Below are 71764 nucleotides of genomic sequence, written 5' to 3'. Positions count from 1 at the left end.
TAAACACACACACACACACACACACACACACACACACACACACACACTGGAATATTATTTTGCCAGATAAATGTAAATGACATCCCGTCATTCATGGCAACGTGAATGAGCCTGGAGGACATTATGTTTAGCAAAATAAGTCAGACACAGAAAGATGTTCTCATTTATATGTGGGAGCTAGTACCATTTTGAACTCATGAAAGTAGAGAGTAGAATTGTGGGCATTAGAGGCTAGAAAGGGTAGGGAAGAGAGAAGGCTGGGGAGAGGCTGGGTAACATACAAAATTACAGCTAGATGGGGGAATGACCTCTGTTCTGAAACACCGTAGAGTGAATGTGGTTAACAAGAATTTATTGCATATTTTCCAAAAGCTAGGAGAGAGGATTTTGAATGTTCACAAAACAAAGAAATGAAAATGTCTGAGGTGATGGATATGCTAATTACCTTGACTTGATCATTTACACATTATATACACATATGGAAATATCACCCTGTATCCCATAAACATATACAATTATTACATGCCCACTAAAAATGAAAGAATTAACAATCACAGTGATGAGCCCAGGAGCTCATAAACAACTTTTCGAATTCCCCGTCCTGAACTCCTCACATGCCATGATTTCCCTGGTCCTTGCCCACTCCTAGAAGCTCATCTTTTCAGAGCGCCACCCAAGCAAGGGGATTATTTACTTCACTCTAAACCTAGCTTGCCATGACCATGGCGTCAAGCAATAAAAGGACGGAAAGAGTGAAAAAGCAATGGAGTATGCCCACCTGCTTAGGCCACCGCTCTACTTATCAGAAATGAGGTGCCAGTGGGCCACAAAAGACTGAGGCACAAGAAAATGGAGTAAAGAGAAAAGAGTTTCTTGCACTCTCTCTACATGGTAGGAGACTGTTTCCTGCTCCTCAGCTGGATCAGGAAGGCTGTCCTGAGCCCTGTCTTTTTGCACCCAAGTCCACTTCCAAGTTCAGGCCTCCTTGAAGACAGACTGCAAGACACCAGAGAAGGGAAATGGTAAAACTCAATGCTGGCTCAGTGTTACTCGAAATGTTTTTGAGACAGAATCTCACACTGTCACCCAAGCTGCAGTGCACTGGTGCAATCTGGGCTCACTGCAACCTCCATCTCCCAGGTTCAAGCCACTCTCATGTCTCAGCCACCTGAGTATCTGGGATTACAGGCATGTGCCACCATCCTTGGCTAATTTTTGTACTTTTAGTGGAGATGGCATTTCACCATGTTGTCCAGGCTGGTCTCAAACTCCTGACCTCAGGTGATCCACCTGCCTTCGCCTCCCGAAATTCTGGGATTATACGCATAAGCCACCATACCCGAACCCTAGAGCTGTTTATTTTCTTCTTTTTTTTCTAAGATGGAGTCTCGCTCAGTCACCAGGCTGGAGTGCAGTGGCATGACCTAAGCTCACTGCATCTCTGCCTCCCAGGTTCAAGTGATTCTTTTGCCTCAGCATCCCGAGTAGCTGGGACAACAGGTGCGCACCACCACGCACAGCTAACTTTTGTATTTTTAGTAGAGATGTGGTTTCACTATGTTGGCCAGGATGGTCTCGATCTCTTGGCCTCCTGATCCACCAGCCTCAGCCTCTCAATGTGCTGGAATTACAGGCATGAGCCACCATGCCTGGTCAAGATTTTACTCTTGCAGTATAGATATGGGAATGCAACACTGTCTGTGGAGATGTATTCCAGTAAGAAGTACAAGACACAAGATAAAATGTATTTGTAGAAATTCTAATAGATTTGATTTTAATGATACTCACCCATAGTTTTAATCAAGATAAAATAGATGGCAGGAGATAATTATTTAGCTTTGTCAATATAACAGAAAAACTAATTGTCATGCTTTTCCCATTTGATCCATTATATTGGAATATTGGACAATGTTTGAAACTCTGTGTAATACTCATTTTCTTAAATTTTATTTAAAACTTTAAAAATTATTGTTATTAAATTGGTTTGTGAAATATTGCAACACCACGGCAATTTATCAAATGTATCTCATGTTTCAAAATTCTTGTTTTAGAATCACATCAAAATTATTTAAAATTTAACTTAATAATATATGTGTCATTAAATATGCCAACACAAAGTATTGAATGTTCGACTCGGTAATAAACCTAAAATGAATCATTAAATTACATAACTTTTATCTCTAGTGACTTCAAAAGGAGCAATTTCAGTAAAAATGTTTCAAAAAAATCATTTTTAAAAATACAATGAAGACATGAAACTTGAAACTTCTATGTTTAAAAAAATTGTCAAGACAACTTTCTTCAGACCAGAATATATACTAGTTTATTTTTATTTTTATTTTTATTCTCTCACAATCATGGAGAATCAGGCCAAAAATAAAGTTAGAAATTATTCAAGAATGTCAGATCTGCTTAGAGTTATTTTTATAAGATAGATAGAAACAAATAAAATCTTTGTTTTTGTGAAGGGGTTTACATAGGTTTTCTTTAGACTGTAAATGACAAGAAAAAGGGAACCATTTTCTACACATGTTCCAAGTAATAAGTCATATTAAATGCTCAATCAATATTTCTTCAATAACAAGCCAGCACTAGTATCAAGTGCTAGAAATACAAAACATTAAAATTATTTCAATTATTCATCTTGAAATAAAATTTCAAGAACTATCCTTTTTGCCGTGGTGACTCTTCATCGGGTATGGATGAATGATGAGGCATAAATGACCAATGTAAAACATTCCAGAATAAAGACGGGGTCCTTGTCACATGGCCATGAAATATTAGGCTCACAGACACTTTGAAGGGTGAGAAAAATAAAATTTATAAGCAAAAAGGATAAAGAGGAACCAGGGAGCCTCAGCAGAGTGAGAGTCCTGCTAGCGTAGACTTTCCACTTCACAGATTGAATTCCAGGTTCCACACAGGAAGGGAAGGGGCCAGGCTCTCCACACTGCAAACTGTGCGAACTTCCCGAGGCTCCACTCCAGTGCTCACTCCTCCCAGCGTGCAGGCTGTTGGAGGTTCTCTGATGACCCCTTTATACTCAGCCGCCTCATTCCTCTCTCTAAATAAGTACATCCAACTGCTGATAGAATGAAAATGCTGCTTCCTACTGTCAGGGACAGTTTCGGGAAAACAGCACTCAGAGTCCCCTCAGAGGCCTATCTAAGGGTCCCTGGCAGAAGGGGTCATTGTCCAAGGCTCCAGCTGCTTGACCATTCAACCTTTGATGGCTGAAGGTGAGACAACACGCACCAGATTATTAGAAAACAGGTACCAAAACAAAACGAGCCAGGGGTGGTGGCTCATATTTGTATTCCCAGCACTTTTTGGAGGCTGAGGCAGGTGGGTTGCCTGAAGTCAGGAGTTTGAGACCAGCCTGGCCAACAGTGTGAAACCCTGCCTCTACTGAAAATACAAAACACTACATGGGCATGGTGGCAGGCACCTGAAATCCCAGCTACTGGGGAGCCTGAGGCAAGAGAATCTCTTGAACCCAGGAAGTGGAGGTTGGTGGGCCAAGATCTCACCATTGTAGTCCAGCTTGGGCCACAAGAGAGAAACTCTTTCTCAAACAAAACAAAACAAATCAAAGTGAATCAAAATAAGGGGAGGGGTAAGGACAGCTCAAAAGTCCCAAGGCCTTTTACCAGCTTGCTCAGGGAGAGGGAGGCCAAAAACCCCACTGGTAAAAAGAAACTTGGCCCTTTGGCCAGCATGTTGTGCTTCTGGGTTCCCTTCCCCTGAGCCCAATCCTAAGCCAACCAGTTTAAGGTTTGAAAACTTAACTTTTCTCAGTTCGGAGGATGCATCTGAGGAAAGTGTCCCATAGTATAGAGACAGAATTACCTCTCTGTGAAGACAGGACAGAAGAGGAGAAAGAAAAAGATGTTTTTTCAAAGGAGTCCCAGGGGTTCAGGACGGATTTCAAAGAGGTACAGATGGAAGATGGATGGCTACCCATCTAAAAACAGGGGAGCAGGCACACCTGGTTTCCTTCTCTTCCTAGCAGATATATCCTGGGTATGTGAGGAAGAGAAGGGTGTCTTCTTTCCCTCTTCTGTCCTTGCATCCCTGAGTCCCAGCAGCCTTGGCAGGTGCCACCCAGAGCTGCCAAAGCAGCTTGCACTCATGAAGCAGGGAGGGCCTAGAGAATAGCAATTATCCACTCTCACCCATGTCTCTAGTCCACCTACTCTCAGTAGCCTTGGAGTTCCCTAGACCTCATTTATGCCACGGATACTACTCACCCATGAAGAGGAACAATATAATGGATAAAACTGGAGACCATTATTCTAAGTGAAGTAACTGAGGAATAGAAAACCAAACATCTTAGGTTCTCACTCATAAGTGGGAACTAAGCCATGAGGGTGCAAAGGCGTAAGAATGATACAATGGATTCTGGGGCCTTGGGGGAAAGGGCAGGAGGTGGGTGAGGGATAAAAGACTACACATTGGGTAGTGTACACTGTTCAGGTGATGAGTGCACCAAAATCTCAAAAATCACCACTGAAGAACAAGAAAGTAGGAACCGTGTTCTACATATGTTCCAAATAATAGTAAATGCTCAATCAATCTTTATCAAAAACAAGCCAGCACTAGTACCAAGTGTTAGAAATAAAAGCATTAAAATTATTTCAAATATTCATTTTGAAATAAAATTTAAAGAACTATCTAGTTTTTTTTTTTTGTGGTGGTGGTTTTGTGGCGTAACCAAACAGCTGTTACCCCAAAAAATATTTAAATAAAAAAAATTTGAAAAAATTTAAAATTCTACAATAGAAAAAGAAAAGAACTCTCATGAATCTTTAAGTCGTATTTCTGACAGCATGCCAAACAGGTTTCGTATTTATGTGCTGTGTACACAATATTTCTCTACTATAGAGAGCGGCAATTCATTGGTGTAAACAGAAATACAAGTACATAAGTCAACCATTTTATCAATAAAAAGACTAGTCAAATGCTTTTTCACATTTATGTGACTTAAGTAAAATCTTTTATAAATAAGCAGGCTTTCAGATTATTGGGAAAATATTAGAAATGCTGTGAAAATTTCTAGCATTTTTGTTTGCATTTGTTGATCACATCATTTCATGCTTATTTCTGCAGAATACTATGAAGAGTTGTTATAAGGGTTATAAAACTATAAAATCCCGACCCAAAACAGAATGATATTGCTTGTGTAATTTTTGATAAAAAAGACATGGAATAATTTGATTTAATGAAAACATCTACATTCTGAGTTATTGGTAAAATACCCTTATATTTAATCTTAAGATAATTTCTTAAATAGGTTGGGCATGGTGGCTCATGCCTCTAATTTGGTAGTACTTCAGGAGACTGAGTAGGGGCCGATCACCTGATGGCAGAAGTTCCAGACCAGCCTGGCCAACATGGTGAAACCCTGTCTCTACTAAAAATACAAAAAGAATTATCCTGTTGGTGGCGGGCACCTGTAGTCCCAGCTACTTGGGAGGCTGAGGAAAGAGAATCACTTGAACCCAGGAGGCAGAGGTGGCAGTGAGCCCAGATTGCACCACTGCACTCCAGCCTGGGCAATAAAAGCAAAACTGTCTCAAACAAACAAAAAAGAAAAGAAAATTACTTAAACACCTGAAATTCACAGCTATAAAAATGGTTAACAGGGAATTTACTTTAAATAATGACTATCACAGTTTTCATCATCTAGATAAAATATTAAATAATCTTGTAAATGTAATGGAATAAATGGTTGTAAACAGACTTGTCATATGATTTGGTATCTAAGGTTATTAACAGATATTAAGTAGCTGGGTAATTTCCAACTCAAAAAAAGTAGGAAAACATTTTTAAAATGTTCTTATTAGGAGGTCAATATCTTTAACTAATTCAAAGCTTTTATAAAAGTTATGTATAAAATGAGGTAATAGGAACCAGGAAATAAGAGAAGAAGGTTAAAGGTATAAAGAGGTATTTTTGATAAAGGTGAAAAAAAGCAATTTTATATAAGAAGGAATCTTGTGTGATAAATTTTTTGTCCTAAAATAAAATGACCAGGTTGTTCAAGAAAAAGAATATTTAGGCAAAACAGAAAGTCTAAGCATGTTGTGAATCATCGATGTAAATTGATAATAAGATTAGTTGATGGGAACTTCGTTGTTTTTTTGTTTTTTTAGAAAACGGGGTGGTATAATCTAGCTGGATATGAGTAAGAAGAAAATCCTAATAGTCTTTCCAGAGGTGGGTCTTTTATATTAACAAAATTACACAAATACAAAGTATAATTGGTTAAAACAAGGCTTTATTTAAAATATTTATTTATTTACTTATGAGACAGAGTCTCACTCTGTCACCCTGCAGTGCACTGGTGCAATCTCTGCTCACTGCAACCTTTGCCTCCTGGGTTCCAGGAATTCCATCACAACTTTGCTTAAGTTTCTCTCCTTTCCCCAGCTCTCGGACTCTGCTCTGCCTTCAGTCTGAGCCAACATACAAACCCCATTTATGCCCCTCCTAAGAACAGGCTGACTTTTGGCTGAAACCTTCCCTAAGCTTGAATCTGATTTTGCCATTCTCCACTCTTCCTCCCACCTTCCTTCTAATCTTGTTTGCACCTCCATAAAAAAACACAGCCCTTTTCTGCCTCTTGTGAGATGATGCTCTGTGCTTTTCCCATTGTAATATTCCTTTAGAATAAAGTCACTGACTGCACTGTGGTATACACAGTAGAAAATGACAGAAATTTGCAAACTGAGTAATAAAAAGTAGTCAAGAGTGATAAGTGCATTATGTATGTAGACATTGTTAGAAATACAGTGGCAAGAAATCATTTCTGTATCATTATTTGCAAGGGCAAAGGTTCAAAACGTTCAAATTCATTAAGAATGAATTTAATTTGATTAAAACATTCTGAATTATGGCCACAAAAGAGATAATATCTATAATTTTTCAAAAAATGTCAATCCTTATAAAAACCATAAGAGATACCGGAAATAGAATGCCAAAAGGTTAATAAGCTCTTCAGTAGGTTAATTTTGAAGCTTTCCACTTTTCTAATCACTATTTCATATGACCTAGTCATAAATGTTGGCACTGGTGTTTGACTGAAAACCCACTTAGTAACTGTAAGGGTTATTGCCGAGTTTAAAATGAGGAAACTGAGGCAAGTATAAGAAAATTAAATGCCAGTTTATTCAGCTCCTGTTTGAGGTTCTATGGTCCCTGGGAAAGGGGGCCAGGAAAGTCACACTGACTTCCTGGGGCATGGGGCTTTTGTGGCTATGGGTAACGAGCAACAGCTGGGTGCTCTCACTGGCTCCAGGGGAGCGGGATTGGGATGGGGTGGGCCGCTATTGGTTGGCGGGTTGCTGGGGGCGGTTTTCAGGTGGGAGAGCCGGCCAGGGTTGCATCAGCTGGAGCCTTCCAGGGGAGCCATGCGGCAGAGCTAGGTGCTGAGTGCAGAGCCTGGTGCCGGGTACAGAGTCAGGTGCTGAGTGCAGAGGTGGGTGTGTCTGACCTCCCAGCAAGGCAACCAGCCTTACAGTAACTTCATAGCATTATCTGCAGATCCCATGCTCTTTCTCTGTCAAGAAGGTAAGATGGCAAAGCCAGGTGATGCCTGAATGCCAAGGCACAAAGACAGACGTAGTATCTGCTATACATGCTTCCAGGAACGTTGGTATTATAATTAATTAGCTCCAAGAAGTACCTTTGCAACTCATTCCTGGGGAAGGAGAAACACAACAAAACCAACACAGGACCATGTTAGTTCACTGGGCTATCTTCAAAAACATTATTCTTAAGTAAGAAATGTGGTAAAGCTCTCATGTGCTCTAGTTTATTAGAACTCATGAAATAACTCACACTGGACAGAACCCAATCTAGCAAAGAAATACAAGAAAGCATGCAACTTTCCCAGTTCTCTTTGAAACTCAGAAAAAAACTTGTACCAGAAGCAAAACATGAATGTAAAAAAATGTGTTAAAAAACTTGATTTTCCTCTATGCTTTCAAAGACATATTCACATTTAATATGGAGAAAAATGACATAATCTTAGGAAACATGGTAAAGCCTTCAGCTTTTTTATTTCTTTGAAAACATGAAAGGATTCAATGGGAAATTCCTTATAAATAGAAACATGTGGTAAGGTCTTCAGTTGTTCCAGTTCCACATGAAGATAAGAACTCATTTCTGAAATAAAACCTATGAATGTGTAGAATGTAGAAATGCCTTCATTTACATGATATTTGCTCCAAGACCCATGATAATACACAATGGAGATAGACCTTATAAATACAAGAAAGCACATTGGATTGGAACCCTAGCAGATTACCAAATACAGAAAAGTTTACAGTTTTAAGAATTTCTTCAACATTGTTGTGAAAACTTTCCTTAGAGGGAAATCCTACTAATGTTCATAAATTGAAAAGCCTGATGCAAATTCATTCTTGTATAATCTTCAAAAAGGTACATAAGTAAATGTTATACTACTTCTATTTTGTTTCTCAGTGATTCTTCATTTGAGTGTCTCTCTGTACTTACTTCCGCTTCTTTTGCAAGAAAACATTGAGGTTACAATTTTATAGATACGTTTTAAACAATATTATATGCATTTAATAGGCAGTATTTTTTTGTTAAGTCAGGTATCAACACTTTTCACTAGTTATTTAAAAATATCACACTGAGCTACTAGAATGACTCCAAATTCTGTTTTGAAACACATGCAGGTGGGTTCCTATCCTAATGTCCAAACGGGGTATGGCTGCTTGCAGTCCATTCTGAATCCAGCACCCCAAGTTTGGGATGAGGAGAAAGGTGACAGCCTCCTCTGTACTTGTGCAGCTGACTCGGGGCTCATTCTTGAACATTCCATTGCACAACTCAGACTTCATGCTCACTCCCCCAAGGCACTGCAATAGTGATCAGATGACAGAAATGATGGATGCCATTTATTAGCTGTCACTATTACAGGGCAGGAATACTCTGTACAACTCCAATGGTAGAAAGATCAGAGAGAGACATCTTGGCTAAACTAAACTCATTTTATGAGATGCCTTCTGGCAGGATGCCGGCCTTACAGTGTTTCTCCTGAGTTGAGTTAGAAATGAAACCCCAAGGTGCTCAGCATCTGTCACCCCTGGCCACAACAGAATGTGGGGATGAGTTGAATGCACTGAAAGGGGAAACAGGCTGGAAGCAGCCCTCTGCTGCATGATTATTCACCTGTCCTGGCCAAACGTTTTGTTTTTGTTTCTGTTTTTTTGAGACAGGGTCACCCAGGCTAAAGTGCAGTGGCATGATCCTAGCTCACAGCAGACTCAACCTCCCAGGCTCAAGTAACCCATGCACCTAAGCCTTTCAAGGCTTGGAACTACAGGCTCATGCCACTCAGCTGGGAGATTTTTAAAAATTCTTTTTGTAGAGACAGGGTCTCACTTTTTGCCCAGGCTGGTGTTAAACTCCTGTGATCAAGTGGATACTCCCATCTGGGCCTCCCAAAGTGCTGGTATTACAGACATAAGCCACTGTATCCAGCACTTGGTCAAATGTGTAAATACAGAACTAGAGTAATCTTATCACTCTCATAGTAATCACTGTAAAGACTTAATTGTATAAAAACAATACCTCAACAGCACATTTGGTTTCTTGCTTTTAAAGTTTCAATGTTTTATCCACTGGCTACGTCTACAAATGCTTGAAGTTCTCTGGTATGGAAAGCAGTTAGGATATAAGCAGATATGTGGTTTTCTCATTGGTTTCACTGAAAACCCAGCTGAAACTACTTCCAACATTAATTTCCTATTCATATAACCACAAGGCTATAATGGGAATGTCAATCAGATATGTGAATAATCAGCTGACCAGGACTTAATTTACTATAGGACTATATGCACTTCATAACCTCTTTTCTGTATTTCCATAAACATATTTTAACTGTGTAAAATATGGTATTTCACAGAATGATCAAGTTTATTAATAGTAGTTATTGAAGAAAACAATTATCCCTACAGAGTATGTATCTTCTTAGTTTTGGTTGTTTTTTAAATGGCTGAATAGTGTACCCTTTACAAGCACAACAAATTTTCAGACTAGAAGCTGCTCAGTTTAACATATATGTATGTGAGTGTGTGTATGTGTATATATATAAGTTGTTTATCAATAATGTCTTTAAATTTTATTTCAATCGTTTTTGAGGAACGGGTGGTTTTGGTTACATGGATAATTTCTTTAGGAGTGACATCGGAGCTTCTGGTTCACCTACCACTTGAGCAGTGTACCCAATATGTAATCTTTAACCCATCACCTCCCTTCCAACCTTCCTCCCTAGTCCCCAAAGGCCACTGTATCATTTTATGACTTTGGATTCTCATGAAGAACACATGATATTTGGTTTTCCATTCCTGAGTTACTTCACTTAGAATAACGTCCAGCTCCATCCAAGTTGCTGTGAAGGCCATTATTTCATTCTGTTATGGCTTAGCAGTATTCCACGGTATATATATTCCAAATTTTCTTTACCCATTAATTGATGGGCATTGAGGCTGGTTCCACATTTTTACAATTGCAAACTGTGCTGCTATTAACAAGCATGTGCATTTGACTTTTTCATATGACTTCTTTTCCTTTGGGTAGATACCCAGTGTGAGATTGTTGGATTGAATGGCAGTACTGTTTTCCACAGTGGTTGTACAAGTTTACATTCCCATCAGCAGTGTAAGTGTTCCCTTTTGACCAAATCCATACCAGCATAGATGATTTTTTGATTTTTTAATTATGGCCCATTCTTGTAGGAGTAAGGTGGTATTACATTGTGGTTTTAATTTGCATTTCCCTGATAATTAGTGATGCTTCTGAAGACAAATACATCCTAACAAGACTAACAGATGTTGGAAAGTTTGAAGAAAAATCTGATAGACACTAATTTTTAAAAGGTTCAATTTACAGTCAAAAAGAGACCATCATAAATAATCAACAGCAGAGGGACAAGATATTTGTCCATTGAACACTTTGTTGTAATGTTTTTCAATCTCCAAAGATTGTGAGCATAGCTCCTCTTCAGAGCATAGCTCCTGATACTTCTGCGTTCACAAACGGCACTATGTAAAACTGGTCATCTTGGGGCTGGCCTCTGTCATCACTGCCTCTGGAGCTCATATCTGTGGACACCTGCACATTTCCCTGTGTATTCTCTGACCTTGGAACTAGAGCTAGAGCCCCACCAGATTAGCTGCAGGTCTTGAGGTCAATCTAACTGCCACTATAGTGAAGCTGAGTGTTCATTATTACAAATTTTGCTCCCTTCAAGAAACCAGTTTACAAGCTGGGCACAGTGGCTCATGCCTTTAATCCCAGCACTTTGGGAGGCTAAGATGGGTGGGTCATCTGAAGTTGGGAGTTCGAGATCAGCGTGACCCATGGAGAAACAACATGGAGAAACCCCTGAAGAGGGAAATTAAATAATAACAATAGTGGTCTGTAATTGCTACATAATAAACTTTACTCTGTTGTGTTCAATATAAAACCTAACCCCCAGCTCTGCTTGAAATTAACTAACTCCCTATAAAATCTACCTTAACTACTCTCCCCACTTTCTCAGCAAAGTTCCCGGGCATCTCAAGACTCCCATTTTTCTTGCAGACCAGCTGCAAGGTCACAGGGTAATATAACACCCAAAGAATGTGCAATGTGTTTCTCAGAATGTGATTTTCAAACGTAAAGTATATCACAAGACATGTCACAAGTTAACTGTTCTTTCCTCTGGCTTCTGTAAACCTGTAATCTGCTATGTTATCCTGGCTGTATAACAAATCAAGCACTGTCTTTGTTAGGCTCTCAGCCTTGGGATTCAATCCGCTGAGCTGGTGGCTACCTTAATAAAATCCTCCTCTTTCACCCATTGGTCTCTCCAGTCTCCTGAATATTATGCAACACCCTATCTCTACTAAAAATAGAAAACTAGCCTGGTGTGGTGGCACATGCCTGTAATCCCAGCTACTCAGGAGGCTGAGGCAGGAGAACTGCTTGAACCCAGAAGGCGGAGGTTGCAGTGAGCCAAGATCATGCCATTGCACATTGTTGCCTAGGTAACAAGAGCAAAACTCTGTCTCAACAAAAAAAAAAAAAAAAAAAAAAGGTAAGAAACCAGTTTACAGATTGATGACAGTAGTGATTAAGAGAACTTTAGCTTCTGCAACTTTCAAATGACATTCATTTTCTGTTAAATCCTTTACTAAAATGGCTACTAGCAACATCACCATGACAACTCAGTTTATACTACTGGCAAAGTGGTAACTTAGCAGCCATTTGAACAGCAACCAACCATCACTAGTCTCTTCTTGGTTACAAGAAGCCTCATTTCAATTGTAAATATACACTGTGTTAATTCTGAATGAAAGTCTTTAAAAATTTTGGAGTGTACATTGTAGGTGTACGTATTTATGGGGTATATAAAATTATTTGATACAGGCCTATAATGTGGCATAATCACAGCAGGGTAAATGGAAAATCCATCGCACCTCAAGCATGTATCCTTTTATTTTGTTTTTTTTTAAATAAATAATTCAATTACACTTTTTTAGTTACTGTAAAATGTACAATTAAATAATTCTTGACTGTTGTCACCCTGTTGTGCTACCAAATACTAGATGTTATTTATTCTTTCTTTTTTTCTTTAACATAAGAACACTTTTATTTTAATCACTTAACACTTGTGTAGTATTCAATTTTGAGACTGAAACACTTGTTTCCCTTTCAACCGATTGGGAAACAGTATGAGTTGGCATGGCAGAAGTTAATCCTCACATTATTCAGCTAATGAGACAGAATCCTAAAACCTGATTCTAACTTCTGCCTGTATCCCACAATGCAAGGCAAAGCCTTTCTTTATTTTAATGTTATATAAGTATAAGGACCATATAATCTGGATTCATTAACTTTAGGTAACAATAACTTAAAAGCTAGGGAAAGGTATACAGAGATTTAAAAATTAACTATACAATAAATGATGAAACCTAACAACAGAACACAACAATGTTCAAATAGTGAATACAATTAACAAATGGGGGCAAAAGGTCAACATTTATCTTGCATCATCTTTCAAGCAATGTCTCAGCTTTTTTCTCTCAAACATAAAGGCGGATTAATTCAAAGTGGCCCTATTAAAAATATTTGTTTGTTTCCTTCTGAAATTAATATTTGAATGGAAACTGTATTAATAACTCATGGCTTCTCCTAAATATAAACACAGGTTTTCTTTTCTCTCAAACATAAAGACAGATTAATTCAAAGTAGCCCTATTAAGAATATTAGTTTTCTTACGAAATGAATATTTGAATGGAAACTGTATTTATAACTCATGGTTTCCTACTGAAGCTTAAGATTCCCCTTGATGATGGTCAGATTTAGGCAATGCTAAAATAAGACACTGGGCAATTATTTCAAAGTATGAACTACAGCAAAATCTAAAAAAGGACATGTATAATTTAAAAGTTTCTAATTTAAAAAACATAGTAAATATAAATGAATTAACTCACACAACCTACTTACATACAAACAAAACTAGAATAAACAACAATTTTGCCGCTTAACAGGAGCAAGATCTTAGGTGGGTCATTTTGTTTAAGGATGATTTGAAATTTTACAATACTACCACAGCTCCCACATATGAAAACTCTTCAAGAATCTTATCAACTAGAAGTTGGGGAAACTACAGTGACAAATAAAATGAAACGGCTTCTCACCCATATGAAGGCCCAGATCATGCCTAAATTTCTAGGGATTTAACTTAAGAAGCTCCTTGCCCTGAGAGATTCCTTGATCCCACAACACTCTACTCAGATGGGGCAGAGAATCCCAGAACACTATCCAAGCCACAGGGGAAACACACAACCCATCTTGTATCTGGCACTAACAGACTAATATCTAGCTATACACAGTATTGACTTTAAAGTTGGTTAATGAGTATTTTAATTCATTAAAATAAAAGTTAGAATTACATGCTGAGTCTATACAAGTTTAACTTACTTTAGTCCCTTAGTGAATTGTGAATTGGCTCCTGTTAGTGGTCAGGAGAATGCTTTGTGTTTGGTGTAGAAACCAAATAAATCAAGCTATTATCATCTTTTGAGTACAAACAATGTTTATTTGTAAAGTGCCAGTTTTATACTTAAGTAAACATTAAAATCTGCATTGAAGCAGTGAGACTGCATCTTTCCACTGCCTGTGCTGGTTAAATGAAATGTTTAATCCTGCTGTGTCAAGCTCACTAGAAGCTCACCCCTCATTTTAAAGCCAAGAAGACTATGGTAAGTCACAGCCAGCCAGCCTGCTAGCAAAAGGTGATAGCACCAGCATTATAAATAAACAGGACTGGCTGTGAGGTAGCTACAGTTTTAAAGATGATGTTAATGAACATCATGGACAATGCATGGTGTAGCTAGTTGGTAACACTTCGGCTGATTTTTTCATGAGATGGAAAAAAAAATCAGCAAAATAAAGGCACATCTTCAGTTCATTTAGAAATCAGCACCCAAGGTAAAAGAATTCTCTGTTGGACTTGACATCACTCCCATCCTCTGATACTCGCCTACTCTCTTCTCAAAGAAGTTAGTCTTTCCTTCCAGTGAAATATTCTCCATAAAGTCAAATGGATTCTCTACTCTGAAAACCTTGCTAAAACCCAGTTCCAGCATGTCTGTCTGCCACAAACTCAATGTATTGCTTCATTAGAGTGCAATTCATCCCAATGAGCTCCACAGGCAAGGCCTCAGTAAGAAACTCTTGTTCTATCCGAACAGCATTGATAGTTATTTCTCCTACTCTCTCTGATGGTTTGTGTACTAGGTGTTTGAACATCAGGCAAGCAAAATGTGAGTGTAAACCCTCATCTCTGCTAATAAGTTCATGAGAAAATGTGAGGCCAGGCATCAGTCCTCATTTCTTGAGCCAGAATATGGATGCAAAAGAACCAGAAAAGAAGATGCCTTCCACTGCAGCAAAGGCTACAACGCGTTCACCATAGGTAGCCTCTTTGTCCCCAATCCAGCGCAAGGCCCAATCTGCCTTTTTGTTGTCACAAGGCATCATTTCAATGGCATTGAAGAGAAATTCCCTTTCATTGGGATCTTTTATGTAAGTGTCAATAAGGAGACCATACATTTCAGAATGTATGTTTTCCATGGCAATTTGGAAGCCATAGAAACAGCAGCCTTCTGTAATCTGAAGTTCTTGGCTAAATCGCTCCACCAAGTTTTCATTTACTATGCCATCACTTGCTGCAAGGAAAGCCAGAACGTGAGATATAAAGTATCTCTCCTCAGGCTTCAGGGATTCCCAGTGCCGAATGTCCTTGGACAGGTCTACCTCCTCAGCGGTCCAGAAGGAGGCCTCCGCCTTCTTATGCATCTGCCAGATGTTGTGGTACTCGATGGGGAAAATGACAAAGCGGCGAGGGTTTTCTCTTAGCAGCGGCTCATCCTCCACGCCAGGGGCGGCTGCTCTAGTTTTTGGCTTAGCGGGTTCCTGGAATATCCTCCTCGCGGTCTTGCTGGCCAGGACGCGGGTCCCATTCAGCACTGGGGGCGTGTTCTCCTTGTCTACCAGGCTGAGACCCTTCAGCGGCGAGAGCTGCAGCTGCTGCAGGTCCGTGATGGACGCAAGCAGGACGCAGACGGAGAGCATGGTGGCGGTGCGAGGAAGGAGAGCTGGCAATTGGGCCGGGAGGCTGGGAAGGGGCACAGGGCGTTATTTATTCTTTCTAACCAAATGTGTGCACCTATTAACCATCACCCCTTACTCCTCTCATCCTCCATACTACTTTTGCCAGCAGCTGCAAACAATTCTCCTACTCTATATCTTCATGAGTTAAATTGTTTTAATTTTTAGTTCCCACAAATAAGTGAGAATGGGTGAATTTTGTCTTTTTGTGTCTGGCTTATTTCACTTAACATTTCCATCCATGTTGTTGCAAATAACAGGATCTCATTCTCTTTTATGCTTGAATAGTGCTCCATTGTGTATATGAACCATTTTCTTTAGCCACTCATCTGTTGATGAATACTCAGAATGCTTCCAAATCTTGGCTGTTGTGAATAGTGCTGCAACATACATGAGAGGCAGGTATCTCTCTGATATACTGATTTCCTTTCTTTTCGATTTATACCCAGCAGTGAGATTCCTGGACCATATGGTGGCTCTATTTTTAGTTCTGAGGACCTGCGAACTGTTCTCCGTAGTGGCTGTATTTAAATTACATTCCCACTGACGGTGTACAAGGGTTACCTTCACTCTACATCCTCGCCAGCACTTGTTATTACCTGTTTTTACAATAAGAGCCATTTTAAGTACGGTCAGATGATCTCTCATTGTACTTTTGATTTGCATTTCTCTGAACATCAACGATATTGATGTTGAGTATCTTTTCATATGCCTGTTTCCCATTGGTATGCCTTTCTTAAGGAGTTTTCAAACAGGTCTCACTTTGTCAATCAAGTTGGAGTGCAGTGGCAGAATCACAGCTCACTGCAGCCTTGACCTCCCAGGCTCAGGTAATTTTTGCACCTAAGCTTCCTAAACAGCTGAAATTACAGGCACATGCCACCAAGCCTGCCTAATGTGTCCTCTTTTCATAAATGTCTATTCAGAAAATTTGCCCATTTAAAAAATTCGATTGTTATATTTTTTTCCTATGGAGTTACTTGAGCTCCTTAGCATCCTGGTAATTAATCCCTTGTCAGTTTTCAAATACCTTCCCCCATTCTGTGGGTTGTCACTTCACTTTGTTCACTGTTTTCTTTGCTGTGCAGCTTTTTAACCTGATGTGACCTAATTTGCCCATTTTTGCTTTGGTTGTCTTTGCTTAGAAAACATTATGCAAGAAATATTTGCCCAGTCCAATATCATGGAGAGTTTTCCCACTGTTTTATTTTAGTTTTGAATTTGAGGTCTTAGATTTAAATCTGTTTTTAGTTTTTTAAAAGACAGAGATACTGCATTGCCCAGAGAGTCTCGAACTCCTGAGCTCAAGCCATTCTCCCATCTTGGCCTCTCAAAGTGCTGGGATTACAAGTGTGAGCCACCACGCCCAGCTTAGACTTACATCTTTAATCCATTTTGATTTGATGTTTGTATAAGGTAAGAAATAGAGGCCTGGTTTCATTCTTCTGCATGTGGATATCCAGTTTTCCCAGCACCCCTTACTGATGAGACTGTCATTACCCCATTGCATGTGCTTGGCACCTTCATAGAGAATGAGTTCACTGCAGATGTATGAATTGGTTTCTGGGTTTCTATTCTGTTCCACTGGGCTACATGTCTGTTTTTAATCACAGTGCCATGATGTTCTAGTTACTACAGGCGTAGAGGGTAATTTGAAATTAGATAATGTGGGCCGGGCGCGGTGGCTCAAGCCTGTAATCCTAGCACTTTGGGAGGCCGAGGCGGGTGGATCACGAGGTCAAGAGATCGAGACCATCCTGGTCAACATGGTGAAACCCCGTCTCTACTAAAAAAAAAAAAATACAAAAAATTAGCTGGGCATGGTGGCACCTGCCTGTAATCCCAGCTACTCAGGAGGCTGAGGCAGGAGAATTGCCTGAACCCAGGAGGCGGAGGTTGCGGTGAGCCGAGATCGCGCCATTGCACTCCAGCCTGGGTAACAAGAGCGAGACTCCGTCTCAAAAAAAAAAAAAAAAAAAAAAGAAATTAGATAATGTAATTCCCCCAGGTTTGTTTGTTTTTGTTCAGGTTAGCTTTGGATATTCTGAGTCTTTTGTAGTTGCCTGTACATTTTAGGATTCATTTTTTAAATTTCTATTTCTGTGAAGAATATAATTGGTTTTTGCAGAATTGTGAAGGTTCCACATTGGTGGTCTAAGATCAGACATGAAGGAATTCTCTAAATTAGTGGACAAAGACTCGCTGCTTCCCTTACTTTCCCGCAAATGACGTCCGTCTCTCTGTGCTAGGCTACCTGGAGCTAGGAGAGCAGTGATACAAGCACCGCTGTGGCCACGACCCCTGGGACAGCACTAGGTCTGTCCAGACGGCACTAGGTCTGAAGGTGGCGCAGCTCTGTGACTGCACAAGGCCCACTGTAACAACTACCCACTGCCACCACCTATGTCACTCAAGGCTCCAGGTCTCTACAATCAGCAGGTAGTGAAGCCAGCCAGTCCTCTGTCCTTCCCTTAACTGCGGTAAGTTCCCTTGCTCCCTGGATGGGTTCAGAGGTGCTGTCTGGAAGCCAGGGGTGGAGTCATAAACCTCAGACATCTACCTGGTATTCTGTTCTACCATGGCTGAGCTGGCACTGAATCCACCAGAAAAATCCCTTTCCACTCTTCCCTCCCTTTCCCCATGGCAGAGTAGTCTGTCTGCACTCAGAACATCATAGCAGTCCCATGGAGATCAGTGCTAGGTCACCACTGATGTTCATTTAATGCCCAAGGGCTCTCAGTGAGCTTGTGAATGCTGCCTGCCCTGGAATTCACTCTTCAGGGCAGTGGGCTCCCCTCTGGCCCAGGGTAGGTCCAGTGATGCCATTGAAGGACCAAGGCCTGGATCATGGACTCCTACAGCACACTTGGTGCTCTCCTCACTTTAGCTGAGCTGGTATCTAAGCTCAAGAAAAATCCTCTTTACTTTTCCCTCAGCATTTATCCAGCACAGGGAGTCTTTCCTCATAGCCACCACAGCTAGGAATGTGCTGGGTTCCACCTGAAGCCAGCACATCTCTCAGTCTCACTCCAGGCCCAAAGCATGTACTACCTGCTTACCACTGAAGATTCTTCAGGGTCCAAGGGCTCTTTCATCACAAAGTGATGAATCCTGCCATTACTGAGTCCTGCCCTTTAAGGTAGCAGGTTCCCTTCTGGCCCAGAGTTTGTCTAGAGATGTTATCCTGAAGCTGGGACCTGAAATGGGGGTCTCATGATTCTGACCAGTACCCTCTCCTACTGTGGCTGAGCAAGTATCCAAGTTGCAAGACAAAGTCCTCTTTCCTATTTCCTCCCCTCAAGTGGAAGAAAGAAGTCTTTCTGCACTCTCCAGGGTTGGAGGAGGGGTGGGCCCCCAAACACACTGGCTGAAGCACAGCACAGCACTTGGACTTGCCTAAGAGTTGCAGTCCTTGTGACCTAAACAGTCTTTCAGGTTTATTAAGGACCCCAGACTATTTTATCCCACGGCAGCCAGGCTTTCACAACTCAAGTTCCAACCACGGGGATGAGTAATTCCCCTATGGTTGGGGCTAGTCTAAATGTTTTTTCTGTGGGTGGGTACTGGGTGGGTTCAGCTTTGTTTTGCTTTATGCTATGATGAGGCAGCACTGAGTTCAGGCAAAGTCCCACAGCTGCAGTGCTCTCCCTTCCCCAAGTATGTAGCCTCTCTCCTTGCCACAGGTTCACAGTGCTGGCATCAACAATTCAAGACTGTCTTTTCTATGCTGTTCAGTGCCTCTTTCAGTGATATGACGTTAAAACCATGTCATATGAACACTTAAATAATTTTCAGTTCTTATGGAGGTGCTTTTTTAGATAGTTGCTAAAGTTGTTATTCCTGTGGGGAGCGCAATTGGCAGAGACTTCTATTTGTGACTGCATACATCCTGAATCAGTTTTATCTGGAGTAATAGGCAAATGTAAAAACAAAGAATCAAACAAACAAACAAAAAAACCACAAAAAACAAAAACCTCTTTCCACTGCCTGAGGATCTTCATCTTCATATGCCTCATATACTTCTATGTCATCAAGAAGTATTCCTTCAGATTTTCCTAAGTGTCACCCACAAAGCCATTCTCGTTGTCTAGTGGACACTGTGAGAGCCTCTGCTGGAAATGCCTCCCTGGCTCACCCTACCAACCAGCTCCAAGACCCTTCCCTTTACAGTAGTCATGAGGCCAGACTGGAAGAAAGACCCATGAAGCTCCTGTTTCAGTGTCAAGTTGCCTCTATGAGCAACTCCATGATTCAGCAAGATTTCTTGCATTCTCATAGATAACTTGGGGCCCCCCCAAGGGCTGCTGTGCTTGCATTAATGCCCCAGGAACCTCCTGAGTGTGGTGAGCATGGGGTGATGCCCCAGCAATGTTTCTCAGACTGCCTGAGGGGAACACTGGAACTTTTAACTCATCAGCCCAGTGATGCAACACTCCTAATGGGGAGAGGACAGGGGCACAGGGAACTGTGGCTATTCTGTATCTCAAGGTTTCTACATAACAGATCTTCAGAGAAAAGCGGGGGAACACCAGCAAATGCAAATACACGATGTTATGACTCAGGGTGAAGCTATACTTCACAATGCAGAGGCCCCAGACTTGTCAATGGGCAAACAATTATTTCAAAGGCCAGATATGCGCTCCTCACAAAGAGACTAGAACTTGCAGACAGCTTGTAAAAGCCATAAGGAAACTGACTGTACTATTATGTTTCTCATTGTACACTGTTAAGATATTTGCCAAAAACATTCACCAGAAAAATACTTTTCCATTTATGAGGTTACTACAACGGCAATTTACCAAGATCTACCAATGAATAGTGAAAAATATGAACTGTTCTTCTAAAGCTGGGGAGAAAGAGTATGTGGTATTTATGCCCATTCTTATTATCTGCATAATGTAACCTTTAAAAGTATTTCTCAAAGTGTTTAAGTTTATGGGAGCAAATAAAGTATTCAAAAATGGTTAGAAAGTTCACAAAAACCGTACAAACTCACATATCGTCAACTGTCATTTTCTCAGACTTTGCATAAGTCCTCATTGCACACAGCCACATTGCTCCCAACCTTGATGACAAGAAGAATGGCTCTGAAGATAATCCTCTTCCAGTTGGATGGACAAATGTTGATATCAGCACACTTTAGAAGTCTTTTTATGTATACCTGCAAAACAGAGCACTGGCCTTTGATTTAGCTCAATTTAAGTGCTGTGATAAGAATTCTTATGAAAAACCAGAATACTTCTGGTTTTGACCAGAAAGCAGATGCCTTTTATTCTTATGTTCTACAGAGACTTTGTTTCATCAGGTTAAGTAAGGGGCCATATCACAATCACAGTCCAAATATTTCTGCTACCTACTCTGCCCAGCGGGGGTAGATTAACACATCCAAGGAACAATGAGTGGAGGGCAGTAGCTCTCAATCACAACATACATGAGAACTGCCTGGGGATACACCCTGGGACTCAGCTTAGACCTACAATGCCACGCATTCCTGCCCATGAACCAGATGGTCTTATTACTCCTCTTCATTCCAAGCCCTCCACATGCCCTGGATGTATGCGCACTGCGTGTGCATGTGTGCACTGAAGTGTGGGGGGAGAAATCAGAAATCCCTCCTGCTGCCTTTAATAGCAATTGTTCTGTAATGAGAAACGCAAGGCAACATTTAAGCCATAATGATGAATCAACTTAAATGTGTGTATTTGCTTTCATAAGTTTCTCTTAAAGTTCTGAGATAATTTCAGAAACCTACTTTCATTTAAAATCAGGAACATACTACCCTGTTTACAAGATCAATTTCTTTTTTTTTTTTGGAAATAGAGTCCTGCTCTGTTGCCTAGGCTGAAGTACACTGGCTTGATCTCAGGTCACTGCACTCTGCCTCCTGAGTTCAAGTAGTTCTCCTGCCTCAGTCTCCTGAGTGGCTGGGACTACAGGGGCGTGCTACCATGCCTGGCTAATTTTTGTATTTTGGTAGAGACAAGGTTTTACCACATTGGCTAGGCCACTCTACAAGACCAATTTCTAAAGATGCTTTATAAATAGAAAATATCTTACCAAACTTATGATTGCTAAGTCAGCATTTAGCCCTTTGGCATGAAACAGGATACGCATGAATTTGAAAATCATTTTGTGTGCAGGATCATATATAAAGTATTCTTCCGGAACCTCTCCTTGCTGAAAGAAGAAAGGATGCAATGTAAGTATCCATTGAAGAGAAAACCTGAAGTGCTCTTAAGACAGCACTGTTCACATTTGTGCCCATGTATCATTTACAATAATTTTGATTGGTGAGATGTCTTTCAGTTTTTACAATATGAACAGTGGGATCTTAAAATACCATAATGATTTAATACTCATCAACATTCACTTAAAAATCATATGAGCTAAAGTTCAGAAAATTTTTGTTCTTTTTTACTCTTTGCCCCACATAATTCTATCCAAATGTAAGCTACTCTTAGGCTTTAATGCCTTACTGATGGTATGTCATTCTCTGCAATAAACTTTGAGAAAATACCAGTTTCCTGTAACCATGAGGCTCTAAGCCTATGCTGTTAAATACAATAGTCACTAGCCACATGTGGCTATTATGTACTTGAGGAAGTACATTTTTAAAATTGTAAACCATGTAAGTTGATTTAAACAAATTATTTTTAATTCTATTCATAAAAGTCACTCTTCTGTGTTATTATATATACTCATATTGCTTGATGCTACCAATAATTGTCTTTTAAAAGATACATTTTCTGTTATTTGGATAGTATATTTACTTATAGTAGATCACTAACTAAACAGAGCTGCAGATCAGTTCTTATTCCAACACATTCTTTTTACAACACCTAAGAGGATTAAATGCAACACGAAATGGGGAAGATTTAAAGATGGCTTTGACTTCAGCATGAAACAAATACAAGTCTATGATAAAAATACAATCTGAATAAAGTGCCACTTACATAAAGTGGGAATATACGTTCGTCAAATATGCCCAAAGTTCTATCTGCATCTCTATAAAATAAGAATATGCATTACTTCAAAAACTGTTAATATCTTAGTACAGTATCTATTTAGTATAATAATGCCTCCTATGTGCTTTGGTGTTTACTTCACCAAAGCAAACAATTTTTACAAATTCTTCTCCTGGATCCTGCCCTGCAGGTTTCCCGACCTTTTCTTCCTCAGTACATCAGGTCCTGTACTGTGAGGTCCTTCTCACAATAACCAGTCAGAGCTGCCTATAGGTATTGACCCTCCCTAACAGGCAATGGCAGTAAACCAAACATATATTTACTCTTCTTAACCACACACTGAAACACAAGAATGTTTTACAAAGCAGTAGTGGTGGGCAATAAAGTCTTCAGAATTTAATAAATGTAAATGTGATTCTGATTTCCTAGCTTCCTTTTAGTTCTCTGTAGTATACTTTCACAATGTATTTGTTTTCTGTTGCTTGAATTAAAAACTCATCTGCCTTTTTATTTCAAAAGAGACTAGTCTTTGATTAAACTTTGTAAAACTAATGTATCGTGCCTATGTGATAAACCAGTGGTTCTCCAAATGTGCTCTGTGGACCTCTGGGGATCCCGAAGACCCTTTCTGAGAAGGCCTAAGAGGTCAACACTGTTTTTTTTTGTTTGTTTGTTTTTCCTGAAATGGAGTTTCACTCTTGTTGCCCAGGCTGGAGTGCAATGGTGGAATCCTGGCTCACTGCAACCTCCGCCTCCCAGGTTCAGGTGATTTTCCTGCCTCAGCCTCCCAAGTAGCTGGGATTATGGGCACCTACCACCACGTTCAGCTAATTTTTTATTTTTAGTAGAAACAGGGTTTCACCATGCTGGCAAGGCTGGTCTTGAACTCCTGACCTCAGGTTATCCACCTGCCTGGCCTCCCAAAGTACGGGGATTACAGGCCTGAGCCACCATCTCTGCTGGACACTGTTCTGATAATGATAATAATTCAACCTGAGAAAGTTGACTTAAAAAAATTTCTTTTTTAAATTAAGAAAGTAATACAAAGACCCTGACTGCTTTTTCATAGACACTTGCCATAACTGTATAAAAGCAGAGGTGGATAAAACTGCTGGTTTCTCAGCCTAAATCAAGGCAGTGGTACCAATTACACCGGTAGTAATTCTGTTCTTTATTGTCCCTTACAGTTAAAAAACACCCTAAAGTCCTTAAGAATGTCTTTGTTGAGGTGGTAAAAATTAATGGTGTTACTAAATCTCGATATGTCTCTTTAATATTCTGAATCAGTAGAAAGCTAAGAAGAAGCACTTCTGCTGACTGCAGTATGGTTGTGTTTAAAAAACTTCATGATTTAATCGTGAGCTGAACAATCACTTTTTTCACAGAACATCGTTTTTATTTAAAAGTACTACTGTGCTAGTGCAATGGTTCACCTCTAAAATCCAAACCCTTTGGGAGACCAAAGCAGGCAGATCACTTGAGCGCCTTCAGAAGTTTGAGAGTAGCCTGGGAAGCATGGTGAAACTCTGTCTCTACCAAAAATACACCAAAATTAGCCAGACGTGGTGCCACACCTCTGTGGTCCCAGCCACACAGGAGTCTGAGGTGAGAGAATTGCTTGAGCTGAGATCATGCCAATGTACTACAGCCAAGTGACAGAGTGAGACTCAGTCTAAAAAAAAGGGACAACTATCATTCTCAAAAATAAATGAACTGAGGTTGTCACTTCAAGGAAAATAAACATGAGTTCCCAATCACAAATTAAGCTTTCCTGAGGACTTTGAAATCTCGTTCCTTCTACTGTAGGCTTGACAGCTTTTCGACACTTAAAGACTTTTAAAATAATATTGGTGGTGCAAAGTGATTTTTGACACAATAAAACATAAACCAATATATTCCAAATAACTAATGCATGATATTATAAATGCAAGTATTAGGGGAAAGATCCATTAACCATGAAAGACAGATTAGTGAGTGCTGACCAAATAAATTTATTAATATGTATAATACCACTGCAACTAATTTTAAAAAGTATCACTTGTCAAGTTTTCACTTATTATTAAATACCCACAAGTGTCTCAAAGCTTTAAAAATGCACCTTTTACCAACTACATATTTGCATGAGATTAGGTCATGTCATTGCTTCCCTTTTTTGACTACGGGCATGCACTATCATGCTCAGCTATTTTTTGTATTTTTAGTAGAGATGGGTTTCACCATGGTGGTCAGGCTGGTCTCAACATTATGACCTCAAATGAATCTGTCCACCTTGGCCTCCTCAAAGTGCTGGGATTGCAGGTGCCTCCCACCACACCTGGCCATCTTATTGTTCTTTAAAGCAAATTTCAAAGAAAGACCTAGAGAATCCAGCTGTCTTCTATTAAGTGCGACATTCAAGGTCTTCAATAATATAAATACATGACACACTTTTTACTCAACTTTTCGTTGTAGAAAATCTATTTTCTCATTAAAATTTTATGTTAACAATATTGTTCTCAAGGAGTATTTGCTGTTGTCACCACCTGGGTCATGGGTTACTACTGACATCTACTTGGTACAGGCCACCAGTGCTGCTAAACTTTCTGCAATGCACAGGACAGTCCTGTGACAAAGTGTTATCTAGATCAAGATATCACCAGTGGTAAGGCTGTGAAATCTAAACTAAAAATAGATTTTGAAAAAAATCTCAATTTTATAGTTCTATGACAGTAAATATCAATATCATCAATGTAAACACATACTCTTTGAGATTCCCAATCATTTTAAGAATTAAAAGTCTTAAGGACAAAGGAAAACACAAGTAATTTGCTTGGATATTTTGGTAGGCCCAATACAACTCATGATGTCTAGAGCTGCGACCTGAAGAGCTTGATAGCTTGCAAAGTAATTAGCCAGAATAACAAGACAGTTTTTAAAAAAGCTCACCTTTTCTTGATAAGGTAATATATCCAATGCCACACTGTGGAAGGAAAAACGTTCATAACAATAGATGTTAGCATTTGTTAGGTCTGAAGACATTTTTTTAAAAGGGTGTGGTAGAAACTCTCCTAGCGGCCCTGAAATTAAAACCTCCTAGTTCAGAACAGTACCATAAGGACACTTTCTTGTTTTCATTTCTTGGATTTTAGCAAAAATATGAGAACAAAAATGCAAGGCAATACAATACACTGTTAGAACGTGTTTCTGTTGATGATTATGATATATAAATAACATATTTACCTGTTATATGTTCTTCTACCATAAAACCTTTGATCACATGCAATTTATTTTATGTATTTATTTATTGTGTGACCCAGAGTCTTGCTCTGCTGCCCAGAGCAACCTTGGCTCACCACAACCTCCACCTGCTGAGTTCAGGCAATTCTCATGCCTCAGCCTCCCAAGTAGCTGAGACTACAGGTTTGTGCCACTATGTCCAGCTAATTTTTGTATTTTCAGTAGGGATGGGGTTTTGCCATGATTGTCAGGTTGGTCTCAAACTCCTGGCCTCAATTGATCTGCCTGCCTCAGCCTCCCAAAATGCTGGGATTACAGCTTGAGCCACCTACCTCATGCAATTTATATCTATGTGTACATACGTTTAAATTTCAGCCACACAGTAGTGGTTTCTTTTTTAAGATGTTGGGCCCTGCATTTTAATTTAGTTCACTGTGTCCTACCCACCCATTTTTTAAATTATTTCCCAAAAAAATGCATAACATAACGAAAGTGGTTTATAACAAATAAAATTATTTGAAATTGCTTTTGCATAATTATTAGAAAATATATTAGTAAACATAAGCTCACATGACATCAATGATATAGGTACAGCAATCCTGAAAAAAGCAGTGCTAACGAGGTAGTGTAGCACGACACAGTGTAACATCAATGGCAGGTATCTTCAGTTAGTTTAACTGAAATATTTATGAACAGATACAACTCTTCAGATATATGTAACTGTATTCCTAAGTTACCCACTGATACTGTGTAGCAGAAACAAGAAGTTCTCTTACATAAGTTATGTGCTTCCATTTGCCCTCAGCATCTACAATGAGGTTCAAAGTAACTGAGGGACGGCAAATCTCAATTTTAGTAATGGGTCAATACAATATTAGCACTTTTTAAAAAGCCTGTAACATTAGCACTTCAGATAGATATGTCTATAGTGCTTCAAGTAGTTTTCATCTCTGAAATAATTTTAAAATCACAGAATTTGAAGTTATATGCTGGAAAGGACCCATGACCTTACAGGACATTTAATCCAACATTGTGTATTCTCATTCATACGTGGGAGCTAAGCTATGAAGATACAAAGGCATAAGAATGATTCAATTGGCATGGTGCCATTCCCATGGTAAGAAGCAAATTCTCATTCTGGTATTAAACCAATGTGAGTTTTTCTTTTTGTTTATTTGCAGAAAAGTGATATATTTATTTATTTAGAGAGAAACAGGAGAAGAGAGAAAGCTTCCACAAGAGAGAGTGTGTGGAAGCAGGACCCCAGAGGGGAAATCCAGGAGGGGAAAGAGACCTCCCACTGTGTCAGATAACATGAGTTTTTCTAAATACTTTTAAAATACATCTGATCAAACAAGAGTTTTCACTCTTTTTCTTGGCAGAAAAAACAATGTTATCTCACTATCTACTTGGGATTTCTTTGCTTCAGAAGGGTTGGATTCCAATGCCATATCCATACAGAGAGAAAAGAAAAAATATGTAATCACTTATAACAATTTATCAACTCATTTATTCGACAAGGAAGCCATTTCACTACCTCTATTTTTATTCTTATCTATTGGTAAAAGGGACAAAGAATTAAACATAAAGATAAATCTAAGACTCCATTACATGATAAATTGTGTTGATAAAAAGGCGGTAAAATGTATAAACAAAAAATTGAGATGTTTCACTAACATGATAAGAAGTAAAAGAGTATATCATGTTAAAACAATGCAAGTGAATGTGAAAATTTTAAAAATTTAAACCAGTATGAGTTTTGCTAAACACTTTCTATAATACATCTCATCAAACAAGAGTTTTCACTCTCTTTCTTGGCGAAAAAAACAGTGTTGTCTCACCATCTGCTTGATATTTCTTTGCTTCTGGATGATCAGAAGGGTTGGACTCCAAAGCCCTATCTATATAGAGAGAAAAGAAAAAAGATGTCATCATTATAACAATTTATCTACTCATTTATTCTACAAGGAGGCCATTTCACTACCTCTACTTTTATTCTTATCCTTTGAAATGAATGTATAGACATAAGACAAAGCCAGACAAGGTGGCATATGCCTGTACTCCCAGCTACTCAGGAGTATAAGATAAGAAAATCCCTCGATCTCAAGTCAGAAATTTAGGCCAGCATGCGTAACATAGTGAGACTCTTTTTTTATTTAAAAAAAAGAAAAAAAGAGGTAAATGTTCCATTTGAGTTGTGTAAAATCAACTTTGAATAAAACAAATCAAGATGGCAATACATTTTAAAAGAGAAGCCTATTTTATAGGCAAAATATAAGATGTATTCTGGAGTTTGAAAAATTTTTTAAAAAGTAAATTCAGCATATTTGTCACTTCCATGTCATTGTGAAGACACAGAACCTTAGTTCTGTTGAGCAGCTGTCTTCCATTGTCATGCGAGATCTCTGTCTTCATTTCTTCATTAGTAATACATACGGAGAACACACACAAGCCTTCTTTGTATTGGAAGGGGCCAAATGAGACATGCATAAACTGTATTGTAATCCTAAAGAATAACAATAAAGAGCCTTTTTTAGGCTCTCATCCAACACAACTCATCTATGAACTGGTGTGTAAAATCACTCACAGGCTTTCCTTATACCGGGAACCAGCATATAAGTTTATACAAGTACTTACACATTTTGTGTATAAAGGTATAATCAATTCACATAATATATTTGTTTATTCAAAATTCTTAAATATCTTGAAAAGTGAGTATAGTACTCCAAGTTACAAAGTCACATTCATCACGAGTCTTAATTATTCTACCTCTGAAAAAAACGAAGTGCCCAACCAAAGATATTTTTTTTGTTTTGTTTTACTCTAAGTTCTGAGGTACATGTGCAGAACGTGCAGCTTTGTTACATACGTATACATGTGCTCTGGTGGTTTGTGGCACCTATAAACGCATCATCGAGGTTTTAAACCCCACATGCATTAGGTATTTGTCCTAATGTTCTCCGTCCCCTTACACCCCACCGCACAATGAACCCGCTAGTGTGTGATGTTCCCCTCCCTGTGTCCATGTGTTCTCATTGTTCAACTACCACTTATGAGAGAGAATATGTGGGGTTTGGTTTTCGTTCCTGTTGTTTGCTGAGAATCATGGCTTCCAGCTTCTTAAACTTTACTTTCTTATCCTTGAACAAAATGCTGTTGTCAGATGGGGGAAGGACAAAGGGGGAGCCATGGCAGCAAACACTCTTCCACGGACAAGGTTTGGCATTTTAACCTTCAATGATTATGTTATACGTTAAAAGTCTATATTGACATTTCATGTCTTTTGAAAGCTTTGACCACGAACCATCCCTACTTCTCTTTTAGAACAAGGAGGTAAATAAAGTCTGTTAAGTCACCAGAATAAATCTAGAGACACATTTTGTGTTAGAGTAAGAATTTTAAAGGCATCAGAGCCTCATGGGTAAACTCCTTTGGGGGGAAAACCCATTTTTCTTTAACCCTGGCCATGACATTTCACACCTTTCACAATTATTTTAAGCACCCTCCATTTTCTTTCCTTTTGTGTTCAAATTACAGTTAGAAAAAAATAAGCACCTATCAAGGTGACTTAAAGCAACCCATTAAGAATATCCTATCATCTCTCCTATGGCAAACTTCATTCTGATTTCAAAGAAGAAATCCCCAAATACTTCAGTATGAATTGTCCTGAGATTCAGCTACTTTAACGAAGGAAATAATTAGGCACTTACCTGGTACCTTCACTTAGGTACCATGTGGATAGATACAAAAAAAGAATGATATGGGTACTGGAAAGTTGGGGTATTTGAGTTTTTAGTGAAAAAAGAAAGAGAATATTCCAAAAAAGCCTCAACAAAGTCCCACAGAATAATAAACAGAGCTACAGACAAGAAGAGACATAAATAATTGGTCCCAGGCCAGCCTGATAGAATGCGATGAGGGAGAAAAAACTGGGTGTTTGGGAGGGGAGGAGAAAAGAAACTGACTGGACTCCGTGGAGAAACACTAAGTGATGGAAAAAGGAACGCAAAGCAGAGTCAGCCTTTGTTTCTGACCAGCCCCGGTAAAGCTGGCTACAGGCAAAAAGGAGCCTGGGGTAGGGGATGACCCCCAGGTGACCTTGAAGACAGCAGCAGCCAGAAGGGTGGCCAGGGCAGATGGCACTGTCACCTCCTTACCTTCAGGCATCTCCCCATCACAGATGTCGTGCACAGGACGGCCCTCACCAGCTTCAACTGTCAACTCCGCAGGTTCTACAGCAGCAGCCGAGGGCCCTGCTGCTGTCGTGTCCTCAAGCTGCTGCCTCACAGATTTCAGACTCAGGAGGACACTCTGACTTCTCATCCTGGTCCAATTCTTGGCTGACCTTGGTGCGCACACAACAGCTCAGTATGTTCCCCATGGGGCACCTCTACTCCTGTCTGCCGCCACCTGTGCCTCTGCTCACAGTGTTGGCCAGGCACTCCTCCTGCCCTAGGCCTAGGCTATGCCGCACTTTCAGAGATAGTCTTGCCCACTGCTCGCCTGCCCACCCCACAGCCCGGCCCCAGCCAGGGCTCGAGCCAAGGCCCGCACCCTGCTGCCTCTCCTGAGTTGACTTGTCTGGGAGGGTGGAAAAACAGCTGGCTAATTTAATAGGTTGGGAACCCAACAAATGCTGAGATACAACTGCCTGAAGAGAGTACAAAAGGAGCTCCTCTTCCTTCTGCAGTCACCTACAGACTGAAACCCACTGGCCCAGGTGGAAGCCCAGGCACGTGACTCACAAAAGCCAGTGGGACTAAGGTTTTCATTCATCACCCACCAGCTTCCTGAGCTTTTTAGTCCTAAAAACAGAGTGGTTCATTATTGGAAGCCATCTTCCTCTAGGAGTTCTATACAAAGTGGCAGTTGGCAGAGTGGGTCCCATTAGCAACCAAGTTGAACTTTTATTTGCTGACTCAATGTAGATACACCTGAATTGTTCACTGCTTTTGTAATGAAATACTCCTCTCCTGTCTTCCAATGAGTGGTAGTTTTTGTCTGTAACCTGATGACAGAAATCCCTGGGACCCTAGCTCTACTCTCACTAAAGAGTTATGGCTGTGTGGGCCAGGCGCGGTCGCTTATACCTGTAATCCCAGCACTTCAGGAGGCCAAGGTGGGCGGATCATGATGTCAAGAGATCAAGACCATCCTGGCCAACATGGTAAAACCCTGTCCCTACTAAAAATACAAAAAAATTAGCTGGGCTTGCTAGCGTGCACCTGTAGTCCCCTACTTGGGAGGCTGAGGCAGGAGAATTGCTTGAACCCAAGAGGCGAAGGTTGCCAAGATTGCGCCACTGCACTCCAGCCTGGCACCTGGCAACGGAGCGAGACTTTGTCTCAAGAAAAAAAAAAAAAAAGAGTTATGGTTGTGTGTCTTGAATGACACCTTAGGACCATCCTGCCTCCACCTCCTTCTCCATAAATTAGAAACCTAACTTGTTCCCCCAAGCTCTGAAGTGCTGAAACTTACCAATTTCCTTTTCTCCCCTGTTTCTTCCTTCCATGGCAGGGACTTTCAGGTTTTCTCTCTTTTACTAACAAAGCACTAAGCATGATTTTGTTATACAAAATCAAGAGCTGTAAAGTGGGTTACCACAGTCCTAACTCAATAAAAATGAATACTGAACATCTGGCAAGCAGTATATGCCTGACAGTGTTCCAAGTGGGCTATGCTCATTTAGCCCTCAGAAATAATCTCACCAGTTTTAGAGAAGACATTAAGATGGAGAAGGTAAGTTATCTCCCCAAGGTCACATGACTGCCCAGGCTAGGGCCATTATTTGATCTCAGGTACTATGAATTCCCCAATTCCTCAAGCGTGATTATCAGAAAGTGCATTATTCCATTTTCATACTGCTATAAAGAAATATCTGAGGTTGGGTAATTTATAAAGGAAAGAAGTTGAATTGACACATTCCACATGGCTGTGGAGGCCTAAGGAAACTTACAATCATAGCAGAAGGGAAAGCAGTTACTTCTTACATGGCGGCAGGCCAAAGAGTATGAGCATGTGAAGGAGCAACTGTCAAACACGTATAAAACCATTAGATCTCAAGAGAACTCACTCACTATCACAAGAACAGCATGGGGGAAAGTGCCCCCATGATCCAATTATCTCCCACTGGGTTCCTCCCACAACTTGTGGGGATTATAAGAATTACAATTCAAGATGAGATTTGGGTGGGGACATGATCAAACCATATCAGAAAGTACAGGTAGAAGTCAAGCTTGGAAGGGAAGTGACATTATAGACTGGCATATTTTTTTAAAAAACGTTTTTTTTTTTTTAATGTGAATTTTAAAATGCCTCCCCTTCATTCAACACTGATGAAGTCCCTTCTACATGCCAGACACCATATGTGTGAAACAGTCCCAAGTTTCAATGAGGGTAGGCAGATACAAAAACAAAGGCTTAAGAAGTTCAGTTTTCTGAGATCACACTACTGGACAGTGTATGAATCTGAGATACAAATCCACCTCTATCTGACCCCAAATTTGACACTGGGGTAGTTTTAATTTTATTCTGAAAATTTGAGTCATTGAACCATACAAAGGTGAGGAGTCTCTGTCAGATGTGTGTGTAATGGTCTGTATAATAAGAAAGGACTGAAGGAAGCAACAGACCAATTAAGAGACTATCTAAAGGAAGACTGATGCTAAAGGCAGTGGCAGTGAAAAAAGTGGAGGAAAAAATTTTGTGATTATTGGGGAGACAGAATAGGAAGTACTTGGTCATGAGATGTGAAAGCAGGGAAGTAGAGGGAAAAACAGGGCTGCTTGGGCTCTGCTGGGGAAGACTGGATACAGAGTTGTACCTTTCTCCTGGCAGAGAATGTAGGAAGAGAAATCAGTAAGGAGGAAAAGACAGTTTTTTACGCTCAGTGTCACATTAAAATGGAACTCTCTGGTCAAAGTTGAAGATAAATCTCTGTAGGCTAAGACCATTTGTGACATCCCAACATATGTTTTTAAAAATAACATACATACTAAATCAAACCATTAAGAGTAACTGGGGAAATTTCCTAAAATTTACATGCTAAGTATATCACCATTTTTTATTACTTTCATGGATTAACTCTGAATCTATGGTTATAGCAAATGAGGGATCTTACATAAAATAAAGCTAATATTTTAAATTTAAAATTCTATTATCCTCAGTGAATAAGAGAAAGCAACTGAAGCCATGGGCATGGAAGTGATTGCCTTGAGAGGTTGTGTATACTAAGGAGAACTAGAAAGAAAGAAGACCTCGAGAATAGGGGGATATACATGACATTAAGTAAAGCTTGCAAAAGTGGGCACTCGGAGTCAAGAGACTGGCCTTTGAATCAGGAACGGCTGCTTTTGTGAGGCATTGGAAAGGAGATGATGTCTGATTTCATTTCTGTAACAGCAGCACCTAGCTTTTACGCTTTTATACTAAAACAATGAAACATATATTCATGATATTAAGGTATGAAAAGGCTTCACAGTTTAAAAAATTGGTAACAATAAAGGGAAAACCTATATAATTGGACAATATCAAAATTGGTAAGGTATATCACCAATAGACAATATTAGGAGATGTCAAAAGCAACTCTCAGTAGATAATATAATCTACATATATATTATGTAAATACACACATGCATACAAACATCTACATGTTGACACAGAATAAAAGATTTATATCCAAAAATATCAAGAATTTTTACAAATCATTAAGAAAAAATACAAATAACCCAACAGAAGACACATGGCCCAATAAACATATGTGAAGTTGCTCTGTGAGTAGTTATCAAAAATATAAGACAAAATCTCAATGCAATACCACTATACCCCCTCCAGAATATCAAAAATGCAAAAAGGCAGAAAGCACCAAGTGTAGAGAAGAAGGTGAAATTTCTGGACTGTTCATTTACTGCCAATGAAGAGTGTAAGCAGGCACAATCACTTTGAAAAACTGGCAGCATCTTTATACAGCAGCATAACCTATAACCCAGGAATCTCTTTCCTACACATTTTCCCAACAAAAATGAATAAATGTTCACCAATAAAAACATACATCAAAATCTTCACAATAGTGCATACTCCAATAGCCAGGGACTGGAACCAAACTAAATGCCCATGAACAATAAGATAGATTGTAGTATTTTCACATAGAGGAATATGATACAACAAGAATAAAGAAACTACAACTCACAAATACATAATATTAATGAAAAGAAGCCAGACATAAACTAGTACATGTTTATGGTTTAATTTATATAAAGTTCTTGCAGAGTAAGAGAATGACTGAAAGGAACAGGAAGGCACTGTTTCTTTTAAAAAGGAAGACTTACTATAAAAACAATGTCAGCAGAAATAAATAGTGGATGGAACTAAACTGTGTCAGAAGTGACACAGTTGATGTACATTCTAGTGAAAGCTCCTTATCTTGACCTGGACTGAAAGAAGCAGTGTTGTAGAGGCCAACAAAAGTGAGAATATGCTAAAGGTCTTTGGGTTAAGTTAGAGATACTATTTTAAACTACTTTGTGGGGGGCGGGAAGGACAAATTAAATAAAAATAATAAGATGGCAGAATAAAGTCCAAGTATATCAATAAATGCAAAATTTAAAACTTAAAGTTACTAGTCAAAAGAAAAAGACAAATTGAAAATGTTAATAAAATAAACTATTTGCTATATAGTAAAAAGGTTGATAGTAAAAGAAGTGAAAAAATATAAATAAAACTGGTCAGGTTTATTAATAATTGGGAAAAAAGAAGCCCGAAAACAAAAAGCACAATTAGAGATAGAGAAGATCATAAATAATGATGGAAAGTCCAAGTCACCAATTAAAAAAAAAAAAAAATTCTGAACAGGTACACACCTAACAAAATAAGCCTAAAATTTATACAAAACAAAAAATTCACAGAATTTCAAAACAAAAATGGTAACTCCAATATCACTGTAGGAGAATTCAACACACTGTTCTCAACTTTTGCCATCAATTCTCTAACCGTTCTCAGACTTTATCTTCTCTTTAGATCAGATCCAAAGCACTGAATCAATGTTTTTGTTGTTTCCCATACCATGTACATAAACCAACTGGACAAGGAGGAAACTCATGGATCTTAAGGACTAAAGGTCAATCCAGATGCATTCTGAACTCTTTTAGAGAAAGCTATTTTGTGATTAGTTTAAACAATAAACTCAAGATTGTTAGCCTCTAAAAACTGTCAGGTACTGAGTGGTCAACTGCTGCCATGACACCGTGTTCATTTGCATGTCAATCATGTTTGCCTTTAAAGTCCTAGTAAGACAAAGGTCTTAAACTGTTACCTTTTCTGAGCCTCCTTTATCTAATGAGATGAAGATACTCTCTCTAGATTAAATGTTTGTATATAAGGTGTTGATAGAGGTTAAAAAAACGTTTGTGCTATTTAAGCCTCTGGTAACAATGACTTTTTTAAATAAAAGGATTATAGGAGTATAGAAAATTATACTACCCGAAATCCACTTGGAATTTAATATATCCACAAAGACTACCAATTTTGCCATACAACTATTGGAAAATCATATTTTATATACTGAATAATTGCAATGAGTCACCTTAAACATACCAATTATAGTTTACCTACATGGCACATTATCCACATTACTTGCTGTGTTTCTTAAAATATGCACATATAAATTCAAGGTAGGTCTTCTAACACTTGCCCATACCTGGTTCCCTTGCCTTCCAGGCACACAGGAAGATTACACTTCCTGTCTTTAGTACTTAGGTGAGACCACATGATTAGTTCTGGTCAACAGATCATGAATGGAAGTGCCAAGTGTTGCTTGCAGGCCAGTGCAAGTAATTATATGTGTGAGACCCTCCGGCACTCTTACTCTGCCATAGTGACAAGAAGGGACCTCAAAAGATGGTCAAGCCCCAAAATCAAAGTAGCTTAGATCACTAAAGGCAGCCACCTTAGAGAGCTGTCCAGACCCACAAGACTTTCTAAGAGTAAAAAACAAACTTTTATTGTGTTATCCCACTGAGAGTTGGCACTTCAATGTTACCTCAGTAGAGCACAGGCCAAGGTTTCTCAACAGCAGCACTACTGTCATCTTAGGCTAGATAAATAATTCATTGTGGTCTCTGTCCTGTGCACTGTGGGATGTTAAACAACATCCCTGCCATCTACCCACTAGATACCAAGAAGCCCTCATCAAAAACCACCTCTTGCCATTGACCTCCTTCCCACTACCTTTGAGAACCACTGGCATAGATTAACCTACTAATATAGAATGTACATATGTATGTACATATGAAAAATATCTATGTAAATATGTTGAGTATATTTAAGTCAAATGTCATATATTCTCACGCTTTATTTCCTACTAGGGTCAGATATTTTATAGGCTCTTAAGAAACATGAATTCCCATTTCTCAAAGTAGTAACGTTAACTCATAAACTTTCTAAAAAATCAATCATAGTACAAGTGTCCCTATAATAGGGTAAACAAAATGTTCCAAGAATATATAAATCCATACATACTATGCTGTTCATTTCAGAGGACTCATAGCTCCCAACCGGATGGACATTTCCAATGGGTTCCAAGCCTTCTTCATCCCACATGTATGTTCCATCAGAGCTATCAGATGGAGAGAGTTCAAATGAAGAACCAGCTCTGTAGTCTGTATCCGGTGAAACGAAATTATTCCCAGACGCATGTTTTGTACATTCACTCCTGTCTTCAATTCATTCAAAGAGAGAGAGAGAGAGAAAAGATTACTGACTGACAAAAATATAATTGTTTCACATGTCCTAAAAATATGTGTGTATAATTTGATATATCATAGCAAAAAGCTGGCTCAAAAAAAAAGCACTCATAACTGTAGCATTTTCTATATCCTAAGCCATGAAAACATCAAGAGGCAAAATCTTTAAAATAACCTACTGAAATATTTTCTAATAGACGAAAAGAAAATTTACTTAGTCATCTTTCCCTTCTGTAATATTTCCAAAAATGTAAGTAAAGCCTCATATTCCTATGTTTCCCAAGATATTTATTTTTAAACATTTGCCAGGAAGCTCCTTTTCCTCTGTGTACACTATTTAACTTCATAGATTAAATAATATAGGGTACTCATAATTGCCTCCCTATAAGGAAATAAACTTGTTCTGGCAGTCACTTTTAGAAAACCTACAGACAACCAAGGGTTTGTATATGCATCTCTATGCACTGATCTGATTATACCAGGGGACAAACTGAACAAACTGAAGGGACTGGACATACCACATGTCTATATCCAATCCCTTCAGTTTGTTCTATTTTCAAGCATATGGGCGTAAAAACACCAAATACATTTTCTCCAGCATTTAGTAACAGGATAACCAAACATAAGAGGAAATGTTTAACAGATATTATTTCACTTTCTTCAGTTTAAAAAATAAATAAAGCTCCCTCTGGATGTGTAAAAATTGCTAAACAAGAAAAATTTTTTAAGATAAAAAAAAAAATCAATCAGATTAGACATAACTTCTATTATCTCATTTTACCCTTTGGTGCAGCTTTACTCTTAACAAGTAGCAATGTTATGCTACCCTAAGGGAAGAGACGGTTTGATGAATGTCATACCACTGGTTGAGGTAAGTGGGGGAAAAGTCAGTTAGAAGTACTGTCTATACTAAGCAGGAATAAGCTTGTGTATAACAGCCAAAGAACAACAAAGATAAGAGTGGTTTTATTAACGCTGTTTTAGATAGGGTGAAAAACGGGGTCAGGAGCAAAAGTCACAGGAAAATAAATGTTACCCCACTCCAATTTTGTCTAAATCCAACCCTCTGTAAAACTGATAGTATCTTGAAATCTATCTGAAGATAACCCTTAATGTAAGTTCAGTTATATTATCTAAAAGAAAGCAAAGAAACTTAAGGTTAGTAATATTTACCAGAGACACTTATGTCTATCCATTCATTAGTTTTACTGAGAGCTTTTACATTTTCCTTGGGGGAATCAAATACATCCTGTGGTGGCACATTTTCATGCTTCTCTTCTTTGACAGACATTTCCTCTGGAGTTATTCTAGTTCTGTTAGAGTCTTCTATATCTATAAAATCATCACTAAAGTCTTCACTTAAATCATTCTTGTCAGAAGATGACAAAGAAGACAAGGAAATGTCATCCACATCATCACTCAGGTATCTCGTTTTAGCATCATGTTTCATGCTCTGGTTGTTTTTTGTTCTGTAACTTTCATTTTCAATCAGTTCTTGGTCCTTACTAGTAGCTCTGTCCTCAGCCAAAACTGCAGCATCTTCCTCTATATATGTGTCAGCAGGTGAATTTTTATTTCCATCAACTGTGATAGTCCCAGAAAATGGAGATCGGCTAGATTTCAGTAGAGAGGGATGAACCATTCTATAACCTAAAGTAGAAGTTATACCTGGGCCATTTGGTAAAGCCAACTTCTTTCCACCAGCAGCATAAGGCCTATTAAATCCATACCCCAAATGTTCATTCCCATTGAGTACTTCTGACTGCCGGGAATTTCTTGTTAGCATACTTGACCGTAGAGGCACTCTAATGGATAGCTGTTGGTTTTGATAAGGCTTTGTAAGATCCACTGCTCTATTAAAGGAATGTGATCTGGTTATAGATGAAGGTGGAAGGAATGAATTCTGAATGGAATGTGAAAAACTTTGTGACCTTACCATTTTTTCACAATTAATAGATTTACTACTGTGTCTGGGGATTAAGTTAGGCTTTCACCAGAACTGCTTCAGGTGGTACAGGAGTTTGCTCTAGGCCTTTGCATTGCTACTAGCCAACCGGTTTCCATAAAATCCGTTCAACTCCAAAATCCGTGATTTTGGAGTATTGACCAAAGAATATGAAGTCCTTCCTAATAATGTGCCTTTGGTAAATTTACCCAAATTAGACGGTACAGAAAAAGACTTTTGGTGTAACTCCTCTGTAGATGACATTAACATAGTGGATGGCTTTGCTAACTTTGATGTGAATAACAAAATACTTTTCAAACCTCCCTTTATCCCATTTTTATCAAACATTCTTTGAGTGGTAACATGTTTTTTAGGATCAATTATTTTATCGTGTGAATTGTGAGTATTGTTAGGATCTTCGGCACCTTGTGCACAAAGTTGGTATTTATTTGCTTTTCTCCAATTAAATGAATGAGATGATGAAGAGCCATTATTTTTGATGTAACTTTTGAGGTTACTATTCTTGGAAGTTCCTAATAAATTAACAGGTGTCCCATTTGGCATTGGCTGCAATATACTTCCTAGAGATTTTATTCCATACTTTGGCAACTTGGAACCCAAAAATGTCTTGTGTTTTTTGTTCCATGAGCTATAAGGTGCATTTGTTATTAAAATTTGACAGAATATGTGATGAGAAAAAAGAAGTACATTAAACATTCTTAAATAAGGATAATTAAATTATAATACGATACTTATACTTTTATATGCAGAAAAGCCCAAAAGCTACTCATGATTTCCACAGAACTCCTAGCAAATAATGAATGCACTAATTAATAACTTTATGTTGGAAGAAAATAAAGAACTTTTTTTTAACTTTTACAAACGTGTGCTATGAATGATGACTGCAAAATTCAGAAATAATAAAATCAAACTACCAAATTTGACTATGTAAAAAATAATACTTTCAGAGTATTTCTTCCAATTTCCAATCTAAGTAATTTTTTCATTTTGGGTAATAGTCTCTCCTTTAAAAATAAGAACATATGGAAAGCCACAGCCAGCACACTCAGGCAAGAGAATGAAATAAAGGGCATTCAGATCGGAAAAGAAGAAGTCAAACTATCTCTGTTTGCCAATGATATGATTATATATCTAGAAAATCCTACAGACTCTTTCAAAAGATTCCTAGATTTGATAAATACATTCGGTAAAGTCACAGGTTGCAAAATCAAAGTACACAAATCAGTAGCACACCAACAATGACTAACAATCAAGAACTCAATCCCTTTGACCATAGCTGAAAAAAAAAAGAAACCTAGGAATACACTTAACCAAGGAAGTAAAAGATCTCTATAAGGAGAAATGCAAAACACTTCTGAAAGAAATCACAGACAATGCAAACGAACGGAAATACATCCCACACTCATGCATTAGCAGAATAAATATCATGAAAATCACCACGCTGCCAAAAGCAGTCTACAGATTCAATGCAATTCATATCAAAATATCAACATCATTCTTCACAGAATTAGACAAAACAATCCTAAAATTCACATGGAGCCAAAAAACAGTACAAATAGACAAAGCAATCTTAAACAAAAAAACAAATCTGGAGCCATCACATTACTCGACTTCAAATTATACTACAAGGCTACTATAGTAACCAAAACAGCATGGTACTGGTATAAAAGTACATATATAGAGCAAAGAAACAGAGTAGAGAACCCAGAAATAAAACCCAATACAACCAACTGAACTTTGACAAAGCATACACAAAAAAAATTGGGAAAAGAACATCTTATTCAATAAACGGTACCAGGAAAACTGGATAGTCCCATGTAGAAGAATGAAATTGAATCCCTATCCCTTGCCTTATACAAAAATCAACCCAAGATGAATTCAAGACTTAAATCTAAGGCATGAAACCATAAAAATGCTACAAGAAAACCTAGGAAAAACTCTTCTACATATTAGTCTAGGCAAAGAATTTATGACTAAGACACCAAAAGAAAATGCAACAAAAAATAAATGGGACCTAATTAAACTAAAAAGCTTCTGCTCAGCAAAAAATAATCAAAGTAAACAGACAACCCACAGAATGGAAGAAAATATTTGCAAACTATGCATCTGACAGAAGACTGATATCCAGAATCTACAAGGAACTCCAACTAATCTGCAAGAAAAAAATAAAATAATCCCATTAAAAAGTGGGCAAATTACATCAATAAACATTTCTCAAAAGAAGGTATACAATGGCCAAGAAACATGAAAAAAAAGGCTCAACATCACTAATGATCAGGGACATGCAAATTAAAACCACAATGAGATATCACCTTATCCCAGCCAGAATGGCTATTACTAAAAAGTCAAAAAACAATAGATATTGGCATAGATGTGATGAAAAGGGAACATTTATATACTGCTGGTGGAAATATAAATCAGTAACACCTCTATGGGAAAAAGTATGGAGATTTCTAAAGAACTAAATCTACCATTTGATCCAGCAATCTCACTACTGGGTATCTACCCAAAGGAAAATTGTATTTAAAAAACAGCTGCATTAGGTATGTTTACTGCACAAAATTCAAAACTGCCAGATGTAGAACCAACCTAATTACCCATCAACTGATGAGTGAATTAAGAAATGTGGCATATATATATACCAAGGAATATTACTCAGCCATAAAAAAGAACGAAATTATGTCTTTTGAAGCACCGTAGATGGAGATAGAGGCCGTTATTCTAAGTAAAGTAATTCAGGAATGAAAAACCAAATACCATATGCTCTTACTTATAGTTGGGAGCTAAGCTATGGTTATGCAAAGGCATACAGAGAGGTATAATGGACATTGGAGACTCAGAAGTGGGGGGTGGTGGGAGGGGGATGAGAGATTTTTTTAAAACTACAGAATGTAGTAGGGTACAATGTACACTATTTGGGTGGCACCTGCACTGAAATCTAACTTGACTGCTATACAATTCAATCATGCAACCAAAAATCACCTGTTCCCTTAAAGTCAGTGAAATAAAAGTTAAAGAACATATATATTTTTTAATATATATAATTTTATAAAAGCTAGGAGACATTTGAAAAACACTAATTACTAAAGCCATGGGAAGTATATAGGTGAATAATGTAACAGTACCAAAAAAATTATTTTGGCATTAAGGGTTGAGTAATAAGCTGTCAATTTAGGCAAATATCTCAAAAGAATTTCCATCTGGTAACATAAATACACATTACAGTTAGTGCCAGGGTGAGAAATATAAAAATTTAATAAAGTTGATTTGTCCATAAATCTCAATCTTACACAATTTATTTTGCTTTATTTTTTGAGAAAAGGTCTCGCTCTGTCACCCAGGCCGGAGTGCAGTGGCATGATCACAGCTCACTGCAGCCTCCACCGCCTCGGCTCAAGTGATCTTTCCACCTTAGCCTCCCAGGTAGCTGGGACTAAAGGCACACAGTATCACATCCAGCTAATTTTTAAAATTTTTTTTTGTAGAGACAGAATTTCACTATATTATCTAGGCTTGTCTTGCACTCCTAACCTCAAGCAATCGTCCTGCCTTGGCCTCCCAAAGTGCTGGGATTAGAGGTGTGAGCCACCGCGCACAACTGGAATTTATTTTAACACAAAACTACAAAAACAAAAAGGTTTGATGCACACAAAAGAGCATAAACTAGAAACCACTAGTGTTCTCTATTTGAGTAACTTTTTAATAAATTATGTCCTATCATGTGATAAGATTATAAAGATGAGCTAGAATATTAAAATGTTTGTCTTAATATTAACAAAAATATATGGTTGCTATATGCTCATTGTAATTATATAAGAATTCTGTAAAAAAAACAAGGGAAAATGGAAATTTAAAGATGCCTTAGGGTCACTGATGTTTTTAATGTAGTGTATGACATTGTCTTTTTTTTTTTTTTTTTTTTTTAAGAGGCATGGTCTTGCTGTTTCACACAGCTAGAATGCAGTGGTGCAATCACAGATCACTGCAGTCTGAAACTCCTGGGCTCAAGTGATCTTTCTACCACAGCCTTCTGAGTAGCTAGGACTGACTACAGACGCATGCCATCATGGCCAGCTAATTTACTTTTACTTTTTATAGAGGTGGGGTTGCTATATTGTCCAGGCTGGTGTCGGATTCCTGCATTCAAGCAATCCTCCCACTTTGGCTTCTCAAAGTGTTGGGATTGCAGGCACGAGCCACTGCACTGAGCTAAATTGTTGTTGTTGCTGTTGTTGAGATGGAGTCTCACTCTGTTGCCTAGGCTGGAGTGCAGTGGCATGACCTCAGCTCACTGCAACTTCCATCTAGTGGGTTCAAGTGATTCCCCTGCCTCAGCCTCCTGAGTAGCTGGGATTACAGGTGCCTGCCACCATGCCCTGCTAACTTTTTATATTTTTTAGTAAAGACAGGGTTTCACCATGTTGGCCAGGGTGGTCTCGAACTCCTGACCTCAGGTGATCCACCCACCTCAGCTTCACAGAGTGCTGACATTACAGGCGTAAGCCACCACACCCAGCCAATTTTTTTTTTTTTTTTTCCGCTTCTTAAAACATTTTCTTTTTTATTGCATTTTAGGTTTTGGGGAACATGTCAAAAACAGTTGCATAGGTACACACATGGCAGTGTGGTTTGCTGCCTTCCTCCCCATCACCTATATCTGGCATTTCTCCCCATGTTAGCCTTCCCCAACTCTCCACCCACCGCTGTCTTTCCCCTATTTCCCCGCCAACTGACCCCAGTGTGTGATGCTCCCCTCCCTGTGTCCATGTGTTCTCATTGTTCTACATCCACCTATGAGTGAGAACATGCGGTGTTTGATTTTCTGTTCTTGTGTCAGTTTGCTGAGAATGATGGTTTCCAGGTTCATCCATGTCCCTACAAAGGACACAACTCATCGTTTTTGATGGCTGCATAGTATTCCATGGTGTATATGTGCCACATTTTCCCTGTCCAGTCTATCATCAATGGGCATTTGGATTGGTTCCAAGTCTTTGCTATTGTAAACAGTGCCGCAATGAACATTCGTGTGCATGTGTCTTCAAAATAGAGCAATTTATCATCCTTTGGATATATACCCAGTAATGGGATTGTTGGGTCAAATGGAATTTCTATTTCTAGTTCCTTGAGGAATCGCTACACTGTCTTCCACAATAATTGAACTAATTTAACACTCCCACCAACAGTGCAAAAGTGTTCCTATTTCTCCACATCCTCTCCAGCATCTGTTGTCTCCAGATTTTTTAATGATCGCCATTCTAACTGGCATGAGATGGCATCCCAATGCAGTTTTGATTTGCATTTCTCTAATGACCAGTGATGATGAGCATTTTTTCATATGTTTGTTGGCCTCATATATGTTTTCTTTTGTAAGGTGTCTGTTCATATCCTTTGCCCACTTTTGAATGAGCCTGTTTTTTTCTTGTAAATCTATTTAAGTTCTTTGTAGATTCTGGATATTTACCCTTTGTCAGATGGGTGGATTGCAAAAAATTTTTTCCCATTCTGTTGGTTACCGATTCAATCTAATGACTGCTCAACCCTGGCCTAAGAAGTAGAGTTCCTATAATACATAAGTGTTATTAATTATGTCAAAAGTAAATATTTAGAAAATCACACAAATGTTCAAGTAAAGATAGTAGAGTGAGAAAGGACTAAAGTATGTCCTGTTACCCACTAATATGATATAAATGCATATACATATGTGTATGTGATTTTTTTTTACCAGAAACCCAACAGCTACATACAATAATACAAAAAGCTATTTAAGCTAAGAACCCACAAACTTTAAAAAAAAGTAGACAGAAAAAAAAATCTGTATGATACAGTATGACAAGTAGCCTGATTACCGCCTGCAAGCAGCAGTGAGAAAGAAAGGTGAACTAAAAAACTTGAAAATTTTAAGAAATACCTCGTTTGGATAGAAAAATTTGATTTGTCATGCCCTAGAGAAGTTGAGGAAAATATCTTCAGCAGAGAGACTTCGAAACCTAGGCAGATGTATCACCAGGATCTGCCAACTTCTAAGGCCCTATGCTGAGTTGAGGGAAGGATCTGAAGCACATAGAAACATACTATACCCTCAGCAGTAGGAAATGAGACTGGTATAGAACATTTAACACAATCTAAGGAGATGGGTAAGTATAGGGCCACAGAAGAGCAAAAGCAAAGTCTTGACCTAGGTATCCAAATTAAGCCTGAGCAAGACAAAAAGAAATGGCCATACAACCATATAAACAGTTTCTTGTAACACAGAGCAACCTAATAAGAACAGGCATTTAATGAAAGAAAAGTCCAAAGATGAAAAGACAAAACCAGTAAATTAAAAAAAAAGGTTCTGGCATTAAGGAAATCATTAACAATGAATGGGAGGAGGGGGAAGCAAGGAAAAGAACTAAAGACTTAAACAAATGGCAAAGAGAAAAATCTCAAGATAACAAGAGTATTGAGGAGGCCAAGATGGTGGATCACGTGAGTCCAGGAGTATGAGACCAGCCTGGACAACTTGGCAAAACCTCAATACTACAAAAGAATACAAGAATTAGCCAGGCATGGTGGTGCACACCTGTTGTCCCAGCTACTCAGGAGGCTAAAATGGGAAGATAGATTGAGGCCACGAGGTCAAGGCTGCAATAAGCCATGATCACACCACTGCTGTGCTCCAGCCTGGGTGACAGAGTGAGACCCTGTATCAAAAAAAAAGAGAAAAGAAAAGAAAAGAAAAGGAGAAAGAAAGAAAGAAAGAAAGGAAAGAGAGAGAAAGAAAGAAAGAAAGAAAGAAAAGAAAAAGGAAGTTAAAAATAATTATTGAAGAGAAAGAAAACGACAAAGAAATCAAAAGAATTAGAAAAAAAATCTAGGACAAAGGCTGAACGAAGGATAATTAGTATCCCTCAAGTAGAACAATTAATTAAATGGAAGAGAAAAGGCAGAAGGATAGAATAGAGAATATCCCAAAAATAAAGGTGAAAAAAATCTATATAAGGAAAGAAAAAATATACCAAATCACAGATGGAAATATATATCCTAGTTAATGAAATACCAAGAATAAAGAAATAATTCTTCAGAAATACAAGCAGACAAAAGAAAATCACCTTTGAAAATTTTTTTAACTTGGAATATACAAAGGAAATTACTAGATATCCTCCCAAGAAATGCTGGGGACTCTAGGGATAACTTAACCCTATAGGAATCACATTAATTTTACCTTTAAAATTTGTTCTAAATTCACCATTTCCATTTCAGAATTTTAGTTCTTATGCTCATCATTTTTTCCTATACTACTACCAACGATTCCTACAGTTATGTTAAGATTCCAACCTTATTTCTATTCAAACTCAAGAGTTATCTTCTTGAAGCACAGATCTGGATCACATCATTCTACTGATTAAAAACTATGTGTGAGACTAGGAACAACAAAATAAAACCCAAAGCCCATTGTACAGGGAGAAAGCTGTATTTGCTTCTACCTTATCTTTGTTATGTACTTAAACCAAGATAAATTATTTGTCATTCCCCAAAATCCATCCTACACTTTCTATCTTCTATGCCTTTGCTAAAGACCACTTTGAAGATTCTATCCTCAAAGTCCAAAATCACCACATCCACCAATGTTTTCAGTAAAAATTAATCTTACATCATTCTCTATTCTCTTCCCAGCAATAATATAGCAGAGTCTGTCTTCTAATTATGTGCCTGTTTGACCCACAGGAAAGTAAACCTGCTGAAAACATAAACTGAGTCCTATATACTGTACTTTGAGGCCAGCTACGGGACTACAAATTTAATAGATCCTCAACTTATAGATAAATTCATAATGTCTTAATGCACATTATTTAAATAAGTAATATAAGTAAGGAAAGACTAAAAAAGAACTTTGTTTCGTGAACCTATGATTGACTGGTAATAGCTCCCTTGAGCAATATGTTGAAAAGGATTCTGAGATCGGGCACAGTGGCTCACGCCTGTAATCCCAGCACTGTGGGAACCTGAGGTGAGAGGATCACTGGACCTCAGGAGTTGAAGATCAGACTGAGCAACATAGTGAGACCTCATCGTGCCACTGCACTCCAGCCTGGGCAACAAAGCAACACTCCATCGCAAAAATAAATAAATAAATAGAGGCTGCTGCACCTGCTGCTGCCGCGGGGGCTGCGGCTCGGGAAGCTCTGCGCTTCCGCAGGCCTGGCCTATGCGGCCCAGGCCCCCGCCGCCCGTCTCTGGACCCCGCCCGGGTCCCGAGCGCCGCCCGAGGCCCCGGGCCCCGCCTCGCCCTCGCCTACAGCCCCGCGCTGCGGCCCGCCACCGCTACCACCACTGCTGCTGAGGCTATCCCAGACGCGACGCCCGCTTGCACAGTGACCATGGAGCGCCCCGGAGCGGGAGGAATTAATTCCAATGAATGTGAAAATGTATCAAGAAAAAAGAAAATATCAGAGGAATTTGAAGCCAATACTGTGGATTTCCTGGTAGATATGCCATTTGCTACTGTAGATATTCAGGATGACTGTGGAAGTTTTTGAGGCACGGTCTTGCTCCGTCATCCGCAATGGATTGCAGTGGTGTGATCGCGGTTCACTGCGGCCTTGACCTCCCGATCTTGAGCGGTCCTCCAACTTCAGCCTCTTGGTGGGAGTCCCAGCTGCTTGGAGAGGCTGGGGTGGGAGTTCAAGATTGCAGTGAGCTGTGATTGCATCACTGTACTCCAGCCTGGGTGACGGAGTGAGATTCTGTCTCAAAACAAAACCAAAACAACAAAAAAGAACTATTCAGGACAGTTCCTCATTTTCCATACTCATGAAAGTCACTGATGAACCTCAGATAAATTCGGAGAGAAGTAAAGAAAAAGAAAGGATCAAGAGTGATCGAGTAAAGAAGAGGAAACCAAAGCGAAAAGATTACCAACCCAACTATTTCCTGTCCATTCCAATCACCAACAAAGAGATTATAAAAGGAATTAAGAGCCTGCAAAATACAGTAATACAACAAGATAAGCGACTGGCCCAAACAATGGTCAGAGATGGTTCCTTTCATATTACCCTGCTGGTGATGCAATTATTAAATGAAGATGAAGTAAACATTGGTATTGATGCTCTTTTGGAATTGAAACCATTCATAGAAGAACTCCTCCAAGGAAAACATTTGATTTTGCCCTTTCAAGGAATTGGCACTTTTGGAAATCAGGTTGGATTTGTGAAGCTGGCGGAAGGCGATCATGTAAACTCACTTTCAGAGATAGCAAAGACTGCAAATAGGACATTTCAAGAAAAAGGCATCCAGGCAGGAGAGAGTAGAAGTTTTAAGCCTCATTTGACCTTCATGAAGTTGTCAAAAGCACAGTGGCTCCGTAAGAATGGAGTGAAAAAAATAGATCCTGATTTATATGAAAAGTTTATCAGTCAGAGATTTGGAGAAGAAAAATTATATCGCATAGATCTTTGCTCCATGGAGAAGAAAAAACAAAGTAATGGTTATTATCACTGTGAATCTTCCACTGTGATTGGCAAGAAACCTATTGGAATTCAAGAATTAATTAATGAAGCTTTGCATCGAGAAACGATGGGCCTGAAGTCCAAAGTGAAATAGATAAAGGAGCTTTTATTAAAGCCTGAGACTCAGGCCAAAATTAGGAGGGAGCTTTTTGAAGGAAGACTTATTAATAACAGTAATCCAGCAAATGATGCTATTTTCAGCACAACTTTGACATAAGCTCTACATTGCAACTGTGGCAACATAGTCTCTGAAATCTTTCCAGTTTACTAAGTAGCTCTTTGGTAAACACCAAAGAAGTTTCTGATAGTGTCTGCACAACAGCAAAACCAACATTTGGTGGGGAATTAGCAATTTCTTGCCAAAGAAAACTGATTCTGCCCTGTTATTTTTTGAGCTAAACTTGTGTTTTAGAATGTCTGTTTCTGTGATATTGAGAGTTATTTAATACAAATGATTTCTTAATTAGCTGTTGTGAGATATTTCTCGGGTCCTTGCAGAAAAAAATACAGACTGTGAAGAAATCATTCACAAATAGAACAAAACAGAGCCAACGACAGTATTTGAAGAGTCACTTGCCTCCTGTTGACATGATTGTTGCTAAATCAAAAGAAGCATTGTCCAGGTGTGTCTATATCTAGTATTACTTTTAATGAGAATTTGAATGTTTATTGAACAATAGTATTTGAATGAACATTTATAAATGTAATTATTGTGATCACTGTTTAAGAATGTTTTATATATCCTTATAATATTTTTCACTGATCAAAATGTAGTTTGTTTTTTCATTTCTTAAGGAATTCATGTTTGGGATTTTTATTTTTTACATTTCTGAAGATAAGCTCCAGGTCTTATCATATCCCTTGTAATCTGAATGTGTTTGCACTGGTTTGGTTTTAAAGAGCATTCTGGAAAAACTTTCCCTGGTATGATGATTATTGGTAACAGTTTTTTCTATAGTCATTGCAAGATGGCTGCTACCAATAGATCATGATGGAGGGGAAATCACTGGAGATCAAATATGTAAAAATCATTTCAAATATAAAATCCAATTTACTCATGGATTTTAGCTATTTTTTCACTGAGTAAATTATACTACATTTATTTACAAATGAGTTTATGCATTTTCATGGCTCTTAATAAACATATTATTTTCCCATAAATAAATAAATAAAAATTAAAAATTAATTAACATTAAAATTTTTTAAAAAAGGATTCTGAGGTCAAATCTAGCTCCTGAAGTAGTCACATGATCAAGCAGCAATGTTTGCCAGGAGCAGAACAAGGGACAGTGGCAATATCCATGCCACACAATTGTCTTCTTCATTTTTGATAATGGTCTTTTCTACAAAACATACTCCATATCCACAACCACTTTCAGTATAAACATAAGAAAACTGGTAATGACATTACATATTAGGGTCATTTTGCAAATCAATAAATAATACATGTTAAAGATTAAACAGCCTGTGAGTCAGAAAGGCTTTAACATTTCCCTGCCTGTCACAAGTAGAGCATGGAAAGAAAATTCTACCCTTTCCCTTCTCTATACCTCTATTTTCCTGCCTAAGATGAGGGTAATACATGTTATCTCCCAAGAGCATCTTAAGCCTTAATAACTTAGAGGCACAAGATGAGCCCAAAAAACAGATGAACTGTTACTAGTGTTTGTGGCTGTACCACTTTGTGGGGGAAAGGAATAATGTTAGAACCTGAATGTGCTATTCTCTATGAAGAATACTTACCGATTTCCAAATGTACAAATAATTTCAACACAAATGATATCAATCATCTTGAACTTTGGTCTTAAGATAAACTAGTCTGACAGCTCCACTATAAAGTTTACGTTATGAATATTATCATTTCATTTGATGAGCTACCTACTGTCTTCAAATGTTCATGAAACTTTCCCTTACATTTGCTTATACTTTTGAAGTAAAATAAACATTGTAATTCTGCCTCATTTTGGTAGCCATGCTGTCTTTCATGCACTTTACCTAATTTGTAATCTGTTAGGTGTCTAAAAAATGCATTCATTAACAATTTGAAAAAACATGTTGTCTACATCATCTAATGATATAATCTTCTATGAGACACTTTAATACCATCTGTGAGCTTTAATTTAATGATGAACTATGACTAATATTTGGTACAGTACTTGGAAATATCTGAGTCTTTTTAGTTTCTATAAAAATAATTTTTTTAAAGTATAGCACATTTATAGTATTGGTATTTCATATTTTAAAATTTTTTTTCAGGCCAGGCATGGTGTCTCACACCTGTAATCCCAACACTCTGGGAGGCTGAGGCAGGCAGATCACCTAAGGTCAGGAGTTTGAGACCAGCATGGCCAATATGGTGAAACCCTATCTCTACTAAAAATACAAAAATTAGCCAGGTATGGTGGTACACACCTGTACTCAGAAGGCTACTCAGAAGGCTACTCAGAATCCCAGCTACTCAGAAGGCTGAGGCACAAGAATCACTTGAACATGGGAGGCACAGGTTGCAGTGGGCCGATATCACACCATTGCACTCCAGCCTGGGCAAAAGAGCAACACTCCACCTAAAAAAAAAAAAAAAAAAAAAATTGAAAACTACTTATAAATGCCTTTTTTGAAAACTGTAAATCAGGTTTCTTGCTTTTAAAAGGAATCTACAACTGGATAAGGGAAAAGCAGAAGCAAATATTATTAAGCACTTACATGACAGGTACCATGCTTACCACTTCATCCTTATTATTTAATCTTCATAACATTATAAGGTAGTAAATTTCATCCCATATTAAATAGCTAAAACAAAGATTCAGAGAGGCAAATATACTTGTCTAAAGTCACAAATTCATACACTGTCAAAGAGGATTCAGGTTCAAGTTTACCTGATTCCAGGGCCAATGAAAACTGCCTTCGTTGACAAAGGAATGAAATACAGTCAATGAGCCACATAATGATGTTACAGTCAATGATAGACTACATTTACAACAATGATCCCATGAGATTATAGTGGAGCTGAAAAATTCTATAACCTAGTGACATGGTAGCCATTGTAACACTGTAATACAATTACTTTATTTTTTACATATATAGTGTATCCTGTGTGTACAGTGTTTATAAAGTCTACACTAGTGTGCAATGATGTCTTAGGTCTTCACATTCACTCACCACTCACTCACTGACTCACCCAGAGCAACTTTCAGTTCTGCAAACTCCATTCAAGTGCCCTATACAAGTATACTATTTTTTCTCTTTTATATAGTATTTTTATTGTAACTTTTCTACATTTAGATGAACAATTCTGTACCATTGTGTCACAAGTGCCTGTAGTATTCAGTACAGTAACATGCTGTATAGGTTTGCAGCCTATGAGCAAGAGAGTATACTATATAGCCTAGGTGCATAAATAGGCTATACCGTCTGGGTCTGTGCAAGTATACTCTATGCTGTTCGCAGAATGACAATGGCCTAAGGAGGCATTTCTCAGAAAAGATCCCCTTCATTAAGCAATGCATGCCTGTATTCTGAGAAGCTTACTGACAGCAAGGGACAAGAATGAAGGAAAGGACTGAATAGTTAGTGTCAGAGGAGAAGCATAAAGACTGCAAAGGGCCTAGATATTAGTTACAGACATTTTGCAGAACAGTAAGAGCCATTACTTTTCAAACTCCTTTCATATCCATTACCTCATCATCTGAGGAACCACCCACTCACTCTTCTTTTTTTAGTTTTTCAAATACTTTTTTACAAGGTATAAATTGTCTGCATTTTAGGGATTTAAACAGACATAAATTCACTACTAAGTACAAGAGCAATTAACTGAACAACAACACTGATGACTATACATGTATAAGCAGTTACTTCTGAAATCTGCTTTCCCCTTCAGATAACTAGGTCAGAATTTAAAGTGATTTTTTTTTAACCTTATGTTACTCAATTACTTCTTTCCTATCCCCTTTCACACTTTTCCTAGCTGTCATCTGTGGCATAATTCAAAGGCTTGATTATAGCAACTAAATAAGCAAAATTGACAACTTTAGCCAAAGTAAAGGTTTAAAACTTAATTCCAGATTCTTCAAGGCTTTAAAGAGGACATGCCATGCTCAACACAAAGCCTCATTATTATATCAATTTGACCTTTCTGTTCTCCAGCTACAACTTCATTTTCACTCACTTAAATGGAGTTCAAAGTAACTTGCAAAAGTTAGGCTCAAAATAATTTGTGGTTTAACAACATTAAATAAGATTATTATACAGATCCAATATACATTACTTCCTGAAATTTCAATTTATAAAACAAAAATACTAAGAAATAAAGAGAAACCAGAAGTTCCCCTGGTTAAACCATAAAAATTTGTCCCTCTAAATCTTACCAGTTGGCACAGGAACACAAACTCAAATACCTGTAGGGCATGCAAATGTCATTAATGTGCAGGGGGCTAGGAAAAGATGACACGTGCCAAACTACACGAATACTAAGCCATATACTGCCTTTTAAAATACTAGACAGGTCTAACAGTACAGGCATTTTACAAACACTGGGTCAAATCACAACAAGCAAACATTTAACATTTCAGTCTACATAAGATCTGCTTCAGCAAAGTTCCCTCAATTAAATTAAATGGGCAGTAAGGAGAGGGCAGTAGGAGCTCCAGCATCAGGGAGAAGAGTAACAGGAGTAACATTAACATGGATGGAAGACTACTAGGCCATAAATTCACTAATGGCACATACTGGGTTTGATTCACCAGAACACATTACTCAACCCCAAGCTTGCTCAGTACATGACAAACAGTAAATACCTAAACATGAAACATTTTATAAAGAATGACATACATTAGAATTATAGTTTCATAGAAAGATACTAGCAGTAGTTTTTACATAATAGAATACAACATGGCAATGAAGACCTAATTATTGCTATATGTAACAATACAGATAAAACTAATAGGATCCTTTAAACAGGATCCAGAGACTTGAGAGGAAACTGGTGTGGTTCCATTTATATGAAGAATCCTATAAACAGACTCCAGAGACTTGAGAGAAAAAATGGTGTGGTTCCATTTATATGAAGGTCAGATTTCCATTTTCAATGTAAAAAGCTGCAATTAATATCACTCTTACCTAAAAACCTGGAAGAGCCAGATAATCTTCAAAATCATAACCTTTCATAAGCCCATCAGAAAGTTGGTATTATAAGGCAACCAAGTTGACGAAATTGCAAAGGGAGACATGCCACTCCAAGGAGAGATGGGACATTTACAGTTTCACTTTTGGCTGAGCATAAGAGACAGAAATGACCACCATAACAAGAAGTAATAAGCTAACATTTTAATGTTGGCTTAAAAGCCAAATGTGGACTAGCGCAACAGGAAGCTCTTCCACATGGGCCTCAACCTAGGGCTCAAGAGAAAAATATGGGAAAGCCCCCTCTTAAAGGCACACACATGCAGGAGGTGATCAAAGGCTGCACTGGGACAAACATAAAGCTTCTCACTTTCCTGACTCCTCCTGTCCTCTGAAGCAAAAGCCTTATACTACTGGGGAAGGAGCAGCAAGACTTCTCACCCAGGAACAAAGGAAAAAATCCACTCCCTCTGGGGGAAACAGAATGGAATGTGAGAAATGTTCAGTTGATCGATTTATGTGAGAGTAAGGTCACGAACTGATTAAACTAATTAAGATAATATGTGTTAGAATAGACCAGTGGTTCCACAGTGGTTGTGTGTATCAGAATCACCTGGAAGACTTCATTAAAATAAGATCTCTGAACTCCACTCCTAGAGTTTCTGAACCAACATATCTAAGGTAAGGCCTTAGGAAAATGTATTTTTAACAGTGTCCAGGTGATGTTGATTCTGCCAATCTGGAGTTCATATGTTGAAAATCCCTGTGATAGAGATTAACTCTGCAGGAGGTGGCTAACTGAAAAGGTGTTGACTGAGAAGTTGGCAGCTTGATCTGGATGGTGTAAAATTCACCAAGAGTATATCATTTAAGATGTATGCATTTTATTCTATGTAAGCTATACCTCATTTTTTTAAGTTTCACTTAAAAAATTAAGACTTCAAACTGCTTCTAATGCTATAAATAGTAAAAATGAGCCTTACTGCTGACAACTTATTCTACAAATTGATAAAGGAATTAAGCATGTATCCTGCTCTTCTCGTACTTCAACGCAATCAAAAGATTGACAGAAAATCTTTATAGAAGAACCACAACTAGTAAGTACTGAAAAAATGATGGAATCACAAAGTAAGAAAATCTGAAACACTCCATTAAATACCAAAACACCTCTCTAAAAAGGAAATGTGACAGTTAAAACTGAAACTATTAAAAGCTGAGTGGTAAATAACACTAGGGTTTAATTATGCTGTTTTCTCTACTCATTATGTTCGAAAGCATCCATATATTTCCATTTAAAAAAGTAAACTCTGGCTGGGCATGGTGGCTCACACCTGTAATCCCAGCACTTTAGGTAGCTGAGACAGTTGATCACTTGAGGTCAGGAATTCTGTACAAACCTGGCCAACATAGTGAAACCCCATTTCTACTGAAAAAACAAAAATTAGCTGGGCGTGGTAGCAGGTCCCTGCAATTCCAGCTGTCTGTATCTCAGGGATAACACAAATGGTTTCATAGAGGAGGCAATGCTTGAGCTGAGCCTCAAAAGATAAACAGTAAATAGAAATAAAGACACTGAATGTGAAAAACAATACAGCCTGAGAGCATAAAGAAAAGTATAAAACCCAGATTCCGCCAAGATGGCCGAATAGGAACAGCTCCAGAGCACAGTTCCCAGAGACAGAGAGAGAGACACAGAGGATAAGTGATCTCTGCATTTCCAATAGAGGTACCAGACTGATTTCAATGAGACTGGTTGGACAGTAGGTGTAGCCCAAGGAGGGCAAACCAAGGCAGGGTGGGGTGCTGCCTCCCCAGGGAAGTGCAACCGACCGGAGGATTGAGGAATTCCCCATACCCCTGCCCTGCACTCCGGTTCAGATACCAAACTTCTCCCATGGCCTCTGCAACACACAGACCAGGAGATCCCCACCAGGCTGAAAATCACCATGAGTTAACAGCGCAGATCTAAGCGGCAGCTCCAGCCAGCGCCGTGGGTTGTGAGCACAGATCTGGGTGGACATCTTGACTAGCACCGAGAGCGCATCTGGGACAGAGCTACCCACTCCACAGAAAGAGGGGGAGCTGAAAGCAGGGAGACAGGTGATACAGCTGGGTGGTTCCCACCCCCACAAAACCCAGCAAACTGAAGCCCTCTCGTTTGAAAGTTCTGCAGCCAGAGCACCAATTTGAGCTCAACCCAGGACAATGGAGTTCAGTGGGGAGAAGGGTGTCTGCCATTGCTGAGGTGGGTCTAAACCTATCTGTGTAAACAAAAGCCAGAGGAAGCTTACACAGGAGCTGGACTGAGTCCGTGACAGCCCAGCTGCACCTCTGCAAGTAGAAAAGGGACAGACTGCCTCCTCAAGTGGCTCCCTGACCCCTATATAACCAAAAAGATGCCTCATACATGAGACCTCTGTCTGACACTTGGCAGTTACCCTTCTAGGACGAAGCTACAAGAAGAAAGATCAGGCAGCAATCCTTGCTGTTCTGCAGCCCCCATGGGTGATTCCCAGGCAAGCAAGGTCTGGAGTGGACCTTCAGGAGTCCTACAGCAGAGGGGCCTAACTGTTAGAAGGAAAACTAAGAACACAAAGAAATAGCTTCAACATCAACAGAAAGGACGTCCACTCAGAGGACTTCATCTGAAATCACCAACTGCAAAGATCAAAGGTAGATAAATCCACAAAGATGGGAAGAAACCAGCACAAAAAGGATGAAATTATCAAAGACCAGAACACTTCTCCCCCTCAAAGGGATCACAACACCTAACTTGCAAGGGAAAAAAACAAGATGGAGAATGAGTCTGACGAACTGACAGAAGCAGGCTTCAGAAGATGGGTAATAACAAACTTCTCTGAGCTAAAGGAACATGTTCTAACTCAAAGCAAAGAAACTAAAACCTTGGAAAAAGATTAGACGAAATGCTAACTAGAATAACCAGCTTGCAGAAGAACATAAAGACCTGATGGAGCTAAAAAACACAGCATGAGAGCTTCACGAACCACATACAAGTTTCAAGAGGCGAATCGATCAGGCAGAATAAACTATATCAGAGATTGAAGATCAACTCAAGGAAATAAAACAAGAAGGCAAGATTAGAGAAACAAGAGTGAAATGAACCACGCCTCCAAGAAATATGGGATTATGTAAAGAAAAACCCTAATCTACGCTTGAACAGTCTACCTGAATGTGACGGGGAGAATGAATCCAAGCTGGAAAACACTCTTTAGGATATTATCCAGGAGAACTTCCCCAACCTAGCAAGGCAGGCCAACATTCAAATACAGGAAATACAGAGAATACCACAACGAGATTCCTCACGAAGAGCAACCCCAAGGCACATAATCATATGATTCACCAGGGCTGAAATGGAGGAAAAAATGCTAAGGGCCAGCAGAGAGAAAGGTCGGGTTACCCACAAACGGAAGCCCATGAGACTCACAGGAGATCTCTCGGCAGAAACCTTACAAGCCAGAAGTGAGTGGGGGCCAATAGTCAACACCCTTAAAGAAAAGAACTTTCAACTCAGAATTTTATATACAGCCAAACTAACCTTCATAAGGGAAGGAGAAATGAAATCCTTTACGGACAAGCAATTGCTGAGAGATTTCATCACCACCAGACCTGCCTTACAAGAGCTTCTGAAGGAAACACTAAACATGGAAAGCAACAGCCATTGCCTAAATGTACGAAATGGAAAGACCAAAGACGCAATGAAGAAACTGCATCAACTAACAGGCAAAACAACCAGCCAGTAACAAAATGGCAGGATCAAATTCACACATAACAATATTAATCTTGAATGTAAATGGGCTAAATGCCTCAATCAAAAGACACAGACTGGCAAATTGGATAAAGAGTAAAGACCCATCAGTGTGCTTTATAAAGGAGCTCCATCTCATGTGCAAAGACACACATAGACTCAAAATAAAGGGATAGAAGAAGACTTACCAAGCAAATGGAGAGAGAGAAAAAAAAAAAAAAAGCAGGCGTTGCAATCCTAGTCTCTGATAAAATGGACTTTAAACCAACAAAGATCAAAAGACACAAAGAAGGGCATTATATAATGGTAAAAGAATCAATGCAACAAGAAGAGCTAACCATCCTAAATATATATGCACCCAATACAGGAGCACCCAGATACATAAAGCAAATTCTTAATGACCAACAAAGAGACTTAGACTCACACACAATAACAGTGGGAGACTTTCACATTCCACTGCCAATATTAGACAGATCAACGAGAGAGAAAATCAACATGGACATACATGACTTGAACTCAGATCTGGACCAAGCAGACCTAATAGATATCTACAGAACTCTCCACCCCAAATCCACAGAATATACATGCTTCTCAGCACCACATCACACTTACTCTAAAATCTACCACATAATTCGAAGTAAATAACTCCTCAGCAAACGCAAAAGAACAGAAATCATAATAAACTGTCTGTCACACCACAGTGCAATCAAATTAGAACTCAGGATTAAGAAAATCGCACAAAACCACACAAATACATGGAAATTGAACAAGTTGCTCCTGAATAATAACTGAATAAACAATGAAATGAAGGCAGAAATAAAGATGTTCTTCAAAACCAACCAGAATGAGGACACGACTTACCAGAATCTCTGTGACACATTTAAAGCAGCGTCTAGAGGGAAATTTATAGCAATAAATGCCCATATGAGAAGTGACAAAAGATCTAAAATCGACACCCTATCATCAAAATTGAAAAAGCTAGGGGAGCAAGATCAAAAAAATTCAAAAGCTAGCAAGAAGACAAGAAATATCTAAGATAAGAGCAGAACTGAAGGAGATAGAGACACAAAAAAACCTTAAAAAAAAAAAAAGAATAAATCTGGGAGCTGGTTTTTTGGAAAAAAAAAAAATCAACAAAATAGACCCCTAGCCAGACAAATAAAAAAGAAAAGAGAGAAGAATCAAATAGATGCAATAAAGAATGATAAAGGAGATATCACCACCGATTCCACAGAAATACAAACTACCATCAGAGATTACTACACACAACTCTATGCATAAAACCACTAAACCTGGAAGAAATGGATAAATGCCTGGACACTTACATCCTCCCAAGACTAAACCAGGAAGAAATTGAATCCCTGAACAGACCAATAACAAGGTCTGAAGTTGAGGGACTAATTAATAGCCAACCAATCAAAAAAAGGCCGGGTCCAGACAAGTTTACAACCTCTACCAGACATAAAAAGAGAAGGTGCTATCATTCCCTCTGAAACTATTCCAAACAATACAAAACGAGGGAATCCTCCCTAACTCATTTTATGAGACCAACATCATCCTGATATGAAAACCTGGCAGAGATACAGCTAAAAAAGAAAACTTAAGGCCAATATCCATAATGAACATCAGTGCAAAAATCTTCAATAAAATACTGGCAAACCGACTGCTACAGCACATCAGAAAGCTTAACCATCACAATCAAGTAGGATGCAAGGCTGGTTCAATGTACACAAATCTATAGATGTAATCATCACATAAACAGAAGCAAAGACAAAAACCACATGATCATCTCAATAGATGCAGAGAAGGCCTTCGACAAAATTCAACAGCCCTTTATGCTAAAAACTCTCAATAAACTAGATATCAATGGAACATATCTCAAAATCATAAAAGCTATTTATGACAAACCCACAGCCAATATCACACTGAATGGGCAAAAACTGGAAGCATTCCCTTTGAAAACTGGCACTAGACAAGGATGTCATCTCTAACCATTCCTATTCAATATACTATTGGAAGCTCCAGCCAGTTCAATCAGGCAAGAAAAAGAAATAAAGGGTATTCAATTAGGAAAAGAGGAATTCAAATTATCTCTATTTACAGATGGCATGAATGTATATTTAGAAGACCCCATTGTCTCAGCCCAAAATATTCTTCAGCTGACAGGCAACTTCAACAAACTCTCAGGATAGAAAACCAATATGCAGAAATCATAAGCACTCCTATACACCAATAACAGACTAACAGCCAAATCATGAGCGAACTCCCATTCACAATTGCTACAAAGAGAATAAAATCCCTACGAATACAACAAAGGATGTGAAGGACCTCTTCAGGGAGAACTGCAAATTACTGCTCAAGGAAATAAGAGAGGACACAAACAGATGGAAAAACATCCCATGCTCCTGGTTACGAAGAATCAGTATCGTGAAAATGGCCATACTGCCCAAAATAATTTATAGATTCAATGCTATCCCCATCAAGCTACCATTGACCTTCACAGAACTGGAAAAAGCCACTTTAAATTTCATATGAAACAAAAAGAGAGCCAACATAGCCAAGACATTCCTAAGCAAAAAGAACAAAGCTGAAGCCATCACATTACCTGACTTCAAACTATACTACAAGGCTACAGTAATCAAAACAGCATGGTACTGGCACCCAAACAGAGATACAGACCAATGGAACAGAACAGAGGCCTTGGAAGTAATGCCACATATCTACAACCATCTGATCTTTGACAAACCTGACAAAAACAAGCAATGGGGAAAGGGGTCCCTGTTTAATAAATGATGTTGGGAAAACTGGCTAGCCATGTGCAGAAAGCTGAAACTGGATCCCTACCTGTCACCTTACACTATAATTAACTCCAGATGATTTAATGACTTAAACATAAGACCTAACACCATAAAAACACTAGAAGAAAACCTAGGCAAAACCATTCAGAACATACGCATAGGCAAGGACTTCGTGACTAAAACACCAAAACCAATGGCAACAAAAGCCAAAATGGACAAATGGGATCTAATTAAACTTAAGAGTTTCTGCACAGCAAAAGAAACAATCATCAGAGTGAACTGGCAACCAACAGAATGAGAAAAAATTTTTGCAATCTACCCATCAGACAAAGGGCTAATATCCAGAATCCATAAAGAACTAAAGCATATTTACAAGAAAAAAAAAAAAACCCATTCAAAAGTAGGCAAAAGATATGAATGCACACTTTTTAAAAGAGGATATTTATGAGGCCAACAAACATATGAAAAAATTCTCATAATCACTGGTTAATGGAGAAATGCAAATCATGCCAGTTACAATAGCGATCATTATAATATCTGGAGACACCAGATGCTAGAGAGGATGTGGAGAAATAGGAACACTTTTACACTGTTGGTGGGAATGTAAATTAGTTCAACCATTGTAGAAGACAGTGTGGCAATTCCTCAAGGATCTAGAAATAGAAAATCTATTTGACCCAGCAATCCCATTACTGGGAATATACCCAAAGGATTATGAATCATTCTATGATAAAGACACATGCACGCGTATGTTCACTGCTGCACTGTTTACAATAGTAAAGACCTACAACCAACCCAAATGCCCATCAATGATAGACTGGACAAAGAAAATGTGGCATATGTGTACCATGGAATACTATGTAGCCATAAAAAAGAATGAGTTCATGCCCTTTGTAGGGACATGGATAAAGCCGGAAACCATCATGCTCAGCAAACTGACAAGAAGAGAAAACCAAACATCACATGCTCTCTCTCATAGGCGGGTGTTGAACAATGAGAACACATGGGCAGAGGGAGGGGAACGTCAAACACTGGGGTCTGTTGAGGGCTGAGGGGCCAGAGGAGAGACAGCGGGGGATGGGGAGGTTAGGAAGGGATAACATTGGGAGAAATGCCTGATATAGGTGATGGGGGGATGGAGACAGCAAACCACCATGGCATGTGTGTGCCTATGCAACAATCCTGCAACACCTGCACATGTACCCCAGATCTTAAAATACAATAAAACTTTAAAAAAAGAAAGAAATGTATAGAACCAGCATGACACATTCAGATAATTGTTATTAGCTGAACAATAGTAGTAAACAGGGTTTCAGAAATGCCTAAGAAAAAAGAATAGTGGAGACAATACAGCCTACAGAGTGGATTGTGTGCTATACTAAGAAGTTTGAATTTTACTATGGGCAACTAGGAAACTAAAGGGTTTTAATCCATTAAAAAAAAAAACTCACTGAATTTTGGAAAATCACTTTGATTTCAGTATGGAAGAGACGGGTTAAGAAGGGGAGATGGGTTTAAGAGGTTACAACATGAGAAAGAAAACAAACATTGCAGCAAAAAGGTACAAATATAAAAGATATCAGCAATATTAAATCTAACGAATTTTGTCACAATAATGGGCACAAAATGATAACACAGTATTTAGCAAATAAACGGATGAATAATTGATTAGATGTGGAGATGAGAGGAAACAGCTCAAAATTCTAGGCTTATCTGACTGGACATTATCTTTTTCCCCCAGACATAATATTTGCCTTTCATTGAGGGCCAACATTATATCTGGGGGAAAAGATCATAAACTTAGCACATCAAGCTAACTTTGAGGTGCATATAGAGAGCATAGGCAAGGGTGTTTACTGTTCAAAGGAGTATGAAATGCAAAGGCAAAGTCTGAAAGAGAGATGATGATTTGGAAATTGTCAGTACTGGAATGATGATCAAATTTTCCACCAAAAACAAGTGAGGTCACCTGGAAAAGATGTACAACAGGGAAAGAAAGGCTAGGGGCACTGTACCGGTATCACCAACACTTAAAAAATGGATGGGAGAAAAAGAGGGGGGTTGGCGCATAGAACATATAATCCAAGAGTAAAGAAGAGAATTTTAAAAGTAATTCGAAAGAAAATTTGACGATAACAAGCAGTAGTGTCAAATTCCACATACAAGTAAACTAAAAACTACAAAAAATAATTGGGAGTGGTAGTTTACAAATTTGCTCACCTGTGCAGAACAGTTTTAGGAGACAAGATGGGGTACAGAAACCTGACTACAGCAGGTTCAAGAATAAAGAGATAAACAGGAAACACACCCTATTCTTTCAAGACAAAAAAAAAAACAAACAAAAAACGGTAACTTGACACAATATAGAGGGAATCTTCTTTGTTTTTTTTGTTTTTTGTTTGAAATAGGGTCTCCCTCTGTCACGCACCCAGGCAGGAGTGAAGTGGTGCAAACACAGCTCACTGCAGCAAACACAGCTCACTGCAGCCTCGACCTCCTGGGCTCAAGCAACCCTCCCACCTCAACCTCCCCAGAGGCTGGGATTACAGGTGTTACCACCACACCTGGCTATTTTTTGCATTTTGTTTTGTAAAGAAATGGTTTCCACCACGTTGTCCCAGCTGGTCTTTAATTCCAAAGTTCAAGGAATCCACCTGCCTCCGCCTCCCAAAGGGTTGGGATTACAGTCATGAGCCACCATGCCTGGCCTGGGTTTTTTTGTTTTGTTTTCATTTTGGGCCCTCTTTTCTGCAGGAAAAGAGCTAAAAAAGAAGGTAAGAAAATAGCGGAGACAATATTTGTAACAAGATCCTACGATGAGATCAAGGTGGGCTTCCAGTCCCATTAGGAGACTGAAAATGCTAACTGTGAAAACAAGGCACGAGTTCCGATTTACAGCTGGGTCCAGAAGAAGGTGGCAGCTTGATGGGAATGCTGAACATTGTGCCTATGGTAGCCATAATAATTGCAGGCCCCACTCACCCACCTAAGTCAGGACTGGCTAAACCTGAAAGGTGTGGCAATCGTACCTGCAGCTGAATGGGGCTGGAGGAAGTAAGGACTAGGTCTTACTAAATGTTATGAGTAAACTCAACCAACAAAAACATACAGAACTTGAACAATACAGTAATTTCAAAAACATAAGCATAGTGAAAATATCTATCACATACACTCAATAGCCTAATTAAAGACTCATTTTTTTAATAATCAGTATCTAGCACAGAGCCAGGTACATAACAGATGTTAGTACATACAAATCAATAACCTCCTGGGGCTGGCTCAGGCTACTATCTCAAGAGACAGGAACACCTGTGGAAGAAAGGCTATGTAGGGTCTCCATGACCTAGGCATGAAATTGTCCTTTCTATGCAACCAGAGGGTGGAAAGGCTTAACTGTCCCTGCTGAAAAGTAAAGAGGAGAACAAGACTATAAGGGCGCTTAATGAGAACTCATTTTTACCAAGTAGGTGTATGTGTAGCACTGTGTTACTCACTATAAGAATTATCATATCTTAGGCAGGGTGCAGTGGCTCACACCTGTAATCCCAGCACTTTGGGAGAGGCCAAGGCAGGTAAATCACCTGAGGTCAGGAGGTCAACATCACCCTGGCCAACATGATAAAACCCCGTCTCTACTAAAAATACAAAATTAGCCAGATGTGGGGGAGCATGCCTGTAATCCCAGCTACTTGGGAGGCTGAGGCAAGAGAGTCAAAAGAATTTGAAAGGCGGAGGTTGCAGCAAGCCAAGATTATACGACTGCAATCCAGCCTGGGTGAGAGAGACTCTGTCTCCAAAAAAAAAAAAAAAAAAAAAAGGAATTATCGAATTTTAACTTCTTGCCTTAACAACAAGAAAGGTATATTTATTCCCATTTCAAAGATGAAGAAATAGCTTTAGAAAAGTTAAGTAATTTGTCCAAGTTCATACAGAGAGTAAGGGATCAGGTTCAGTGGCACTGAATACGGTAGGAGAAGCTGGTGGCGTCAATAGCATAGCAGCAGAAGCTAACACTTTTATAGCTCTTACTATGTACTATGCAATATTCTAAGGAATTCACATATATTAATTCATCTAATCCTCGCAAATTAATGAAGTAAACATAATCTTTATTTTACAAATGAAGAAACTAAACAGGGTCACACAACTAGTAAGTGTGGGGCCAGGATTCAAATTTAACCATTAACCTATACAGCTGCTCTCCAACTATTTTTCTTAAGGTAACACTCAATGTATCTGTGTCTCCCAAACTGCAGATCATGACATCAATTTCTTGGTTAATGACAAGGAGATTTTGTTGGTAAATACAAGGAATAGAATAGAATGAACTATCTCATTCCTTTCCCAGTACCTTCACTAGTGCTGGACAAGATGACTGAGGTACTGGAGGTGACAAACTAAAGGACAAGCTTAGGTAATGGCTGCATTTAGTTTTGAAATGGGTGGTGGAGGGGGGAATAATCAAATTTAACATTGTAAAATATTTAAGAATGTATTTATGGAGCACAAATCAGAAAACCTATTTCTTTTGTAAGTGCAGAAGTTACATAGAGAAAATATTTAAGAATTACTCAAAGCAACCGCAGAGTTAGTTTCAATGAAAAAAACCAAAAGAACAATCAATTTTCTTAAGAAATAATACTTTAGGAAAGCTTTTAGAATATGAGGAAAAAAGGTGGGGGAGGGGTGGGGAAGAAGTAGAAAGTTAAAGAAAATGCTCAATTTAAGTTTAATAAGCCAAAAATTTTAAACCAAACACAAGCATGCAAAAACAGAGGGGGAAACATGATGTCACCAGAGCCTCCTGAGGAACTGAAAACAAATATACAAATTGCAGTTTTATCAAGAATATCACAGTTAAAAAAAATTATTTTTAACAATGAACTATAAGATGGACAGGAACTGTATCTCAAAATAACTTTTTGCACAAACATAGCTAATGCCAAGAAAATGTAGCACTGAAAGAAAATCACACAACTACCACAAACAAAGAATTAAAAGACTCTTAAACATTAAGCAAAGAAAATACTTCTCACCACCTCAAGAAACTAAAGGTGGCTGAGAAATCTACAGAGAAAAGTGAAAAACAATGTTCTAAACAAGGCAATGACGTAAAACCAATGGAAGTACACCGGGGTGGTGCAGGGAGAAGTTTTGAAAAGCAAGCGGAGAAAGAAATCTTAAGTAAAGGGAGAGATAGTGAACTGAAAGCCAGTCAGCTTGATAATTAAAAGGAAGTTAAGAAACAAATACAAATTCTGTAAACAAGCCAGCCAGTGAAAGATTAGACTATAAAATAGTAAACAGTATTACACTGACTCAGCTTTCTGAAGCCAGCCCTCATAAATGGGATCAGTGCCCTTATAAAAGGCTTATTTTCCCTTTCCACCATGTGACAACACAGCTATTAATATAAGGTATAATGTCCAAGGAAGAAGGCCCTCAGCAGACATCAAATCTGCTAATACCTTGGACTTCCCAGCCTCCAGAAATGTAAGCAAAGAATTTCTGTTGTTTGTAAGTTGCCCAATCTAAGGTATTTTGTTAGAGCAGCCCTAATAGACTAAGAGAAATACAGTAAAATTATTTTATATACATATTTTTGTTTTAATAAGGATCTCATATAAGGAAAGCCAACACAGAACCTAAGATGGAAACAGCTTCTGTGGCTTCTTAATGTTCAGTTGCTTTCTTAAAATTAATTTGTCATATCGTAAAGCTGTCTTTTCTCTCTTAATAATGGGTAATTTATCCTTGCCCCAACAATAAAAATACAATAGACAATATCAGAAAACATCATACATAGTGAGACTGTTTTTGATACTCAATTTCAGTTATATCTCTGGATATATGTGTACCACGTAAAATACATTTCTATTGCGTCACAGTCAAAAAAAGCTTGATGAACACTACACTACACTATGAAATGTGGGAGTCTTTCCCACAAGAAGTGAGCAAAGAGCCCCTGAGATTCCAGGTTAGGAACTGGCACTAGAGCACTTCATAAAGCATCAGGGAAGCTTTGACAAGCAAGGTAGCTAAGAGTTTGTTGGACTGAACCAGCCCAAGACAGCTCCGCTGCCCTGTTACAGAGACACCACTCTATAGAATCACTTGGTTAACTTCTTTAAGGCAAAACAGAAGTATTTGACAATCGACTATTAAAGACTAATCGCTGTTCCACAAAAAGGTCTTTTTCAAACATGCCTCTTTAAATTCCCTTGAACATTACAAGAGTAAAAATACATATGGGCAAAAATATTTTTATGTAAATGTCTAAGAAATTTTTTTCTGTATAGGCACTCTTTGAAAAATAAAGACCCTACCAATGAACTTTTAACATACACAGAAACCTTGCACACTAGCTCCCACTCACCTAGAGGACTGCTATCCTCATTATTCCTACTCCTAGAGTGCTTCTCCAATAACTAGCAGGCCTGAGGAGATACTGCCAGCTAATGGCAAGTGCAATGAACTATGTCTTGTGGCCCTGTTTCCACACCTCACCTTGGCTCCTCTACCTTCAACATTAGGCCTCAAAAAGATTGGATGCACAAAAGTCACCATTTTGCCTATCTTGCTCTCATGAGTGATCCATCCCACACAATCTCTTATTCCAGCACTATCCATAGAACATGGTGCCATAAGAAATGTTCACTAACTGTCCTTACCCAATACATACACCTGCCCTGTCAATACAGTAGCCACTAGCCAAATGTGGAACAAGCATTCGTCAATTAGTTGCAATGACATTTCCAAGCATTAGATTTTCTCCTTTCTTATTAAATTAATTATAAAATACTCTATATTTTAAAATTTCTGGGCCAGGCATGGTGACTCATGCCTATAGTTCAAGCTACTTGGGAGGCTGCAGTAGGGGGATCACTTAAGCCCAGGAGTTCGAGTCCAGGCTGGGTAATATACTAAGACCCAGTGTCAAAAAAAGAGCCAGGCACAGTGGCTCACACCTGTAATCCCAGCACTTTGGGACTTTGGGAGGCCCAGGCGAGTGGTTCACTTGAGGCCAGGAGTTCGAGAACAGCCTGGTCAATAGGGTGAAACCCCATCTCTACCAAAAATACAAACATTAGCCAGGCATGGTTGCAGATGCCTGTAATCCCAGCTACTCAGGACACTGAGGCACAAGAATCGCTTGAACCTGGGAAGCAGTGATCTGAGATCACACCACTGTACTCCAGCCAGGGAGACAGAGTTAGACTCTGTCTCAAAGAAAAAAAAAAATTCTCCCTATAATTCTACCACCCACGCACAACTATACAACTATTCTATCACATATCCTTCTACATTTGGCTACTGGCTACTGTACTGACAGGGCAGATATATGTATTGGGTATGTATCTTTAGGAGGTACTCATGTACCCTTCTAAATTTCATCTACACACACAGTCAGTTATATTAACTCTCTAGATACACTTTAATGTATTGCTTTTAAAATATTATTGTTTTATAAATATATCCCACAGTTCTACAGTTATATTTGTTATTTTAAGGGCTATAATATATTACATTGAATTAATGTGCTATAAATCATTTAACCACAGATGACTGGACCAAAGATTATAAATATCTTTATCCTTCAATGTACACTTTTAAAGCTACCCTGGCAAAATGAATACAGAGGAGGTAAGAGTAAAGAAACGTATCATATGATGAAAAACTGATGCACTTATAAATGGTTCAGCCTAACAAAGCCAAGAGCATACATAACTGCTGCTGTCAAATAGTTTAAGATACTATATAGAGAGTCAAAATAGTTTAAGTCGTGACAAACAGGCAGAACTAGATCAATGAACAGAAATAAGAAAAGGGCAGTTTTCAGCCCAAAATACGGAAAACTTTTCAAACTATCAAAATTATTCAACAAAGTAAACTACATAAAAAACACTAAGCTGTTCATATGGGAAAGCATTAAAAAAAATAAGCTAGATAAGCACTTGCCAGAGATAGTGCAGACTCTTACAACAGGTAGGAGACAACATTAGATAACTTCTTAGGTCTCCTTTCACTCAAATATTCAAATATTTATTAATCACCTGCTATAATCCTAGCGATGCGCTAGGTATACAAAAGTGCACAAAACAAACAGGGTCCCTATGCTTTTTCCACTTATAGCCTAGTGTAGGAAATAGAGAAAAAGAAAAAATAATAATTACAAATCACAAGTGCTGTAAAGGAAAATGATAAAATGCTATAGTAAAAATAACAAACTGAGCATCAAGAGAGGCCTCTCCTTGATAGGAGAATATTTAAAGTTGTGGACTAAAGAAGAGTTAAGCTATGCAGACAGTGCTCTGGAGCAGTGGAAAGCCACTTAATATATAAGCTGGGGAGTGACACAATCTGATTTACATTTCTAAAAGATCATTCTGGCTGTTATATGGAGAATGAATAGGAAAAAAAAAATGCAGAAGCAGGAAAATCAGGTAGGAAACTAGGTAGGTGTCCAGATGAGAAACAAGATGGACTAGGCTGGTTGAAGTCGATGGATAAAAAGGTATATCAAGTTTCTTTCTTTTTGTTGAAACAAGGTCTCTCTCTGTCGTCCAGGCTGGAGTACAGTGGGGTGATCACAGTTCACTGCAGCCTCAACCTCCTGGGCTCAAACAATCCTCTCAGCTCAGCCTCCCTAGGAGCTAGGACCACAGGTACATGCCACTACACCTGGCTAACTTTTTAATTTTTGTAGACAGGGGGTCTCTCTGTGTTGCCCAGCCTGGTCTTGAACTCCTGAGCTCAAGTGATCCTCCTGCCTCCCCAAGTGCTGGAATTACAGTCATGAACGACTTCAACCCAGCCAACAGAAAGGTTTCAAGATATATAGGGGAGACAGACACTACAGGACTCAGTGATGGGTTAAACGCAAAGAATAAAGTTAAAAGAGAACTCAAATAAGCTTCAGATTTCTGGCTTCAACAACTAATGGGATTGTGCTGTCATTTTCTGAGACAAGAAAGTTTAGGGGAGGCATGGATGTGAATCAAAACAGGAATCCAACTTTAAGTCTCAATGATTGTCTTTCTACCCTTAATAGAAAGTTTCTACTAAAAATTGCTCATGATTCATTCTTTGCTCTTTAAAAAGCAATCTGTGGAAGGGGAAATACTGTAAAGGTGACTGGGCCAATTGAAAAAAAAATTGGAATACAAACGGTAGATTATTGCATCAATGTTAAATTTAGTGAGGTTCATACTGTACAATTTTTAAAAAATCCCTATGCTTGGGAAATATATGTTGAAGTAGTCAGGAAGTAAGTTGCCATGATATGCATGTAAACATACATACACACACACACACACACACACACACACACATTAATATATACAGATATATGAAAGAGAACAAACAATAAGAAAATGGCACAAAATATTAACAACAAGTAAACCTGGATAAAGAGTATTTAGATATTCTTTGTACTCTTCTTGGTCTTGCAACATTTCTCTGAGTATAAGTTAACAAAATGAAAAAAATACAAAAAACGTTTTTTAAGACAGTCCCAGATTTATCGTATTCACGCCAAATAATTCAAATTCCTTTAAACTCATATGTATTTCCCTCCTCAAACCACTCCATCATGTCTTATCCATTACCCAGAGTAGTGTCCCCATCAGGGAGACAAGGAACATATACAACATGCTCTATAAAGAAATGGCATATCCTTAGCGGTGTATTGTGGGATGTGGGGCTACTGGGAGCCGAGCCTCCGCCCCCAGCCGCCTCCGGGCGGCAGCAGTGGTGGTGGCGGCGGCGACAGCTCCCGGCCAGGCAGCCACGGCGGCGGTGGCGGTGCCCTCCACTCCCAGTCCCCGGTCCGGCCGCCCGGGCCTCGGCTCCTGCGGGGGACACCATGTGCTGGCTGGAGGCGCAGGGAGACCGGCGCCCGGCAGGGATGTTGGGTTAACAGCATGGAGAACAGTCACCCCCGCCCCCACCACCACCAGCAGCCCCCCTACGCAGCCCGGCCCTTCGGGCGAGAGGAGGAACCACCATTGGAGAAGTTACAAGTTGATGATTGACGCGACTCTCAAAAAGGGGCATCATAAACTGTACCGCTACGACGGGCAGCATTTCAGCCTGGCGATGTCCAGCAACCGCCCAGTGGAAATTGTTGAAGGTCCCCGGGTCGTTGGGATCTGGACCAAAAACAAGGAGCTGGAGCTGTCGGTGCCCAAATTCAAAATCAATGAGTTCTATGTGGGGCCGGTGCCTCCGAAGCAGGTGACATTTGCCAAGCTGAATGATAACATCCGAGAAAACTTCCTAAGGGATATGTGCAAGAAGTATGGGGAGGTGGAGGAGGTGGAGATTTTGTACAACCCCAAGACCAAGAAGCACCTCGGCATTGCCAAGGTGGTCTTTGCCATCGTCCGGGGTGCCAAGGAGGCCGTTCAGCACTTGCACAGCACTTCTGTCATGGGCAACATTATCCACGTGGAGCTGGACACCACAGGCGAAACCCGAATGCGGCTCTATGAACTGTTGGTCACTGGCCGTTACACCCCTCGGACCCTCCCAGTGGGCGAGCTGGATGCTGTCTCTCCAATCGTGAATGAGACCCTGCAGCTGTCAGATGCCCTGAAGCGCCTGAAGGATGGAGGCCTGTCTGCAGGCTGTGGCTCTGGCTCCTCCTCTGTCACCCCCAATAGCGGTGGGACACCCTTTTCCCAGGACACGGCTTACTCCAGCTGCCGCCTGGACACACCCAACTTCCACGGACAGAGCACCCCGCTCACGCCGCGCCTGGGCTCCCCCTTCTCACAGGACTCCAGCTACTCCAGACGCCAGCCCACACCCTCATGCCTCCTCAGCCAGGACCCTACACTGAGCTTCAAGGCCCGGCGCCACGAGAGCAAGTTCACGGATGCCTACAACCGCCGCCACGAACATCATTATGTCCACACTTCTCCCGCGGTCACTGCAGTGGCCGGGGCCACAGCTGCCTTCCGGGGTTCCTCAGACCTCCTATTTGGAGCAGTCAGCGGCACTGGGGGCAGCAGCGGCCCCCGCTTCAAGGCCCAACCACAGGATTCGGCCACATTTGCCCACACTCCACCGCCTGATCAAGCAACTCCAGCTCCTGGATTCAAGTCTCCTTTCTCTCGGTATCAGACCCCAGTGGCCCACTTCCCTCCACCCCCAGAAGAGCCGACCACCACAACCGCCTTCGGGGCCCGTGACGGAGGGGAGTTCGGGAGGGCACCGGCACCCCCACCCCTGCCACCTGCTGAGCCACTGGCCAAGGAGAAGCCAGGCACGCCCCCCCGGCCCACCTCCTCCCGACACCAACAGCATGGAGCTAGGCAGCTGGCCCACCTTCGGCTGGAGTCCCGAGCCCTTCGACAGTCCCAGCGCGCCCACGCTGGAGTCGTCCCCTTTGGGACCGGAGAAGCCGCATGACAGCCTGGACTCACCCATCGAGATGCTGCTGAAGGAGCAGCGCGCAAAGCTGCTCTTCCTGCCGGTGCCCGACTCGGACACTGAGCTGCAGACGGAGGGCAGCCCCATCTCCTCCTCCTCCCAGCTCTCCCCGCTGGCCCCCTTCGGCACCAACTCCCCAGCCCAGCTTCCGCGGCCCCACGCCCTCCTCCTCGCGCCCCTCCAGCACCGGCCTGGAGGACATCAGCCCAATGCCTTTGCCAGACTCTGACGAGGACAATGAGCTCAACCTGAGCCTTGGGCGTCGGCTTCCACCCGAGCCCGGCCCCCCGGACCCTGCTGGGCTTCTGGGCCAGACAGCTGAGGTGGCCTTGGACCTGGTAGGAGACAGAACCCTGACCTGAGAAGATGGATGAGGTACCACCATGTCTGTCCATCTGTCTGGGACTGGTTTTGTCCATCTTGTATCTCCCTTTCCCCCTTGAAGCATTTAGCATGACTAGCTAAGATGCAGAGGGAATGGGGCTAAGCCGACGCCCAAGGCTCAGGTTGAGCTCAGTGTCCTCGTCGGGGGCTGGCAAAGGCATTGGGCTGATGTCCTCCAGGCCGGTGCTGGAGGGG

General features: G+C 39.4%; 3 protein-coding genes and 2 pseudogenes across 5 annotated transcripts; 2 read left to right on the top strand and 3 right to left on the bottom strand.

The window, feature by feature from the left end:
* Nucleotides 1–12816: 12816 nt before the first annotated feature.
* On the bottom strand, nucleotides 12817–15896 carry LOC116542373 (annotated as a pseudogene). The gene has a single exon (XR_004265196.1). The product of XR_004265196.1 is annotated as a ribonucleoside-diphosphate reductase subunit M2 pseudogene (transcript).
* A 1124-nt stretch (nucleotides 15897–17020) lies between these two features.
* Nucleotides 17021–31077, bottom strand: LOC116542375 (cyclin-Y-like protein 2). The gene is made up of 6 exons (XM_032267255.1): nucleotides 30032–31077; nucleotides 27716–27775; nucleotides 25584–25617; nucleotides 22647–22698; nucleotides 20717–21870; nucleotides 17021–17031 (listed from the first exon to the last, which is right to left on the bottom strand). The coding sequence occupies exons 1-5, from the start codon at nucleotides 30195–30197 to the stop codon at nucleotides 21718–21720; spliced, it is 465 nt and encodes a 154-aa protein (XP_032123146.1). The 5' UTR covers nucleotides 30198–31077; the 3' UTR covers nucleotides 17021–17031; nucleotides 20717–21717.
* Nucleotides 31078–36187: 5110 nt separating this feature from the next.
* LOC116542371 lies at nucleotides 36188–39137 on the bottom strand (annotated as a pseudogene). The gene is made up of 2 exons (XR_004265195.1): nucleotides 37787–39137; nucleotides 36188–36586 (listed from the first exon to the last, which is right to left on the bottom strand). The product of XR_004265195.1 is annotated as a serine-rich coiled-coil domain-containing protein 2-like (transcript).
* A 7713-nt stretch (nucleotides 39138–46850) lies between these two features.
* On the top strand, nucleotides 46851–50117 carry LOC116542374 (A-kinase anchor protein 7-like). Its single transcript, XM_032267254.1, has 2 exons — nucleotides 46851–47090; nucleotides 47380–50117. The coding sequence occupies exons 1-2, from the start codon at nucleotides 46940–46942 to the stop codon at nucleotides 48159–48161; spliced, it is 933 nt and encodes a 310-aa protein (XP_032123145.1). The 5' UTR covers nucleotides 46851–46939; the 3' UTR covers nucleotides 48162–50117.
* Nucleotides 50118–69575: 19458 nt separating this feature from the next.
* On the top strand, nucleotides 69576–71267 carry LOC116542372 (histone-lysine N-methyltransferase SETD1B-like). The gene is made up of 2 exons (XM_032267252.1): nucleotides 69576–70117; nucleotides 70148–71267. The coding sequence occupies exons 1-2, from the start codon at nucleotides 69776–69778 to the stop codon at nucleotides 71162–71164; spliced, it is 1359 nt and encodes a 452-aa protein (XP_032123143.1). The 5' UTR covers nucleotides 69576–69775; the 3' UTR covers nucleotides 71165–71267.
* Nucleotides 71268–71764: the final 497 nt, after the last annotated feature.

Source organism: Sapajus apella, unplaced genomic scaffold (assembly GCF_009761245.1).
Source record: "Sapajus apella isolate SASKATOON/1434 unplaced genomic scaffold, GSC_monkey_1.0 scaffold167, whole genome shotgun sequence".
Taxonomy (NCBI): Eukaryota; Metazoa; Chordata; class Mammalia; order Primates; family Cebidae; genus Sapajus; species Sapajus apella.
This window is presented reverse-complemented; position numbering and strand designations above follow the sequence as displayed.

Coding starts and splice junctions, on each gene's coding strand:
- LOC116542374 (XM_032267254.1), top strand. CDS start 46,940: ATGGAGCGCCCCGGAGCGGGAGGAATTAATTCCAATGAATGTGAAAAT. Junction 47,091..47,379: donor TATTCAGGATGACTGTGGAA/GTTTTTGAGGCA, acceptor TACTCATGAAAG/TCACTGATGAACCTCAGATA.
- LOC116542372 (XM_032267252.1), top strand. CDS start 69,776: ATGATTGACGCGACTCTCAAAAAGGGGCATCATAAACTGTACCGCTAC. Junction 70,118..70,147: donor AGCACCTCGGCATTGCCAAG/GTGGTCTTTGCC, acceptor CGGGGTGCCAAG/GAGGCCGTTCAGCACTTGCA.
- LOC116542375 (XM_032267255.1), bottom strand. CDS start 30,197: ATGAGAAGTCAGAGTGTCCTCCTGAGTCTGAAATCTGTGAGGCAGCAG. Junction 25,618..27,715: donor AAAGAAATATCAAGCAGATG/GTGAGACAACAC, acceptor TTCCTTCCACAG/TGTGGCATTGGATATATTAC. Junction 21,871..22,646: donor AACGTATATTCCCACTTTAT/GTAAGTGGCACT, acceptor TTCTTCTTTCAG/CAAGGAGAGGTTCCGGAAGA.